Genomic DNA, 58,119 nt, shown 5'->3' on the forward strand with positions numbered 1-58,119 from the left:
ACTTAAAGTGCCTAGGGCAGCACGTAGGCAAAATACAGCCCTGATGGTAGCGATGGGTTCACACCGGTAACCCGCTCCCCGACTTGGTTATGGGCCGGAGGAGCCCTACTTTGCCCGCAGGCGCTGGCCCTGAGAAACTGGTGCCCTGGCGGTGGCGGTGTCTCTCTCTAACGGTTGGACTGTTGCCTTCAATCGGAACTTGGTTGTTGGGAGACCCAGAGGTCCCCTTCACTGACGGATTTGGCAAATTCACGGCGACTCCTAGCCTTGCCGGGATCCGAAAGGCCCCTGCCAATGGTGCTGACTGCTCTTCGTATACCGCTCCGGTACCGCCGGGCCACCACCCATCCACGGTCCTTCCGGCAACCTTCAAGCAGCCTCTCCTGCAGACAGTCTCCGCCGTCTGCTAACCTTGCTGTTCTCAGTCCGGGGCACACACCCGGACCAACTTCAGGCTTTCTCAACTGACACTTTCTCTTCCACCTTTACTCCTCTCTCTTGCTCCTTTACCACTTCGCTTCAACTCCACTCACTGTTCTCTCCTTTACTTCCCTAACTGTTCTGCCTGGTTTTCCCGCCTCCAGGGCTGTGAACTCCTCGGTGGGCGGAGCAAACCGCCTGGCCCACCCCCTGGTGTGGACATCAGCCCCTGGAGGAAGACAACAAGGATTTTTATGTAGCTTTGGTGTACCTATCTGGGGTGTAGGGTGTGGTGGTGTTATGACCTGTGACCCCTGGCTTGCCCAGGGCGTCACAACAATCACTGCGCCGCCCATAATCTCGCACCTGCGCAATCACCTCAAAAGCGTTCACACTTTGCACAGTGCTCAGTCCCGCGAGAGTGCCACTGGGCATGCACGAGACTTCGGCAGGACAGTTACATGAGGAGGGCGTCCTTGTGTATGTAAATGAGCAATGGGGGACGGCGTACAGTGGCAGGAGGGGGAATAACGGACGCCAGACAGCCCGCCCCCGTGACCATAAAAACACTTTTGCATACAAAAAGGTAAGACTTCATAAAGTATTTTTTTAAGTCTCACAGGGGGCACAATAACAACAGGAACCTTTCTAGAAGCAGCCCAGGAGCTGCAGAGGGGAATCTTTTAGTTTTATTGTGAAATTTCTGCTGACAGGTTCCCTTTAAAGTGATCCTGTCAGGTGCAATATGCACTCAGAGCCACGAGCAGTTCTGAGTGTATATTGCTAATCCCTGCCTAACAGTCCCTGTATACACTAGCATAGATAAAGGCATCTATAGAAAAAGTATTTTTAAAGATCTTATATCTTATGCTAATTAGCGCGGGGAAAAGTTCCAAGGGCGTTACTTCACTTGGCTAGTCGGCTCACATAGCGTGTTAGTACTCACACAGGGGCGTAATAACATGCTAACATGCTATGTGAGCCGACTAGCCAAGTGAAGTAACGCCCTTGGGACTAGTCCCCGCGCTCATTAGCATAAGATATAAGATCTTTAAAAATATTTTTTCTAAAGATCTCTTTATCTATGCTAGTGTATACAGGGACAGTTAGGCAGGGATTAGCAATATGTACCCAGAACTGCTCCTGGCTCTGAGTGGATATTGCACCTGACAGGTTCACTTTAAAAGGAACTTGTCACCAGATTTGGGGCCTATAAGCTGCGGCCACCACCAGTGGACTCTTATATACACATTCTAACATGCTGTATACATACCTCCCAACCGTCCCGGATACAGCGGGACTGTACCGGATTTCAGCGGGTGTCCCGGTGTCACGATCGTGAGGCTTTTGTCCCGTGGCTCCGCCCACCCGCTCTCTCCCCGTCTGTCCTAATCCACATGAGCAGAGCCGAGCGCTGCTTCACTGCTCTGGCTCTGTGCTGCCGCTGTTATTAGTGGGCGGCAGCAGCACTTTCCTGGCTGCCGGCGCTTTAAATCGGCACCTGCAGTTCAGCAAGCACTCACTGCTCTCAGCTGGGCTGCTTGTGTACTGAAGGAAGTGCATCTGTGGGCAGACCTACCGAGCAACATGCTGAGCTCTGTCCACAGATAAAGAGACTGCAGGAAGAGGAGCTGCAACACCAAGGAACGATGTATGTGACCCACCACCTACCCAGAGCTGTATGCCCCAGCCCCCCCTCATCACATCAGTATGGCCCCCTCACCAAATTTGTATGCCCCCCCCCACCAGATCTATATGCCCCCCAGCACCCCCCAGCTCTGTATGCCTCCAGCCCCCTCCCACCAGATAAGATATGTATCCCCCAGCCCCCCCTCACCAGATCTGTATGCCCCAGCAGCCCTCTCCTCACCAGAGCTATATGCCTCCAGCCACCCCCCCTCACTAGATCTGTATGCCCCCCCGGCCCCCACACCAGATTTGTATGCCCCCATCCCCGCCATCGGAGCTGTATGTGCCCCCAGAGCTGTATAAGCCCCAACACTAGAGCTATATGCCCCTTAGTAATATCTATGCTACCAGCAATTCGTATGCCCCACAGTAAAGTGTATTTCCTCCAGTAATGTGTATACCCCTTAGTAACGTGTATGCCCCTCAGTGAAACACTCAGACGCTCTTCACTGATATGTTAAACACGCATATGTTCCTTCATACTCCGTGATTCATGGCACACAGTGGTTGTCCATGTGCAATCCATGATACGTGACCCGTACTCCGTGATTGCACATGGACATATACTCACCTGCCTCCGCTCCTGCTCTCCGTGGTGCTGAAAAGCCCCGCGATTCAGCATCCAGCCACCGCTCTCTCACCTCTGCAGCTACTTCCGAGTTGGCTCTGGCTGCATAAATGAATATGCATGCCATAATGTGCCGGTCAGGAAGAAGCAGAGAGCAGCTGCTGAACTCAGCATCGCTGGAGAAGGTGAGTTGAAAAAGCTTTTTATTTTAAATGTCCGTGTTTTTCTGGTACGTGTTTCACGGATCACACCATAGTGTGGTCTGTGGGACATCAGTGATGCCAGAAAAAAACTGGACATGTTTCTGTGCGGCAATCACGGATATGCATGTACGCCGCATGGAGACCCGGCCAGTGAAAAATCACTGATGTGTGTGCAGACCCTTTGATTATAATGGATCTGCATAGGTCAGTGATTCTGGTACGTATAAAAACTAGCACATACATACCAGAATCACTGACATCTGAAACAGGCCTAATATGTATGCCCCTCAAGTACTGTCTATGCCCCAAGACCCTCCTGTGCTGTATATACTGTAGCCCCCAGCCCCTCCTGTGCTGTATATACTGTAGCCCCCAGCCCCTCCTTTGCTATATATACTGTAGCCATCAGCCCCTCCTGTGCTGTATATACTGTAGCCCCCAGCCCCTCCTGTGCTGTGTATACTGTAGCCCCCAGCCCCTCCTGTGCTGTATATACTGTAGCCCCCAGCCCCTTCTGTGATGTGTATATACTGTAGCCCCCAGCCCCTCCTGTGCTGTATATACTGTGTTTATATATATACATATATATATATACAGTTAGGTCCAGAAATATTTGGACAGTGACACAATTTTCGCGAGTTGGGCTCTGCATGCCACCACATTGGATTTGAAATGAAACCTCTACAACAGAATTCAAGTGCAGATTGTAACGTTTAATTTGAAGGTTTGAACAAAAATATCTGATAGAAATTGTAGGAATTGTACACATTTCTTTACAAACACTCCACATTTTAGGAGGTCAAAAGTAATTGGACAAATAAACCAAACCCAAACAAAATATTTTTATTTTCAATATTTTGTTGCGAATCCTTTGGAGACAATCACTGCCTTAAGTCTGGAACCCATGGACATCACCAAACGCTGTGTTTCCTCCTTCTTAATGCTTTGCCAGGCCTTTACAGCCGCAGCCTTCAGGTCTTGCTTGTTTGTGGGTCTTTCCGTCTTAAGTCTGGATTTGAGCAAGTGAAATGCATGCTCAATTGGGTTAAGATCTGGTGATTGACTTGGCCATTGCAGAATGTTCCACTTTTTTGCACTCATGAACTCCTGGGTAGCTTTGGCTGTATGCTTGGGGTCATTGTCCATCTGTACTATGAAGCGCCGTCCGATCAACTTTGCGGCATTTGGCTGAATCTGGGCTGAAAGTACATCCCGGTACACTTCAGAATTGATCCGGCTACTCTTGTCTGCTATTATGTCATCAATAAACACAAGTGACCCAGTGCCATTGAAAGCCATGCATGCCCATGCCATCACGTTGCCTCCACCATGTTTTACAGAGGATGTGGTGTGCCTTGGATCATGTGCCGTTCCCTTTCTTCTCCAAACTTTTTTCTTCCCATCATTCTGGTACAGGTTGATTTTGGTCTCATCTGTCCATAGAATACTTTTCCAGAACTGAGCTGGCTTCATGAGGTGTTTTTCAGCAAATTTAACTCTGGCCTGTCTATTTTTGGAGTTGATGAATGGTTTGCATCTAGATGTGAACCCTTTGTATTTACTTTCATGGAGTCTTCTCTTTACTGTTGACTTAGAGACAGATACACCTACTTCACTGAGAGTGTTCTGGACTTCAGTTAATGTTGTTAACGGGTTCTTCTTCACCAAAGAAAGTATGCGGCGATCATCCACCACTGTTGTCATCCGTGGACGCCCAGGCCTTTTTGAGTTCCCAAGCTCACCAGTCAATTCCTTTTTTCTCAGAATGTACACGACTGTTGATTTTGCTACTCCAAGCATGTCTGCTATCTCTCTGATGGATTTTTTCTTTTTTTTCAGCCTCAGGATGTTCTGCTTCACCTCAATTGAGAGTTCCTTAGACCGCATGTTGTCTGGTCACAGCAACAGCTTCCAAATGCAAAACCACACACCTGTAATCAACCCCAGACCTTTTAACTACTTCATTGATTACAGGTTAACGAGGGAGACGCCTTCAGAGTTAATTGCAGCCCTTAGAGTCCCTTGTCCAATTACTTTTGGTCCCTTTAAAAAGAGGAGGCTATGCATTACAGAGCTATGATTCCTAAACCCTTTCTCCGATTTGGATGTGAAAACTCTCATATTGCAGCTGGGAGTGTGCACTTTCAGCCCATATTATATATATAATTGTATTTCTGAACATGTTTTTGTAAACAGCTAAAATAACAAAACTTGTGTCACTGTCCAAATATTTCTGGACCTAACTGTATATATATATATATATATATATATATATATATATATACTGTGTATGTATCACAAGGGAGGATGGGGGTTTTATATATTAGTATATAAAATCCCCATCCTCCCTTGTGATACATACACAGCAGTGTCAGTGTGCACTGTGCGTGGCTAGGTCTGTTAAAGTGATGCCAAGTGATCACATGCCGAGGAGGAGCTGGATAGAGACAAGCGGGGTAGGTGAGTGCGGCGGCTGCTGCTGGCTTCCCCATATTATTACCTCCAATGTGTGTATATGTATGATGTATATATCTATGTATGTCAGTGTAGATAACTGTGTATAGATTTGTCTGTTTATATGTATTTTAGGGAATTTGTCTTCAAATATATACTGTATATGTACGTATGCCTGTGCCCACGATCAGGACTCACTGTGTCCTGGAGGCAGCGGGTCCTGACCTGCGGGGCTGCATGTCTCCTCCGCAGGAGAACGCAGGAGACCGCAGCTACCTGTGCCCATGATCAGGACTCGCTGTGTCCTGGAGGCAGCGGGTCCTGACCTGCGGGGCTGCACGTCTCACACCACACACCACACACGGCGACGACCCCCTCGTCCTCCGAGACAGGTTCGGTGTCAGGCCCGGAGTCGCTATCATCCGTGCCTGCGCCAGGCGGGTTGCCGCCAGCTGCCGCAGTCTCCGGGCTCACCGCTCCTTCTGCTGCCGTTACAAAGGGAAGGGCCGCAAGCGAGATGGACCAGCAGGGGCGGGGTGTGCAAGCAGGGAAGACGGAGGCAGTATGGGGGTCAGGGGCAAACCGGGCCCCCCAGCCGCAGTGGCCGGTCCCTCCGGGACGTAGGGGCGTGGGTTATTCACCCGCTCTTCCATCGCAGCCTCCATTCCGTACACCCGAGCGACCGCGGCGAGTTCCTCCACCTCCACGGTCCACCGCTCCATCAACCGACATATCTGGTCCTGGTAATGTCGGGAGACCCCAGCCACGCGGGCTCTGATCCATGCCGCTGTTCCGGGCACCAACTCCGGGGCCTCTGCGTGGCCAGGCGGGAAGGACATGCCGGCAGCGGTTTCTTCCAGGAGCCAGGGTCTACATGCAGCCAGACGCCATCTGTGCCCCCTTGGTGTCCCTCTGGCACCTCCTCTTCAGGGGCTGAGCTTCGGCTTTCGCGCCTCCACTGCTCGGGAAGACGCTCAAGCGGGGACCCTTCGCCCCCAATATGGCGGCTTCCGATAATTTTCGGCCGGACACCTCCGGCGGGACACAAGGCGCACTTCCACCAGGCGGTAGAACGATAGGATCCTGTTCGTGATGCCAAGTTGTCGCGGGCGGGGAGGGCGCTGCGCTCACCACGCTCGGGTCTGACGCTGCTGCTGCTGCTGCTCGGTGGCTCGAGCGTTGGGCTGGATCCGGGGACTCGAGCGGCACTCCTCCCCGTGAGTGAAAGGGGTGGTTTGTTGGTGTTTGGCATGTCGGTTTGTGGCGCCACCCATGGTGTGTGGTGAGGTTGGGGCACCACCTCTGCTCTGTACGGGGATCCCGGGAGTGGTGACAGGGAGCAGCTGGGATGTTTTCCTCCCCTCCGTGGGTAGGGGGATTTTAGTAGTCCCGGGGCCCGGAGTTGTTGGCTGAAGGTGGGTTGCGGGACTTGGCCAGGTGCAGGGTCGCGGGGCAGCGCAGTGCCCGACGGCACGGTGGTAACCAGTAACGCACACGGAGTCTCTGGTAAAACAAACGGCTGGATGGACGAGTCCCACAGACAGCTGCGACGGTCACTCCCGGTAGGTTGGCGGTAACTGTCTCTCCCTGCACCTTTGTTGTGTTTTCGGCCCCGATGGCTTCCCACCGGGAACCCGCTCCCCAGCGGTAGGTTGGCTAAGGGAGCCCCTGTTTGCCCGCAGGCTCTGGCCCTGGGAGCTCTAGTGCTGGCGGTAGCTTTCTCTCCCTCACGGTTTGGACGGTTGCCTTCAGTCGGGTCTTTACTGCTGGGAAACCCCGGAGGTTCCCGTCGCTGACGGATTTGACCGGTTTTACGGCGACTCCTAGCCTGGTCGGGATCCGTAGGCCCTGCCGGATGGTGCTGGCTTCTCTTCGCTCCCCGATCCGGTACCGGTGGGCCACCGCCCGTCCTCGGTCCTTACGGTTGCGCGTCAATCGGCCTCTCCTGCAGACGGTCACCACCGTCTGCCAACCTTGCTGTTTCTGTGCCCGGGCCACGTACCCGGACACGGCCAGTCAGTTTCTCTACTACACTTCCCTGACTCAACTCCAAACTCAACTGCTCTCCTTTTCTCGCCTCCAGGACTGTGAACTCCTCGGTGGGTGGAGCCAACCGCCTGGCTCCGCCCCACCTGGTGTGGACATCAGCCCCTGGGGGAAGGCAACAAGGGTTTGTGTCTGACCTTGATGTTCCTAGTCGGGGTGTAGGGTGTGTTGTTGCAGTACCTGTGACGTCCTGGCTTGTCCAGGGTGCCACATTTGTACTGTACAATGCAGCGTTTTAGACACGGCAAAAACACGCTACATCCAAAATGCTGCAAATACTGATCGTAGGCACGCAGCCTTAAACAATGTGATCATCAGTGCTGAAAAGGATTGGATGTGGGCGTGACAGATTGCAAAATGGGTGTGGTTAGGGGGCATGGCTTAAAATTGCCACGTACAATCGCCGCATACTTTGTCCCTCTTTCTCATCTTTAAGTGTTGGGAGGTATGGCTTGAGTGTGCAAAGGGCAGGAGGGTACAGTGGCAGGGTTGTGGGTCAGTGTAGAGGAAAGGAAGCTTCACTTTCTATCCCTCCTAATGGTGAAATGCAGCGAGGAACTCCCTGAGCTTAGCTACACAGACGCTGTTATCTGTAGCTGTTAAAATCTGTTTCCACGGACCTGACTGTCACCTATGGCTCTGAGCCTGCTGTAATTAGCCCTTACAAGGACTAATAGAAACTTCTATCCCTATTCTGTATAGCGCTGTGTATAGAGCGTACACAGCAGTATCGGAGACAGGAGCTACGCCAGCGGTGACTGACACCCAGACGCCGAAGAGATAATGGCGTCCGGCAGGGCAGATACCCGTTTTTATAATGCAGGGACATGTGACATGGACATCCTATCACACATGCCGTTGCTTCTCTGGCTAAAAGTCCACTTAGCTGTGTGTGTGTCTGGGATTGGCTGACATGCTAGCCCGCCCCACTACACACGCACGCTTAGGGAAGGAAGACAAGGAGAAAAAAAAAATGGTGATCGCCATTATCCCAGCAGCAGTGATCTGAATGCGCTGTTCCCGCACACTATACGCTGAAATTTCATAATAGTGCGAGTCACAGAGTGACTTACACTATTACAGCGGAAAGCCAGCTAGTAATTAGCTTGGCTTTTCGCTGATAGAACCGTTCTCGAACGTAACTAGAACTATCGAGCTTTAGCAAAAAGCTCGAGTTCTAGTTCGATCTAGAACAGCCCCCAAAATCACTCGAACCGCGAACTGGAGAACCACGAACCGCGCTCAACTCTAGTTATAAAATGGTGTTAGTAAGTGCTGAGAGCTGTAAATGTAAGCAAAATGGGAATTAAATAAAGCAGGGCAATGATACTTACCGGGTCTCTTGCATGCGCGGCTGTCACACTGCTTACCTATCTGCTCATTAGATCTCATGAATATTCACTGCTTCCCCCACCCGTCCTCTGGGACAGCATCTGTAATTGGTTACAGTCAGACTGCTGGAGTGTTGGCATCTGTGATTGGTTACCCTCACACTAGCTGTCTGGGTCCCAGAAGTGGAGTGTACAAATAAATAATTGGAAAAATGGCAGAGGGTCCCCCATATTTTGATACCCTGCACAGATAAAACAGACAACTGGAAGCTGCACCCTCAGGTGTGTGCATTGTCGTGGCTGTATATCAAAATATGAGGGACCCCATGTGGCTTTTTAAAAATTATTTAAATGATTTAAAACAACGGCATGTTGATACCCAGCCAAGATAAAGCAGACAACTGGGGGCTGGTATTCTCAGGCTGGGGAGGCCCTTTGCTATTGGGTCCTTCTGAGCCTAAAATAGCAACCCGCAGCTGCCTCAGAATTGGCGCATACATTAGATGCGCCAATCCTGGCACTTCACCGGCTCATCCCGATTGCTCTGGAATGGTGGCAATTGGGGTAATATAAGGGGTTAATGACAGCTGTGATTTGCCAAAAAATCACAGCTGCTATCAAGCAATAATGGGAACAGGTTTATGGGACTCCCCTGTTACTAATCTTGTAAGTAAAAAGTAATAAACACAAAACACAAGAGAAAAATCCTTTATTAAAAAAAAATCACCATCTTTCTTCAAGGGACACACAAACAGAGCTGCAGCTGTGAGAGCGGTGCCATCAGTGAATTGACCTGAGGTCACAGCTAGTGGTTCCCACAATACCCCAGCTGTGACCTCAGATGAACTGACCTCAGGTGAACTCATTGAACTCAATGGACTCACATCAGGTGCAGTCATTGAACTCAATACCGGATTCAGGGACTCATTGATGGAGCTGCAGCTGTGACAGCGGTGACGTCATTGAGTTCACCTGATGTCACGTTCCCATGGTACCCCAGCGTGACCTCAGGTGAACTGACCTTAGGTGAACTCATTGAACTCCGTGACCACACCGCAGGTAAAGTCATTGAATGCAGTGCGGGATTACCGGTTTAGGCGATGTGTGGACATTGAGTATTTGGTTCCAGTCACTTCTGCACCAAATCTGCATCTTCCAGCAAAAAAAAAAGACTAAACTCACATACGTGCTTGATGCGGTTTCTGTGAATTTTTTGTCAGGAGATACAGATTTGGTGCAGAAATGTCTGCAACCAAATATTCAACGTGTGTACATAGCCTAATCCGGTAATACAGCATTGAGTTCAGTGATTTCACCTGAGGTTCGGTCACTGAGTTCAATGAGTTCACCTCAGGTCAGTTCACCTGAGGTCACAGCTGGGGTACTGTGGGAACAACCAACTGTGAACTCTGGTGAACTCAGTGACATCACTGCTCATAGCTGCGGCTCCGTCAGTATGCCCCTGACGCCGCAGTGCTTGTTCACATTTTCTAATGTGACTGTGCACTGCGACATCAAATTAGCAGGGTGGGGATTGTCATGCAACGTCGTGTCTGTGAATTACGTCAGACCTGCAGAGGTGTTTTGGGGGTTTATAAATTGGAAAAAATGGGTGTTTTTTTTTTTTATAAATAAAGGATTTTTTCTTGTCTTTATTTCTTTTTACTTACGGGATTACTAATGGTGGGACTCATAGACCCTGCCCCATTACTAACCTTCGGTTTGATGACAGCTGTTATTTTTTCACAATTCATAGCTGTCATTGACCCCTTATATTAACTCAACTGCTACCGCACCAGGGCAAATCGGGATGAGTTGGGTAAGCGTCAGGATTGGTGCATCTAATGGATGCGCCAATTCTGGGGCAGCTGCAGGCTGCTATTGTTAGGCTTGGGAGGGCCCAATAACCATGGGCCTCCCCAGCCTGAGAATACCAGCCACCAGCTGTCTGCTTTATCTTGGCTGGGTATCAAATTTGGGTCGACCCCACGCCATTTTTTTAACATTATTTATTTAATCATTTCAAAAAAGCTGTGTGGGGTACATCGTATACACTGCCAAGATAACGTACACGGCTCATCACTGCATTCTAGTCCGCTCCGCACAATACAGGCTACATTACTGACTGTCACTGCAGAGGGCGGACTCCCTCTCATCACTGCATTCTGCTGTCAACCTTTCTCCTGCCACACGTGACCCATCCGCCAGTCACGTGGTCCAGCGGAGGGGCGTGGTGTCAGAGGACCCGTGCCGGGTGTTACAGTGGGGCTCAGGTGCCTCCCGGTCATGGTCACTGCCGTGTCCTGAGCTCCGCCTGCCGCTGGTGTTTGCGGTCGGAGTAGGATGGACGGGAATCCGGGCTCGGAGGATGTGCTGCCCGCGGGGACACAGCTGGGCTTCGCCGCTCTGCTGCTCCTGTTCGCGGCCTCTCTGCTGACAGTGTTGGCCTGGTTACTGCAGGTGACGCGCTGCTCCCGAGCTCAGCCCGGAGCCCGCGGCCTCCTCCAGGCGCTGTGCGGCTTCCCCTCCATACGGGACAGCTGGAGCAGAGCCTGGGCACAGGCGCTCAACCGGGAGGCGCTGAGGAGCCGGGTAAGTGGCGGCCAGAGCACAGTGACGGGGGAGGGGGACCCGGCACTGCTTGTACCGGGGGGAGGGGCAGGGCTGATTATTGTGCCCGGTCTATGGGGTCCTCGGGAATCTAATCTGTACTCGGGGTGAGGGTCTGTGGCCGGGCTGCCCCGTGTATGGATCTGATGATGGGGTCCTGCGCTCTGTACTCGGGGTGAGGGTCTCTGGCCGGGCTGCCCCGTGTATGGATCTGATGATGGTGTCCTGTGCTCTGTACTCGGGGTGAGGGTCTCTGGCCGGGCTGCCCCGTGTATGTATCTGATGATGGGGTCCTGCGCTCTGTACTCGGGGTGAGGGTCTCTGGCCGGGCTGCCCCGTGTATGTATCTGATGATGGGGTCCTGCGCTCTGTACTCGGGGTGAGGGTCTGTGGCCGGGCTGCCCCGTGTATGTATCTGATGATGGGTCCTGCGCTCTGTACTCGGGGTGAGGGTCTCTGGCCGGGCTGCCCCGTGTATGTATCTGATGATGGGGTCCTGCGCTCTGTACTCGGGGTGAGGGGGTCTCTGGCCGGGCTGCCCCGTGTATGGATCTGATGATGGGTCCTGCGCTCTGTACTCGGGGTGAGGGTCTCTGGCCGGGCTGCCCTGTGTATGTATCTGATGATGGGGTCCTGCGCTCTGTACTCGGGGTGAGGGTCTGTGGCCGGGCTGCCCCGTGTATGGATCTGATGATGGGTCCTGCGCTCTGTACTCGGGGTGAGGGTCTCTGGCCGGGCTGCCCGTGTATGTATCTGATGATGGGGTCCTGCGCTCTGTACTCGGGGTGAGGGTCTGTGGCCGGGCTGCCCCGTGTATGGATCTGATGATGGGGTCCTGCGCTCTGTACTCGGGGTGAGGGTCTCTGGCCGGGCTGCCCCGTGTATGGATCTGATGATGGGGTCCTGCGCTCTGTACTCGGGGTGAGGGTCTCTGGCCGGGCTGCCTCGTGTATGTATCTGATGATGGGGTCCTCGGAATCTAATCTGTACTCGGGGTGAGGGTCTCTGGCCGGGCTGCCCCGTGTATGTATCTGATGATGGGGTCCTGCGCTCTGTACTCGGGGTGAGGGTCTGTGGCCGGGCTGCCCCGTGTATGGATCTGATGATGGGGTCCTGCGCTCTGTACTCGGGGTGAGGGTCTCTGGCCGGGCTGCCCCGTGTATGTATCTGATGATGGGGACCTGCGCTCTGTACTCGGGGTGAGGGTCTGTGGCCGGGCTGCCCCGTGTATGTATCTGATGATGGGGACCTGCGCTCTGTACTCGGGGTGAGGGTCTGTGGCCGGGCTGCCCCGTGTATGTATCTGATGATGGGTCCTGTGCTCTGTACTGGGGGTGAGGGTCTGTGGCCGGGCTGCCCCGTGTATGTATCTGATGATGGGGTCCTGTGCTCTGTACTCGGGGTGAGGGTCTGTGGCCGGGCTGCCCCGTGTATGGATCTGATGATGGGGTCCTGCGCTCTGTACTCGGGGTGAGGGTCTCTGGCCGGGCTGCCCCGTGTATGTATCTGATGATGGGTCCTGCGCTCTGTACTCGGGGTGAGGGTCTGTGGCCGGGCTGCCCCGTGTATGTATCTGATGATGGGGTCCTGCGCTCTATACTCGGGGTGAGGGTCTGTGGCCGGGCTGCCCCGTGTATGGATCTGATGATGGGGTCCTGCGCTCTGTACTCGGGGTGAGGGTCTCTGGCCGGGCTGCCCCGTGTATGGATCTGATGATAGGGTCCTGCGCTCTGTACTCGGGGTGAGGGTCTCTGGCCGGGCTGCCCCGTGTATGGATCTGATGATGGGGTCCTGCGCTCTGTACTCGGGGTGAGGGTCTGTGGCCGGGCTGCCCCGTGTATGGATCTGATGATGGGTCCTGCGCTCTGTACTCGGGGTGAGGGTCTCTGGCCGGGCTGCCCCGTGTATGGATCTGATGATGGGTCCTGCGCTCTGTACTCGGGGTGAGGGTCTGTGGCCGGGCTGCCCCGTGTATGTATCTGATGATGGGGACCTGCGCTCTGTACTCGGGGTGAGGGTCTGTGGCCGGGCTGCCCCGTGTATGTATCTGATGATGGGGTCCTGCGCTCTGTACTCGGGGTGAGGGTCTGTGGCCAGGCTGCCCCGTGTATGGATCTGATGATGGGGTCCTGCGCTCTGTACTCGGGGTGAGGGTCTCTGGCCGGGCTGCCCCGTGTATGGATCTGATGATGGGGTCCTGCGCTCTGTACTGGGGGTGAGGGTCTCTGGCCGGGCTGCCCCGTGTATGTATCTGATGATGGGGTCCTGCGCTCTGTACTCGGGGTGAGGGTCTGTGGCCGGGCTGCCCCGTGTATGTATCTAATGATGGGTCCTGCGCTCTGTACTCGGGGTGAGGGTCTGTGGCCGGGCTGCCCCGTGTATGTATCTGATGATGGGTCCTGTGCTCTGTACTCGGGGTGAGGGTCTGTGGCCGGGCTGCCTCGTGTATGTATCTGATGATGGGGACCTGCGCTCTGTACTCGGGGTGAGGGTCTCTGGCCGGGCTGCCTCGTGTATGTATCTGATGATGGGGTCCTGCGCTCTGTACTCGGGGTGAGGGTCTCTGGCCGGGCTGCCCCGTGTATGGATCTGATGATGGGGACCTGCGCTCTGTACTCGGGGTGAGGGTCTCTGGCCGGGCTGCCCCGTGTATGTATCTGATGATGGGGACCTGCGCTCTGTACTCGGGGTGAGGGTCTCTGGCCGGGCTGCCCCGTGTATGGATCTGATGATGGGGTCCTGCGCTCTGTACTCGGGGTGAGGGTCTGTGGCCGGGCTGCCCCGTGTATGTATCTGATGATGGGGTCCTGCGCTCTGTACTCGGGGTGAGGGTCTCTGGCCGGGCTGCCCCGTGTATGTATCTGATGATGGGTCCTGTGCTCTGTACTCGGGGTGAGGGTCTGTGGCCGGGCTGCCCCGTGTATGTATCTGATGATGGGTCCTGCGCTCTGTACTCGGGGTGAGGGTCTGTGGCCGGGCTGCCCCGTGTATGTATCTGATGATGGGTCCTGTGCTCTGTACTCGGGGTGAGGGTCTGTGGCCGGGCTGCCTCGTGTATGTATCTGATGATGGGGACCTGCGCTCTGTACTCGGGGTGAGGGTCTCTGGCCGGGCTGCCCCGTGTATGGATCTGATGATGGGGTCCTGCGCTCTGTACTGGGGGTGAGGGGCTCTGGTCGCTGACGGTGAGATGCGGAGCGGTCATATCGGACATTCTGCAGGAAAGTTTGGGTTTTGTTTTCATTTCCTTCTCCTAAGCCCTCGGGGGTCTGTGATGGTCACTGAACCACTAATGTTACAAATCTTTCTCTGTGAGACGGAGCCGTCCCCAGAGCTGCCGCTTCTTGCCCTTGTGGCCGGTAATTCGGGGTCTTAATGCTTTGTGCGGTGGTGATTATCTCCGTACCAGACTCCGTCCTATAATCCCATTTATTTGGAATCTACAGAAGTCTTTCCCTGGTCGGCAAATTCCTGTTCACTGGCTTTTAGTAATTTTTTTTTTTTTTTACCAGCTTTGCACTTACCTTGGGCTGATCGCCGTCTGTGTTTGTCACCTAGGACAGTCTATGGTATAGTTCACATCACATATATCTTTATTGTTTCTCTCCCCTGTTATTTGCTCTGTCAGGTGCCGCCTCCAGTAACTGGACCATATACATCACCTGCCCCTCCCCCTCTTTCCTCTACTTGCAGAACTGTTTTGTTAAGCAAATAAAACGGCCAGGTTTTCCCAGTTTTGACTACGATTTCTTGGTGTTGGAAACTTTTCTAACACCCTGTTTGGACGCACAGAGCAATTACGAGTCTTTACCAGACACAATAATTATTCCAGTAGCAGCAGTGTCTTTGACAGTTGAGGTTAGGCTGCTTTCACACTACATTTTTTTTTAACATGCGTCATGAACGGTTTTTTAGCGCAAAAACGGATCCAGTGCAAATGCGTTTTCATTTCAATGCATTGCAATGGACTCGCGTCAACATGCGTTTCTGTGCGGTATACTGAGGATCCAGCGAGTTGCAGTTTTTTAACTTTTTTCAAAAACGCTACTTGTAATGTTTTTGAGCTGCGTCCAAATACTGCAAATTGCTGGATCCTGACTTTACTGCACGCAAACGCATGTGAACGCTGGCATGCTGATAGCCAGGATCCTGCTTGCTCTACTGAGCATGCTCAGAAACCAGCCTGGTGTGATCAGTCTCTGTCCCCCTCCCTCTGTCCCCCTCCCTCTGTCCCCCTCCCTCTGTCCCCCTCCCTCTGTCCCCCTCCCTCTGTCCCCCTCCCTCTGTCCCCCTCCCTCTGTCCCCCTCCCTCTGTCCCCCTCCCGCTGTCCCCCTCCCTCTGTCCCCCTCCCTCTGTCCCCCTCCCTCTGTCCCCCTCCCGCTGTCCCCCTCCCGCTGTCCCCCTCCCGCTGTCCCCCTCCCGCTGTCCCCCTCCCGCTGTCCCCCTCCCGCTGTCCCCCTCCCGCTGTCCCCCTCCCGCTGTCCCCCTCCCGCTGTCCCCCTCCCGCTGTCCCCCTCCCGCTGTCCCCCTCCCGCTGTCCCCCTCCCGCTGTCCCCCTCCCGCTGTCCCCCTCCCTCTGTCCCCCTCCCTCTGTCCCCCTCCCTCTGTCCCCCTCCCTCTGTCCCCCTCCCTCTGTCCCCCTCCCTCTGTCCCCCTCCCTCTGTCCCCCTCCCTCTGTCCCCCTCCCTCGAGCAACGGACGCTCATAACCAAGGTAAATATCGGGTAACCAAGCAAAGCGCTTCTTAGTTACCTGATGTTTACCTTGATTACGTGTGCAGGGAGCAGGCAGCCTGGCTCCTAGCAGCTGCGGACGCTCGTAACCAAGGTAAATATGGGGTATTCAAGCAAAGCACTTCACTTAGGCTGCTTTCACACCTCCGGTTTCTGCAATGCGGCACAATCCGGCACTTTGCAGGAAAATCGCAACCGTTTTTTTTTTGCTGCCGGTTGCGTTTTTTCTGCACAGACTTTAATTAGTGCCGCATTGTGCCGCAAGGCCTTGCGTTCCATCCGGTTTTTGCCGCATGCGGCAGATTTAGCCGATGCGGCGGCCGGATGGAACGTTGCCTGGCACGTTTTTTCGTGCGGCAAAAAAACCCGCATCGCGCCGCATTCGGCCGATGCGGCGCATTTTTCAATGCATGCCTATGGCGGCTGGATGCGGCGCGATGCGGCAATAACCGCATCCGGCCGCCGCATGCGTTTTTTGCTACTGCGCATGCTCAGTAGCGTGCCGCAAGCGGCAAAAACCGGACGGGCCGCATGGGAAAAACGTATGCAAAGGATGCGGTGTTTTCACCGCATCCGTTGCATAGCTTGCACAGCCGGATTGAGCCGCAGAGCTCAAGCCGGATGTGTGAAAGCAGCCTTAGTTACCCGATTTTTACCTTGGTTACGAGCCTCGGCAGCTGTCAGATGCCGTCTCCCAGTCTCACGTTCAGTTCCTCTCACTCCCGATCACATGACTCCAATGCCCGCCCATAAACTCCAAGTGACAGGATCCTGCAAAATAACACTTGCGTTTGCATGCGATTTTCTTTGCAAAAACAGGATCCGCTTTTGCAGCAAAAAAAAGTTCATGACGCATGCTAAAAAAATTAGTGTGAAAGCAGCCTTATCTGGTCTGAATCCACAGGTGTGTGCTCGCTGTGTGTCACACTGTGTCTGCAGTCTTGTGAGTCCTCTCATCACTCGCACTGTCCACTGTGAGGATCCTCTGGTGTCTCAGCCGGGAACAGCGGTCATGTGGCCACAAGTGTGAGAAATATGTCTCTATATCTCTGGACAGAACGGGCACTGCCTCGCTTAATGCCAGTGTGAGTGTTTCTGCCACCCTCAAGTGAGATTCTGTATATCACTCACTCGTGGCCATATAACCACGGATCCCGACAGCAGAGAATCCTCACTGTGCACGTGATGTGAGGAATCACAACAGTGCCGTCACATAGTGACAGTGACTGCAGACATTTGCATTTAGACCAGACAACGCCTTAAGGAAATCTCTTTCAGATACAGTGAAAACTGCCACATTAATTTATCAATTGTTCAGTATCGCGGCTTAAAGGGGCATTCCCAGAAACAACTTACATTATCCTGACCTCTGGGACCCCAGTAACGCCAAGATCTGTCCTGGAGAGAGGAGAACCTCCGCCCCATTCATTGTCTATGGGACTGCCAGGGAGAGCTGAGTGGTGCTCTGGCTTCTTCTGTCAGTGGGTGGAGCGGAGGCTGTGTATGAGCGCTTTTGCTCCATTCAGGAGTGGCCTGCAGAAACCCAATATCCCCCCCCCCCTCCCCTCCCAACTATGAACAAGCTACTTGGATAGGGGGACAAGTGGATTTTTTAGGGGGAATAACTCTTCAACTACAGCATTTTTGCTGTGAAATCTGCAGTCACAATATCTGATGTAGTTGTAAAGTCTTCCATTAGCCGTGAGTTTTCCTCTGCTGTTACTCCTCGTTTATTTACCAATCTGTTATTTTTCTTTCTTCCTCAGAGTTCTGTGCAGATGATGTTTGAGGAGAACATCACCCTCCAACCCCATGTGCACATCAGTCATGTGTCGTGTACGAGGCAATCTGACAGCACTATGGTAAGGACGCGCTCCGTGTAGGTGACATCAGCCGGATGTTGTGCGTATGATGCTGCGTTTCATTGTCTTGTCTGTGGCTGACCGTTCCTCCAGAAGTCCACGTAATGCCACGTACAGCAGAATGATGGAAGAAGCCCCCACCATCTGCTGAGGGTCCATGCTGTATCTCTGATATCTGGTGCTAGAAATCAGTGCATTACACTGCCACATTGTGCTGTGGTTACTGCTATAATAATGCCACCAGGTGTGTGCTGCCCAGTGGCAGGCCTGTGAGCTGTGTAGAAGGTGCACTTACCTGGAGAATCCACTAGTAAACGTATGTATCTGTTTAAAGGGACCCTGTTAGATTAGGCTATCCTTGATTTTAATTTGTTTCTGCTGAATCTGCTTGATTGACAGGTCTCTTCCTATGTGGGTTAAAAAAAATAAAATTAAAAAAAAAATATATATATATATATATATATATATATATATATATATATATATATATATATATATATATATATATATATATATATATATATATATACATATATATATATATATAATTGGTGACCGATCAATCTAGCAGGCAGGGGGAGCCATTAGGGTATATTGTCCCTCTGTGACTGGTCATTTTGGTCACTTTGTCCTTGGCCCCGTTTGAGTGTATTTTGTCTGAAACTCTGCGGCATTTCAGAATAAAACAGAGATTTGTGATAACTGAGCCCCTCTCTGTCATTCTTACTTTCCTCTTTCTTTGCGGTATCTGGAGATCAGTGCTGCAGGATAACCGGCTGATTCTGATGCCTACAACTACTTGCTTTATGTATGTGCATGATAATATATAAATTCAGTCCAGAAATATTTGTCAGTGACCGAATCTTCGTGATTTCAGCTCTGCAGGACATTATTTTCCAATTAAAATGAAACAACTGCGATGGAATGAAGTGGAGACTTTCAGGTTTAATTAAAGGGGTTGAACAAAATGATCCTGTGAAACGTTTAGGAATTACAATTATTTTTCTAAAAATCCTCCTCATGTCACGGGCTCAAAAGTAATTAGACAAATTTACTTGAATAATGAATAAAATGTTCATATCTAATACTTTGTAGAGAATCCTCTGCAGGCAATGGTGGCCTGCAGTCTGGAAGCCATGGGCGTCACCATCGCTGGGTTTCCTCCTTTGTGATGCTTTGTCACCTTCACTGCTGCTGACTTCAGTTGTTGCTTGTTTGTGGGTCTTACGTTTTGTCTATTTCATGTGAAATACAGCTCTGAAATATTTCTGCAGATAAATGTACCTATACAGTGGAACTTTGGTTTACGAGAACAGTCCGTTCTGGGAGTATGCTTGTAAACCAAGTTACTTGTCTAGCAAAGCAAAATTTCCCATAAGAAATAATAGAAGCTCAGACAATTCATTCCACAACTTGTGCAATGTCCCCTATTGTGCCATTCCACACACGCACACACACTACGCTCACCTTACCCTCCGTTCCCTCGCTGGCCTCCTGGTTCTTGTAGTCCGCAGGTATGTGTATCCGGTAACCATCGCGACGATGCAGGAGCTTCCGCTGTCAGCGTCAACATCATACGCAAGAGCCACTTGCCTCTGATTGGTCAGCGCACTGCCTTGAAAAGTGCTGACAGCAGAAGTTCCTCCATCGTTGAGATGGTTACCCGATACACATTCTGTACCTGCGGACTACAAGAACCAGGAGGCCGCCGAGGGAACGGAATGGAAGGTAAGGTGAGCATAATGTGTGTGTTTGTGTGGACTGCAAGAGCGGGTTACAACGCGGTGAAAGTACGGAATCGCAAGTGTGTTCGGTGAGTATTTCCTTGTACAGCAAAGATTGCTGGTAAACTGAGTTACAAATTTACAGCAAGCTTTGCTCGTATAGCGAAATACTCATACACAAAGTTACTCGTAAACTGAGGTTCCACTGTATATTTGTGTCATTAACAAATAGATTGAAAGTCAGGTGTAGAAAATCCCTTGACTTTGTCTATTATGCCCAACGTTCAGGCTCTGGTAATAACTATGATTTTCTCTGACGCCTCATTGGGGGACACAGGACCATGGGTGTTATGCTGCCTATCCATAGGAGGACACTAAGTAGATGCAAAAGCATAGCTCCTCCTCTGCAGTATACACCCCCTGGCCGGGCCAGGCAACCTCAGTTTTAGCTTAGTGTCTGTAGGAGGCACTTCCTTTCAAGGTTTGTTAATTTTTGAGGGCGACTGTTTCCTTTTGGGACCGATCACCCACTACCATCAACGGGCGGGAACGTGGAGTGTCGCCTCCACGTACCCCCTCCTGCAACGCTGGATCCTGGGCTGGACGACGGGTACCACAGACACCGATTTTCCAAAGCCCAGGGTAGAGGCCTGTGCCCCTATAGCCCAATTCCTCAGCCCCTCTTTGCAGGCTCTGAGTTGAATATGGCACCAATTCCTCAGCCCCTCTGCAGGCTCTGAGTTGAATATGGCACCGGTGTGACCGGACACAGCAAGCTGAGTCTGCTATTTTCACTGCCTGGACTGAAGCAGTGTTTTAAGGTGAGATACCCCCTGACTGGTTTCCCAGACAAAGGGAGAAAAGACGCTGCAGGGAAGGCTCCCAGGACATTTACAGTATTTATTATGAGAAAGTCCCTTGCTGAGTGCAAGGAGGAGAGCCCCAAGGATCCTGCACACAGTGTTAACTTTTCTCTAGCTTGCTGGCTGGAGGAAGGGGGAAGTCACTCCTGTTTGCATAAAGTCCTGCAGATAATTTCCTGGTGGCAGGGGGAGGGCCCAGGGCTCAGGGACTCACGCTGTTTATTTGCTCTAGCAGAAAAGCCGGCTGATAACCCCAGTGACAAGCTGTGTGCTGACTGGAGGGAGAGGGAGGAAAACTATCAGAAGCTCCCTTCCCACCGTTTTTTACTACCCACAGCAGGGGGGGGGCACAATGACTTAATCTTCGTGCTCTTTTAGCGCTAAGCCCCCCCCCCCACGGCCGCGATAAGCCCCTCCCCCCCGGAAAGCATGCGAAGATCTCCATAGAGCTTAATCCTTCCTGAGGACAGGGCCATCGGCTGATTCTGGTGAGGTGCTTGCTTCAATTGTAGCTCTGCTGAGCATTGCTCCCCCTCCTGGCATACTCCTATTAGGAACATCCAGAATTCTAAGGGCACTAAGAGTGCTAAGGCCCACATAGTCTATTATTCAGCCTGCACTGCCTGCCACGCTGAGCTGCCACGTAAACACACCTCTTCTCTCTGTGAGTCCTGTGCCCCTATAGCCCCCCAAGACCACCCTGCCACCACCGCTGCAACCGTCAGCCCAGAGCCTAGGGCTCCCGGCCCACCGGAATGGGCACAGTTTCTGTCCCAATCCATGGAAAAATTGTCACAGAACCTGGTGCTGGCTATGCAATGTCGTCCTCCACACCCTTCTGGGTCCCTGGACGGAACGCAGCCTGAGGATACCCCTATGGAGGATCCTTCTGAGGTAATCCGGGCACATGCTTCACCGGTTGCAAGGATCAGAAAAAGAGCACACGGCCGTGTGTCTCCAGCGGGCTCTCCCTCGGGAGCACACAGGGCAGGCTCTCCCACACGCTCCACGGCTTCTGAAGAGCTGGAGCTGGAGGAGGGAGAATGCTGTTTATACCAAGAGGAATCCTTGGTTTCAGCCTCCCCAGATGATCAAACTGCAATAGACTCCCTTATAGCAGCAATCAACCAAACTCTGCATGTGGAGGATCCCCCATCCACTACCACTGACCATGCAGTCTCCTTTTAAGAGGGCAAGGAAACCCCAATAGGTTTTCGCTGATCACCCAGAGTTTCAGGATATCCTCACAAAGCAAAGGGAGAAGCCTGACAGGCGCTTCGGTAACCGAAAACTCATGGAGTCCCGGTACCCTTTTGCCTCACCTGCCCCTAAGGGCTGGGCCGATCCGCCCTCGGTCGACCCCCCCCCGGTCTCCCGCCTTACCACAAAGACGCTCCTGTCTTAACCCGATGGTTCCTCCATCAAGGACCCGACAGACACAGGTGGAGCACCTCGCCCGCTCTGCTTTTGAGGCTGCGGGTTCCTCCCTCTCGCCCTCCTTTGCCGCTGTGTGGGTCGCAAAGGCGATCTCGGTCTGGGCAGAATCCCTTAACACTTCGCTTGAGGAATCCCAGTTCACTCATACCTTTACAGAGGTAACAGCTCAAATTGCCGCTGCGGCGGAGTACCTCATGCAGGCCTCCATGGACGCTGCTGCCTGCACAGCGTTTGCCACCTCAAATACCATAGCCATCCGTAGAGCTCTCTGGTTCCAACAATGGCGAGCGGACTCTGCCTCCAAGAAGTCTCTCACGGGCCTTCCCTTTTTTCCAGACCGATTGTTTGGCGAACGTCTGGACAAGCTCATTTCTGATGCCACGGGAGGAAAGGGTACCTCCCTCCCCCAGCTGAAGTCCAGGACGTCCTTCACCAAACGTCCACAGTCCTCGTTACGCTCCTTTCGGAACTCATTTGGTTGGTCGACATCCCGTGCTGTCCCCGCCACCAGCCGCGGACTACGCAGGGACCGACCTTCTCAGCTCTCCCCGAAACCCACTTCGTCATGGCAGCCTAGACCGAAACAGGACTAGGGAGACTCTGCCACGACGTTTTCCCCCCTCATGACTCCTTCGGCCCCCCCAAAGACTCGAAAACGACGAATCCACTCGCTCCAAACAGCAGGAGGGATAATACCTGTCCCAGATGACGAGAAATTCGGGTTTTTTTTTATTCCAACCTCTTTGTGGTCCCCAAAAAGGATGGGTCAGTTCGACCCATCCTGGACCTCAAACACCTAAACAAACATGAGCACGTACGGAGATTCAGAATGGAGTCCCTAAGGTCTATTATTGCATCCATGGTCGAAGGGGAATTTCTCGCCTCCATAGACATCAAGGACGCGTACCTACACATACCCATCGCCCCAGATCACCAAAAGTTCCTCCGCTTCGCAATTCAGGACTCCCACTTTCAATTCGTAGCTCTACCCTTCGGCCTTGCCACCGCACCAAGGGTCTTCACCAAAGTCATGGCGGTCGCCATGAGCGTCCTTCACGCCAGGGGAGTAGTCGTTCTCCGTTACTTGGCCGACCTCCTCATCAATGCCCCCTCCTTCTGCGACTGCTCAACCAGCGTACAGATCACTGTGGACACCCTATCCCGCTTAGGGTGGCTAGTGAATCTGGACAAATCATCCCCGATCCCATCACGATCCATCACCTTCCTGGGCATGTCCCTGGACACCCGTCGGGGCATGATCTATCTCCCCCTGGACAAGGCGATCGCTCTTCAACGAGCGGTACGCTGCCTTCTACGTCCTCCGTCTCGCTCCATTCGATTCAGCATGAAAGTGCTCGGCAGGATGGTGGCAGCTATGGAAGCAGTACCCTTTGCTCAACTGCACCTCTGCCCACTGCAGCTAGCCCTTCTAGCGGCCTGGGACAAGAGCCCCTTCTCCCTGGACAGACATCTTCACCTGACGCCTTCAGTCAGGTACGCACTCCGCTGGTGGTTTCGGTCCTCATCCCTATCGACTGGGAGATCTTTTCTCCCAGTGAACTGGCTGGTCGTGACTACGGACGCCAGCCTCCTAGGCTGGGGAGCAGTGTACCGGCACCACACTGCTCAAGGACGTTGGACGCCCCAGGAGTCTTTCCTACCCATAAACATCCTGGAACTTCGCGCGATCTTCCTCGCGCTCATTGCGTTCTGCCCTCTGCTAGCGGGTCGTCAGATTCGAGTCCAATCGGACAATGCGACAGCTGTAGCCTATATCAATCGGCAGGGGGGCACCCGCAGCAAAGTGGCTTATCTCGAGGCCCACAAGATCCTCAGCTGGGCCGAATCGTCGGGATCAGTGATATCAGCGGTATACATACCGGGGGTAGAGAACTGGGCAGCAGACTTTCTAAGTCGCCAAGGCCTGGCCGCCGGAGAATGGTCTCTCCACCCAGATGTGTTTCTACACATCTGCACTCGCTGGGGCACACCAGACGTGGACCTAATGGCCTCAAGATTGAATGCAAAGGTACCCGCGTTCATAGCCAGGTCACGCGGCCCGCAGTCAATCGGCGCGGATGCTCTAGTCTGCTCCTGGCACCACTTCCGCCTGCCTTGCATATTTCCACCTCTACCCCTGCTGCCGCAGGTAATCAGGAAGATCAAGGCAGAGGGAGTCCCGGTGATACTGATAGCACCGGACTGGCCCAGGCGCGCCTGGTATGCCAAATTTAGTACAAATGCTCACAGACGCACCGTGGCACCTTCCAGACATCCCAGACTTGCTGACCCAAGGGCCCATTTCCCATTAGAACTCCAGAGCCCTGAAGCTGACGGCATGGCCATTGAGACCTGGGTATTAACAAGAGCGGGATTCTCCCCCGCGGTTATTTCCACCATGATCAGCGCCCGAAAGCCTGCTTCATCCCGCATTTACCACTGTACGTGGAAAATCTTCCTTTCATGGTGCAGGGAAACTAACGTCCAGCCTATGCCTCTGGCCATCCCCAGAATTCTCGACTTTCTACAGTCTGGCTTGCAAGCAGGGTTGGCTCTCAGTTCCCTTTTAAAGGGCAGGTCTCGGCGCTCTCAATCTTTTACCAATGCCGCCTGGCTCAAAAAACGCAAGTCAAGACCTTCCTCCAGGGCGTTTCCCATCTAGTTCCCCCGTACAAACGGCCGCTGGAACCATGGGATCTCAACCTTGTTCTGGACGGTCTCCAGAGGTCTCCCTTTGAACCCCTCAAGGAATCCTCCCTTGCTCTTCTGTCCTGGAAGGTAACATTCCTGGTGGCAATTACGTCCATCAGACAGGTTTCGGAGCTAGCAGCACTCTCTTGCCGCAAGCCTTTTCTGATCTTTCACCAGGACAAGGTGGTTCTGCGCCCCCTTCCGGATTTCCTTCCAAAGGTTCTTACCCCGTTTCATTTGAACGAGGACATTGTTCTGCCTTCCTTTTGTCCACACCCGGTTCATAGGGTGGAAAGGTCTCTGCATTCGTTAGACCTAGTCAGAGCTCTCAGATATTACATATTCAGGACAGCCCCTTTAGGAAAACGGACTCTTTGTTCGTCATTCCTGAGGGGCCTAAGAAGGGACAGGCAGCTTCAAAGGCGACTCGGGCTCGCTGGATTCGCTCTGCGATCCAGGAAGTCTACCGCTTGCAACTCAAGCCCATTCCTAGTGGGCTGCGGGCTCATTCCACGTGAGCAGTTGGCGCTTCGTGGGCCATTCGGCATCAGGCTTCAGTGGAACAGGTGTGTAAGGCTGCGACCTGGTCTAGCCTACATACGTTTTCAAAGCATTACAGAGTCCATACCCAGGTTTCAACTGAGGCAAATCTGGGTAGGAAAATTCTGCAAACTGCAGTAGAGCACCTCTCTCAGTAGGCGCTCCAGGCTGTCTGGGACTGGTTCCTAGTCCTTGGGTTGTGTTGTCTTCTTTTATGTTTCCCACCCATGGACTGCTTTAGGACGTCCCATGGTCCTGTGTCCCCCTATGAGGCGTCAGAGAAAAACGGATTTTTGTGTACTCACCGTAAAATCGTTTTCTCTTAGCCATCATTGGGGGACACAGCACCCACCCTGTTGCCCTGTTGGGCCTTGGTTCTCTCAGTACCTTATTTGGTTATGACTCTCTTTCTCATGTTCTTCTGTTGAGAAGTTTTTACTGTTTTTTTTCTCCTACTGCTTGTGTACTAAAACTGAGCTTGCCTGGCCCGGCCAGGGGGTGTATACTGCAGAGGAGGAGCTATGCATTTGCATCTACTTAGTGTCCTCCTATGGATAGGCAGCATAACACCCATGGTCCTGTGTCCCGCAATGATGGCTAAGAGAACGATTTTACGGTGAGTACACAAAAATCCGTTTATTGCACATTCACAAATATTAAAATCTGCGTTATGTCTATTATAGCAGTAGATGTTTAATGTAAATGGTTGGGCTCTATTGTCCAGTTCACTGCAGAACGTATTTCAAGCCTCACGTGTCCATTGCAGAGTGTAGGCTGTGACCAGACTCAGGAGTTTGACCATGGTCTTTATCTACTACATAACTGACTACATTCAGCCATGGTAAAGATGACCTGTGAATGTATTAGGGCTCATGCGCATGTAACTGCTGAATATTCTGCAGCGATTTGACAGCACATGTGCGCTTCAAATTGCTGCAGAAAGACTGCGTAATGAATGCATTATTTTTGTTAAAAAAAAGCTGATTTCCTGCACTCTGGCTGCTGCCCCCACCATAGACAGAGCGGGAGCTGCATCCAGAACACACAAATAATTGACATGCTGCTTTTATGAACGCCCGGATTTGGGTCAAAATTTTAGCAACCAAATCGCTGCGTTCATAAAAGCATTGTGCGCACGTATCATGCACAATCTACATAGATTGTGCTGGGAACGCAGGACGCATGCATTTACACTGCAGTGCAATACACAGCGTAAATGCATGCAATTACGCAACGTGCGCATGAGCCCTTAAACTAGCCACATCATGGGACGACGGCTGCAGACCGGAGTACAATGTACTGTTTGCTATTGAGATAACAACTTGTACAATTTAGGTTATAATTTTGTGATGAGACTAAGGGGAGTTACCAGACTCTGCATGAGGTTGACCAATCATAAGCCAGCAGCAATGTACAGGGGAATAAATGAACATGTACCCACCGACTCTTAACGCAGGTTTGTCAGTGTGAGACGTATGACTGCGTGGGCTTACTTCAGAGCTGTGTGTGATTACAAAGTGCTGGGAGTAGAGCAGCGATTATGAACACCTTCAGCTTTCATCTCACAGCAGTCAGTGTGGGTGGAGGGGCGGAGCTGGCAGCACTGCTGTAATGATATCTCACTCATCTCTGCTCTATTCCTGGCACTTTGTAGCCACACACAGCTCTGCAGTAAGACCGGTGAGAGGAGCAGACTGTCCTTGCATGTCTTTCACAGGAGAGAACGTCTGCTCAAACATGGGAATGTGTTGTTTTTCTTTTTTTTTTTTTTTTTTTTTTTTTTCCCTCTGTGCGACACCTCATGCTTATGATTGGTCAATGTCACATACAGGGGAAGAAATACTCCCACCCCTCCACCACCCTGAGACAAATCTCTTAACACCTGCTTGGTCTGGTCTGGAAGACCCAAGTTGTCTTTAAGGATAGAAATTAATTGAGGACAATAGAGGCCACAAATAATCCATACTTGAAGAATGCTTTGCAAGCCACTGGCCACACAATTTCGGGAACCCAATTTAATATTGTAGTGTGCAGACATGGGGCATGACTAGTATGTGGCCCTCGAAGGGCAAAGGTTGCATTTAAAGACTTCTTGGATTCACCCACTACTAAAATAGTAAGTAGCCATATGGTGTGTTTGCTCAGTCTTTTCTTTCCTCTTGCAGGTGTTCCTCTGTCATCTCTCTGCGGACACTGTGCGGTTTCCCGTGTCTGTCACTCAGGAGTCCCCGGCCGCGGTGTCCTGTGATACTTACCAGGTCTCCGTCACCATACAGAGTGCACAGGTGATGGTGGTTATAGTATTGGTAAAGAGCTGGGAGAAATGGCTGCTTCAGTTTTTTGTTAATTTTATTTTTAATGGCCAATGTACGACTGTACAATCACAGTATCGGGGAGAATGAAGGACCAGGGACATGTATCGTGTCTGCTCGGACCGCACCATGCCGGCTTAGTAAAGTTCCTTGTTGCATATTCCTGGTGCTAGGAAAGCGGTGAGCCGGATTGTCTTCTAATGGCTCCGCTGCTGTTTATTTCAGAGGCCGGGTATCATTAGCCATAGGCACAAAAGGTAGCGAGGGATGTATAATGGGCACCAGCCGCACTATATATCATAAGTTACAAATACCACGTTTATTAGTTTTGAGGAGTATTTGTAGCCAATAAGAGTCGGTAATTTACAGTAATACAATCTTCTACTGACTTGGGATACCCAATCTAAGAATTTTAAAAATTGAACGTTCTTTACTACCCATATATTACTGACAGGTCCAGTGCTGGGGCCATTGTCAGTCCGGAGAACAGGACCCCAAAGAGAGCGGAGATGGTGTGACCCTCCACTGTATTATCTGCAGCAGTGACTGCCCAGACCCGCTTTACCTGAGCAATGGGGTCCGCGATTCTGATTATCCTGTACACTGTATCATATGTACTTTTAATGTGACTGGAATATGACAGTGTGCAGACATGAGAGGTCTATGTATGTATAACATGAGATTATACCAGCCGCATATTATCCGGTGTATATACCACCTGATGTCTTTGCACATAGATTATCACATCCAGTATATGACAGTGATATATGATATACTCACTTCGCATGTCATGTTCTATACATATTTGTAATATATTGCACTTTGTACACAACATCAGATATTGCACCAGCCGCGTATTATCCAGTATATAACCCAGGATGTCCGTTTACAAAGTATGGGACATCCAGTATACAGAGCCATATAAGATTATATATACTGTGACTATGCACCTGATGTGATGAGAGATTCTGCAGTCACATATTTACCATGCACATATTATTCTATAGAGTTTTATGTAATTAGTATTTGAGTCTTCCACTCAGCCCTGATGTTAGTCCTTGTTTGGGGGCCCGGTTAAAATCGAATTTGTGATTCTACCCAAAATCTTTGAAAAGGCATCTGGCTGCCCCCCTACTGTGCGCTATATATCTGTATGTGCAGCACACAGTGGAAGTGCAGCTAATAACAGTGCTGTCGCCAACCAGTGATGACACAACTAACAGCAGCACTAAAGCCAAATGGAGACCAGGGCGGGGACGCTTGACCCAGGGGGCATAGGTAACAGTTTGGTTTCTTAATGGCTACTGCTGCTAATGTCCTACCATTATATAATGGATATTATATCCTGTATAAATGCTATGTACTTCTCGGCCATTTCCAGATAGAAGTCCGGTTACAGGAGCTGCAGCAGGCTGGCCTCCTGGTGTCGTGGAGTTTTAAAGATCGCCCTGATATGTTACTCCATGTTGTACCCAAGCACTCGCATCAGGTAAGTGCTGGAGAGTCTTATTCTTTCTCTACTTTTAAGTCCGGATCTATTGTAGGTCCCAATAATTTTTGGAGACTTGTATCTGCAGAGCCGAGAAGGAGGTGCTGAACTGTGCACAGTACAAGATCTAGTACAAAGCACATTTCTCACAGCAGAGCCGGCCATGATGTTCAACCTGAAAGCTCATGATGGCAGCATGGTAAGTCACCTACTCCTCCTCTCTGGTGTAGTCTTTCAGCTCCTCACCTTACACACCTATCTGTGCCGTGTAGGGCATCTGTGACCGTCTCATGCAGGGATCCCCCACCAGAACGGACGGCTTGAAGATTCTTGTTCGACAGCTGCAACTTCGGGATGTGCTTCTGCCATATTCAGGTTGGTTACGTTTATTTTTTTGTGTGATTCATGGCTATTTTACCACTCCATTTTGATTGGCGCTTATCAGACTCTATAAAGCAAAGTGGGGTCCCTAGTGAACCCCATTACCTACAGGCATATGGAGGTTGTTCGCTCTAGGGGAGGATATCCCCATGTATACATACCCAACCCAGTAGCTCATGAAGGTTGTGCAGATTTCAGGGTGTTTTAGGCTGTGTTCACACAGGGCATTTTTTAGCTACGGATTTGCCTTGGTTTTATGCAAATCCATGGTAATAAAATGCTGCTTTTTACAGTTCCAGCAAAGTCTGAGATTTCTGAAACCTCATGCACACACAAGTCACCTCCAGGATTTTTCCCTGACGGTTTTGTGAACCACCTCAGGTTTTGCTGCGTCATGAAAAGAATGAACATGTCAATTCTTTTCAGCGCATTTGCCATGGTTTTTCACCCAAGTGACGGGTGGATTCACAGATACCCGGTTAGACCCGCTGATCCAGGGTTAATAAAAAAAACCCGGTTAGGCCCGGAATTGATCCAGAGTATCTGGCCAGCACTTAAAAATGGTGGTGGGGATAGGTGGATTGGAGCAGGCACGCTATATTTACCGAATCACCGGCGCGGCTGTACGCTCCCACGGCTCCTCCACTTCACCACTCATTACATATTCACTGCTTTCATCTGTGATTGGTTGCAGTCAGACGTGCCCTCAGCTTCTCACAGCAACCAATCACAGACCTGGTCTGCAGGTCTATACAGAGAATGAGTGAACCGCGCATTCAGCGTTGACCTCACTCAGGCTATTAACATACACAGGTATCGCCAGCTGTGACTGGGAATCACCTGAGTGAAGTGACCGCTGATAGTGCGGCTCATTCATTCTCTGGAGCTCACAGCGGGCAGTCTTTTTCTATGGCCGCTCACTGTGATCTTCACATGTAGCAAAGCTGAATCGTCGTGGGACATCGTGTAGATTACGTGAGACCTGCAGGGGTGTGATTATGGGGTTAAAGTGGTGAAAGGGGGCTTTTTGCATTTTATTTCAAATAAAGGATTTTTTCGGTGTTTGTTTTCCTTTTCACGTATTGCAGATTGGTGATGGGGATGTCTCATAGACTCCTACCAATGTAGGTCTTAGGGCAAGCACGCACTTTGCGTTCTCCTACTTGCAGTTCTAAACGCCCGTTTTGAGCTTAATTGATTTGACCGAAGTTGCCTTTTTCAGAACTTTAGCGCTGAAAACGCATGCGTATTTACCTCGTTTAAGATGTGTTTTCAGCGCTTTTTGCATGCTTTTTCATCTGCGTTTTGAACATCAATACACTGCTAAATAAAGTTTAAGCAGTCAAACAATGAAAAAAGAAAAAAAAAACGGGACAAATCTATATTAATGGAAAAAATAATGAAAATAGATATATTTCATAAAATTATAGTGGTAATATACATTTTATCACTAAAATATCAATAAATGGATATTTTTCTTAAATTAAATTGTCGGATTATGTGTGTGTGTAAAGGGACATATGAAATCATCATTTCTTTTTCGCTCCTAATTGGGAGACCCAGACAGTGGGTGTATAGCTACTGCCTCTGGAGGCCGCACAAAGAACTACACTTAAAAGTGTAAGGCCCCTCCCCTTCTGGCTATACACCCTCCCGTAGGAGTACGGATTCCTCAGTTTTAGCTTTGTGCGCAGGAGGTCAGACACGCACGCATAGCTCCATTGTTTTTAGTCAGCAGCAGCTGCTGACTATGTCGGATGGAAGAAAAGAGGGCCCATACAGGGCTCCCAGCATGCTCCCTTCTCACCCCACTGTATGTCGGAGGTGTTTGTAAGGTTGAGGTACCCATTGCGGGTACGGCGGCTGGAGCCCACATGCTGATTCCTTCCCCATCCCTTTTTACAGGGCTCTGGGTGAAGTGGGATTTACTGGTCTCCAGGCACTGAGACCGTGCTCCATCTACAGCCCCTGGAGAAGATGCTGGATGGAGCGGAGTACATCAGGGACATGGCCCTGCTTCCTCAAGGTACTCTGTGTCCCCGTGCATTTGGCGCTCACACCGCAGCATGCTGGGTGTTGTAGTGCGCCGGGGACATCAGCGCTGCGGCGCTTGTGCCATAGCCTCATTCAGCTTCGCTGAAGCAGGCACACTTTTGGGAAAAGGTCGCGCCGGCCGCTGGGACTGCGGCGCGGCTGGCACTTGTGGTGCGCCGGGGACTTCAGCGCGGGCCGCGCTTTTACGGCGGCCGCGCTGATAACTCGAGTCCCCGGCTTTTGCGGCCTATTTCCGTTCGTTCCCGCCCCCGGACCTGCCAGTCAGGAGAGGGGCGGGACGCTGGTCAGTGCATCAGCGCTGAGGGCTGGAGTCGTTTTTACATACTCCAGCCCTCACAATAGGCACAGAGGGGACACTGTTTCCCGCACTTTTGTTTGGGAACTCCCACGGACCGCCCCTCTCCACAGACGCCGGCAGCCATTCCTGCTGACACGCTGAGCTGCAGAGGGGAGCCGGGGAGACCCAGACAAGGAATTCTGCGCCTCTTACCCGCTATTCAGCGGGCGGTAAGCAGCCCTTTGGGCTCACCCCCTCTTGTGCCAGTAGTAATCTTAGTATTTTGTTCCTGCAAATACTTTGTACTGCATAGCGCTTGTCGCCCTTTGGCTATAGACTCTCTCACATTGCAGAGAGCCAACAGCATGTCGTCCGCAAAACGCAAGGGTGCCAAGGCACAGACATTATATGCTTCCTGTACCGCATGTGGGACTTTTCTACCGGCAGGCTCCACTGACCCCCATTGTGTGCAGTGCTCGGCCCCTGCGGCGCTTGCACAGTCGGGACCTCTGCTGGACGTGACCCAGGGTGTACCACCTGTGAATGCTGTCCAGGTGACAGGAACTGAGTTTACAGCTTTTGCTGACAGAATGTCTCTCACTATGTCACAAATTCTTGACGCATTGCGAGCTAGGCCTGTACTTCAGGCCACGGACACTGTGCAATCATTGCCCCCTGGTCCCCCTCAGCTGAATTACCTCCAAGCTCCGGGACGGGCACATACACCTCAGGGTGAAGACTCTGACTCGGACGATGGCCCCAGGCAACCTAAGCGGGCTCGCTATGAGGGGCCTTCACATTCATCTCAATGGTCAGGATCCCAGCGAGATGAATCTATGGGTGATGAAGCGGACGTCACTGATCAGGATTCTGATCCTGGGACCGCTCTCAATCTAGATACACCAGATGGTGACGCCATAGTTAATGATCTTATAGCGTCCATCAATAAGATGTTAAATATTTCCCCACCAGCTCCTCCTGTAGAGGAGTCAGCTTCGCAGCACGAGAAAATCCATTTCAGATATCCTAAGCGTACATTAAGCACTTTTCTGGACCACGCTGACTTTAGAGACGCAATCCAGAAACCCCACGCTTATCCGGAAAGGCGTTTTTCTAAACGGCTTAAAGATACACGCTATCCTTTTCCCCCTGAGGTGGTCAAGGGTTGGACCCAGTGTCCAAAAGTGGATCCTCCAATTTCCAGGCTTGCAGCTAGATCCTTGGTTGCAGTTGAAGATGGAGCGGCACTTAAAGATGCCACTGACAGGCAGATGGAGCTCTGGCTGAAATCCATCTATGAAGCGATTGGAGCGTCGTTAGCGCCATCTTTTGCTGCCGTATGGGCACTCCAAGCTATCTCAGCCGGGCTTGTGCAAGTCGACTCAGTCACACGTGCATTTGCCCCGCAGGTAGCACCATTGACCTCGCAAATGTCGGCATTCGCGTCGTACGCGATTAATGCTGTTCTTGACGCTACAAGCCGCACGGCAGTGGCGTCAGCCAACTCCGTTGTTTTGCGTAGGGCCCTGTGGTTGAGACATTGGAAAGCAGATTCTCATTCCAAGAAGTGCTTAACCAATTTGCCTTTTTCTCGTGACCGATTGTTTGGAGAGCGTTTGGATGAAATCATCAAACACTCCAAGGGTAAGGACTCATCCTTACCGCAACACAGACAAAACAAACCCCAACAGAGGAAGGGTCAGTCTGGTTATCGGTCCTTTCGAGGACCGGGCAGGTCCCAATTCGCCTCGTCAAAAAAGACTCAAAAAGACCAGAGACGCTCAGATTCTTGGAGGTCTCAGTCACGCCCAAAAAGGACAGCCGGAGGAACCGTTGCCAAGACGGCGTCCTCCTGACTTGCAGTCTCCGATTCCCACACCCTCGGTCGGTGGGAGGCTTTCCCACTTTGGCGACATTTGGCTGTCACGCGTCAAAGACCGTTGGGTGAGGGATATTCTGTCTCACGGGTACAGGATAGAGTTCAGTTCTCGTCCGCCAACTCGTTTCTTCACAACTTCTCCACCACCAGACCGAGCCGATGCTCTGTTGCAGGCGGTGGCCGCTCTAAAGGCGGAAGGAGTGGTGATCTCCGTCCCTCTTCAGGAACAAGGTCACGGTTTTTACTCCAATCTGTTTGTAGTCCCAAAAAAGGACGGATCGTATCGACCCGTCCTGGATCTAAAGTTGCTCAACAGACACGTAAAAGTCAGGAGGTTCCGGATGGAATCCCTACGCTCCGTCATAGCCTCAATGTCTCAAGGAGATTTTCTAGCATCAATAGATATCAAAGATGCGTATCTCCACGTGCCGATTTCGCCAGAGCATCAGCGTTTCCTACGCTTCGTCATACACGACGAACACCTGCAGTTCGTAGCGTTACCTTTCGGTCTGGCAACAGCCCCCCGGGTCTTCACCAAGGTCATGGCAGCAGTAGTAGCTGTTCTGCACTCGCAGGGCCACTCGGTCATCCCGTATCTAGACGACCTGCTTATAAAGGCACCCTCTCAAGAGGCATGCCAACACAGTCTGAAGGTGGCACTAGACACTCTCCAGAGTTTCGGGTGGATTATCAACTTTCCAAAGTCGCATCTCATCCCGACCCAATCTCTGACTTATCTTGGCATGGAGTTTCATACTCTCTCAGCGATAGTGAAGCTTCCACTGGACAAGCAGTGTTCGCTAAGGACAGGAGTGCAATCTCTCCTTCAGAGCCAGTCGCACTCACTGAGGCGCCTCATGCATTTCCTAGGAAAGATGGTAGCAGCAATGGAGGCGGTCCCGTTCGCGCAGTTTCATCTGCGCCCTCTACAATGGGACATTCTCCGCCAATGGGACGGGAAGTCGACGTCCCTCGACAGGACTGTCTCCCTCTCTCAGACTGCCAAGGACTCTCTGCGTTGGTGGCTTCTCCCCACCTCATTGTCACAGGGAAAGTCGTTCCTTCCTCCGTCCTGGGCAGTGGTCACGACGGATGCGAGCCTATCAGGGTGGGGAGCGGTGTTTCTCCACCACAGGGCTCAGGGGACGTGGACTCAGGAAGAGTCCACCCTGCAGATCAATGTTCTGGAAATCAGAGCAATCTACCTTGCTCTGCGAGCCTTCCAACAATGGCTGGAAGGCAAGCAGATTCGGATTCAGTCGGATAATTCCACGGCGGTGGCGTACATCAACCACCAAGGGGGAACACGCAGTCGCCAAGCCTTTCAGGAAGTCCGGCGGATTTTGACGTGGGTGGAAAGCAAAGCGTCCACCATATCCGCAGTTCACATCCCAGGCGTGGAAAACTGGGAAGCAGACTTTCTCAGTCGCCAGGGCATGGACGCAGGAGAATGGTCCCTTCACCCGGACGTGTTTCAGCAGATCTGTTGCCGCTGGGGGACGCCGGACGTCGATCTGATGGCGTCACGGCACAACAACAAGGTCCCAGTTTTCATGGCACGGTCTCACGATCACCGAGCGCTGGCGGCAGACGCCTTGGTTCAGGATTGGTCGCAATTCCGACTCCCCTATGTGTTCCCACCTCTAGCATTGTTACCCAGAGTTCTCCGGAAAATCAGGTCCGACTGCCATCGAGCCATTCTCGTCGCTCCAGACTGGCCAAGAAGGTCGTGGTACCCGGATCTGTGGCATCTCACGGTAGGCCAACCGTGGGCACTACCAGACCGTCCAGATTTGCTGTCTCAAGGGCCGTTTTTCCATCTGAATTCTGCGGCCCTGAACCTGACTGTGTGGCCATTGAGTCCTGGATCCTAGCGGCCTCCGGTTTATCTCATGAAGTTGTTGCCACAATGAGACAGGCTAGAAAACCATCCTCAGCTAAGATCTATCACAGGACGTGGAAGATATTCTTAGCTTGGTGCTTGGCTCAAGGGTTTTCTCCCTGGCCATTTGCATTGCCAATTTTTCTTTCCTTCCTGCAGTCTGGGTTGGAAAAAGGTTTGTCGCTTAGCTCTCTTAAGGGTCAAGTCTCCGCGCTATCCGTATTCTTTCAGAAGCGCTTGGCACGACTTTCTAAAGTACGCACGTTTCTCCAAGGAGTTTGTCATATCGTTCCTCCTTACAGACGGCCATTGGAACCCTGGGATCTGAACAAGGTTCTCATTGCTCTCCAGAAGCCGCCTTTCGAGCCTTTGAAAGAGGTTTCCCTTTCTCGGCTTTCACAAAAAGTAGTTTTTCTTGTGGCGGTCACGTCTCTTCGAAGAGTGTCCGAGCTAGCGGCGTTATCTTGCAAATCTCCCTTCCTGGTGTTTCACCAAGACAAGGTAGTACTGCGTCCAATTCCAGAGTTTTCTCCCAAGGTGGTTTCTTCCTTTCATCTCAATCAGGATATCACTTTGCCATCTTTGTGTCCGCATCCAGTTCACCAATTTGAAAAAGGTTTACATCTGTTGGACCTGGTGAGAGCACTCAGGATTTACATTTCTCGCACGGCGTCTCTACGCCGTTCTGATGCGCTCTTTGTCCTAGTCGCTGGTCAGCATAAGGGATCGCAAGCTTCCAAATCCACCCTGGCGCGGTGGATCAAGGAACCAATTCTTCACACATACCGTTCTGCTGGGCTTCCGATTCCATCTGGACTGAAGGCCCATTCTACCAGAGCCGTTGGTGCGTCCTGGGCATTGCGGCATCAGGCTACGGCTCAGCAGGTGTGCCAGGCGGCTACCTGGTCGAGTCTGCACACGTTTACCAAACACTATCAAGTGCATACCTACGCTTCGGCAGATGCCAGCCTAGGTAGACAGGTCCTTCAGGCGGCGGTGGCCCACCTGTAGGAAAGGGCTGTCTGACAGCCCGTTCATGTGGTATCTTTTTACCCACCCAGGGACTGCTTTTGGACGTCCCACTGTCTGGGTCTCCCAATTAGGAGCGAAAAAGAAGAAGGGAATTTTGTTTACTTACCGTAAATTCCTTTTCTTCTAGCTCCAATTGGGAGACCCAGCACCCGCCCTATTTGTTCTTAGGGTTTCGTTTTTCGGGTGCACTTGTTGTTCATGTTGTTTCTTAAGTTCTCCGATCTTGTTATCGGATTGAATTTGTTTTTGAAACTGTTATTGGCTTTCCTCCTCCTTGCTTTGGTACTAAAACTGAGGAATCCGTACTCCTACGGGAGGGTGTATAGCCAGAAGGGGAGGGGCCTTACACTTTTAAGTGTAGTTCTTTGTGCGGCCTCCAGAGGCAGTAGCTATACACCCACTGTCTGGGTCTCCCAATTGGAGCTAGAAGAAAAGGAATTTACGGTAAGTAAACAAAATTCCCTTCTTTGATGTCCAAAAAGCATGCGTTTTAGTAGTCCAAAACGCATGTTTTCTGCTCTGAAAAAGCAGCAGGTAAAACGCAGGAATTTGAAGAAATCTTGTTTTTTGCAATTTCCCATTGACTTCAATGTTAGCAAAACTGACCTAAAATGGCAAAAACAACTGACATGCTGCTTCTTTGAACGCATGGTTTTTGCCACAAAATATACAAATTAAACGCAGCGTTTTAAAACGCAAAGTGCGGTCTGAAAATCAAGTTTCCATTGACTTTGCTGGAAAATCAAAACTGATGCATTTAGGCAGAAAAAAGGTGCTTCTCAAAACGGACCAAAAAAGCAGTGGAAACGCAGGTGGAAACGCAAAGTGCGTGCTTGCCCTTAGTCATAGCTATGGCTGCGATTAGCGCCTTAATACTCTGATTGCCACCGCACCACGGCAATTCGGGAAGAGCCGGGTAAAGTCTTGGGATTGTCGCATCTAATGGATTCAACAAACCTGGGCGTTTGCAGGCTGATATTTTTAGGCTGGGTCTCTCCAGCCTAAGAATACCAGCCCCCAGCTGTAGGCTTTATCTTGGCTGGGTATCAATATTGGGAGGGACTGCGCGCTGTACTGTTTGTTTGTTTTTTTTGTTTTTTTTTTTTTTTTTAAAAAAATAAAAAATTGTGGGGTCTTTCTTATTTTGATACCCAGCCAAGATAAGCACACATCTGGGGGCTGCAACCTGTAGCTGTACGTTTTATCTGTGCTAGATATCATAATATGGGGGGGAACAGTCATTTTTTTTAATTTTATTTTTTTACTGTATCATAAACACACAATCTCCAGTGGGGGAGTGAATATGCATGAAGCTGAGTGGCTCTGGAAGAAGGAGGGGCCGCGCGAGCAGGTACGGATGATCCTAGAATGTATTGGCTCTTTCGAGGTTAGTGGGCGTGAACGGCTTGGTTAGTGAGGTTGGCCATGTTTTCTCCTTTCCACTACAATCATGCTTCGCCCCCTGCCCCCCTGTTTGTAAGGGACCTGTTGAATGATGTCATACCTGGAAGGAGCCCATACACTCTAGCATCTACTAGAGACTGGTTTAGCGTGCTTTGGGGTTTGTTTTTTTTTGTGTTTAACTACACAAGTGTCGGATCCAGATCAATACCGGCCTGGCCCAGCACTCGGGTACTTTTGTACACTTGCTGGTCTTGACGTCACAGAAAAAATGCTGTAAAAACTCCACAAAAATGCCACCAAAACCGCAGATGACTCCAAGGAGACATCAAGATCAGGTTTTAGTCAGGAAAAAAAAGCTGCAAAAAATGTCCTGTGTGAACATAGCCTTAGGGGTACTTCTCACTTAGCGAGATCGCTGCTGAGTCACAGGTCTTGTGACGTACCACTGACCTCATCCGCGATCTCGCTGTGTGTGACACTAAGCAGTGACCTGGCCCCTGCTGTGAAATCGCTGCTCGTTACACACTGTGCTGGTTTATTTTCTGCTCGTCGGGCTCCTGCAGGGCAGCACGCATCGCTGTGTTTGACACCTTACCCAACTACCTCGCTCACGACTCACGTAGGCGTGCATCTTCGTTGTATTCCGCGCCCTCTCTGTTACGATTGGTGGTCGCTACTGCGTTCGGATTGGCTGCTTCCATCCTCTGTTCTGGCTTGTAGATCGCAGTACATTTCAGAGGGCTGAATTCACTTGTCCCGGACCACGTGTAGCAGCAGATCGTAATACAGTCCATTCTGCATCGGGACTGTAGGATGGAAAAGGATGGAAGCGCTAATATGTTGCCTTCTCTAAAGGCAAGGTCGCCCAGTCACAACGCAGTTACGACCACCAATCAGAGCAGAGGGGGCGCGGAAAAGGCAATGTAGATGCACGCCTATGTTACTAATCAAGATTTGAATCGTGCTATGTGACGGGGTCCCAGCGACCGCCGTATCGTTGCTGCGTTGTTGGGAAGATCTGACTGTTTGACAGCTCACTAGCGACCCTGTAGCGACGTACCAGCGATCCTGACCAGGTCGTATCGTGGTCGGAATCGCTGGTACGTTGTTTGGTGTGACAGTACCCTTAAAGGTTTAGTTAATTGCAGTCAGCTATTTCTTTAGTATGTCTTCATTTTCTGTGGTTTCCTTCTCAGACGTTGAGCTGATATGTGAAGCTGAACTGGATTGCCCTAATCAGGTGAAAAAAACTCGTTGTGGCAGGATGCAAAAAAATGGAGAGACCTGGAAGGTCCAATGGAGTGAGGAGATGATATTGTGAGCAGGTGTTGGGGGTCACTGGGGGTAATGGGTATAAAGGGCTACGTATTATCTGCTGGGACAGTGTTTGCGGCGTTTTGGGTTCTGGCTGCTTGTGATTTGATGTTCTCCTCCTACAGCGAGCCTACGCATCAGAGCAAAGAACTGTCTTTCAATGTGTGGCAGATAGTAAGAAACGCTGACAGTAAGTGACTTTTGCAACCTGTCTCCATCTATATTGTAATATTGCTGATTCCTAAAAGTAGTGCTTCTTTAAATCTTGTAGATCTTCTCCTGGGTCACACCTCTGTGTCTCTAAGGTCACCAGAAAAAGATCTCTGTGGGAAGCGTCTGTACCCACTGACTTTATGCCCAACGTTCCCTACCATGACGGCCCCTTTCATATCCGTGGAGGTGGGTTATGATTAAAAATCACACAATATGTTGGTTGATATACTGGTAATAAAGGTGCGTGCAGATCTGACTGCTGGACTCCCTGCCCATAACAAACACGTCCCTGACATGTACCATGATGTTACACTGTAATAGGTGGAAAGATCCATCCATGTACAACATGCAATGCTGTGGGCACAGGAGGTGTGCTGTGCCATATTCTCTGGCTGCTGGGTATATTGCAGTTTACCTTCTGCTACAATGACCACAATTGGAGGGAATCTTGATACTTGCCCTTTTTCTTACCCCTTAGATTCTGTGGTCAGTAATGACTGCAGCATCTAACAGTTATATGGGCTGATTGCTGGGGTGGGAAGTGTCTCCAACTGCTTGGAATCCCAAGATATGGGGTCCTGCAACCCTTTATTACATGGATAGAGGGTATCTTGTGTTTTTAGGGATAAACCTTTAAGGGGCTATACAATTTATACCACACAGCAGATTCCATATAAATAGAGAATATTGCTGTTCTTTTTTCCATCTCTCTCCTAACTCCCAGATGAGTTTTCTTTATCGTTCCTTTGGGAGACCCAGACCATGGGTGTTTAGCTTCTGCCTCCGGAGGACACACAAAGTACTACACTTAAAAGTGTAGCTCCTCTTTCTGAGCTTATACACCCCCTGGTAGCCAGTCCTAGCCAGTTTATTGCTTTGTGTCAGGAGGCATACATCCACACATGCATTCTCATCTGATTTGTTTGACTTTTGGAAAGAGTTTGAAGAAAAGCGGGTCCATGTCTGGACTCCCGGCATGTCCCTTCTCACCCCACTGTGTCGGCGGTGTTGTTAAGGTTGATTTACAAGGCTGAAGCCTTACATGCCGCGCTCCTTCACCATCCCTTCTGGGCTCTGGCTTGAAGTGGGAGCCAGCACGGTCTCCATGCCTGGCAGGAGTCCGGTCTCCATCCACAGCCCCTTGAGGATTCTGTTGGACCGGAGCACTCATCCCCAGGGACATGGCCCTGCGTCTCAGCAGCTAAGTACCTGAGACGTTTATGTTGGGGGTCCCGGTTCTTTATTGTAAGGGGAGAGTATGCTGTATGGGATTGTTTTAACTTTTCCGGCAGATTCTCTAGCTTTTGCCTGAGAACCGCGCCGATGGTGCCTGCTTGTCGGCCTCGCCGCTTAAATTTAGGCCCCGGCTTCGCCGGAGGCCTAGTTTCATTTTCCTGCCCTCGCATGTCACTCATGCAGAGGGACAGGTTCGGCTCCTCCCGGCGGCCGTTCTACACAGGGGAGGGACACTCCCCACTGCTGGGGCGTCCCTCCTTCCCTGCAGGTCTCTATAGCCCTCCAGTTCCCACTCTTTTATAGGAACGCCCCCTAGTCATTTCTCAGGCAGAGCAGAGTTCACTCTGCTCTGGGACATCCTGCATTCTGCATCTCTGCTGAGGTGCTGCGACTGGGGGACCGGGCTTCGGGATCTGGAGGGCACACAACACCGCGCTCAGCGGTCTGGTAAGCCACAGCCGGTCTCCGGTTGTGGACCTCTGTATACCAGCAGCATGTCTCACACAAGGAGCAAGGCTCCAAAGCTTTATTCTGCATGCACTGCATGTAAGCTCCTGCTGCTTGAGCCGAGCATTTATCCACACTGTGATGGTTGCTCTAACTTGGCGGTGCCACAGCCTGGAGTCTCACCCCCAGTGGTCTCTCAGGCTGCTGCTGCACCTGTGATTGAACCCCCGGCCTGGGTAGAGTCCTTTTCTAGGTCCATATCCCAGTCATTTGCTGAGTCCATGGGGCTTTTGTCCAGGACTTTGATGAATATGCATCAGCCCCCCTCACAGGGTGCCTCTAATACTCTTGACAGAGGACTCCTATCCTCTGATCTCCGTCCATCAGAGCTCACGGAGGATTCATCATCTGATCCCAGACCCCGTCCTTCTAAGAGAAGGCGCAGGGTTTCCTTCCTCTCCCCATCCCACGGCTCTGTCTCAAGAGCTGACTCTCAAGATAAGGAGGTTGCCCTCACTGGGGGCTCGGAGGCTATGTATCCCATCGATTTCTCTGAGGGTGACTCAGATCTTAGTGATTTGATTGCTTCTATTAATTCTGTGCTGGATCTCAATCCGCCAGTGTCAGAGGAGCAACTCTTTGGCAGAAAAACATCAGTTTACCTCGCCTAAGAGAGTGAAGAGTGTGTTCTTTAACCACTCCAGTTTTCAGACCGCTGTGACCAAACCCAGGGCCTGCCCTGACAAACACTTTCCAAAGCGTGGTTCTGATGACCGGTTTCCATTTCCACCTGAGGTGGTCAAGGAGTGGTCTCACTCCCCAAAGGTAGACCCTCCGGTGTCTAGGCTATCAGCCCGGATCGTTGTGTCGGTGGCTGACTGCACCTCACTTAAGGATTCCACTGACCGTCAGATTGACCTTCTGGCCAAATCTGTGTATGAAGCTGCGGGGGCCGCGTTTTCCCCGTCTTTTGCAGCAGTGTGGACTCTCAAAGCCATCTCTGCTTCTCTAGAGGGGATGCATTCCCTCACCAAGGAATCTATGCCTGAGATGGTTACCTTAACTGCTCAGGCTTCAGCCTTTTCATCTTATGCCATGTCTGCCATGCTAGAGGCTGCTCACCGCACTGCGGTGGCTTCAGCTAATTCTCTTGTTATCCGCAGGATTTTGTGGCTTCGAGAGTGGAAGGCAGATGCTTCTTCCAAGAAGTTTCTTGCTGGGCTCCCTTTTGCTGGTTCACGGCTGTTTGGTGAACAGCTGGATGAAATCATTAAAGAAGCTACTGGCGGGAAGAGTACTTCCATGCCACAAACCAAGACCAGGAAACCCGCCCAGGGTAGGAATCAATCGAGGTTTCGTTCCTTTCGTTCCTCCAACTGGTCATCCTCTAAGCCTTCCGCTTCGTCCGCTAACTCAGCCAAGGATCAGAAATCCAACTGGCGCCCAAAAGCGCGTCCGCAGAAGACCGCAGGAGGTTCTGCCACTAAGGCAGCTTCCTCATGACTCTCGGCCCGCTCCAGCCACGTCCTTAGTCGGTGGCAGGCTCTCCCACTTTGGCGACGCTTGGTTAAAGCAAGTCTCCGATCAGTGGGTGAGAGACATATCTCACGGCTACAGGATAGAATTCTCTTCCAGCCCTCCAAACAGATTTTTTCTCTCAACTCCCCCCTGCTCCAAGGCCGCCGCCTTCTCGCAGGCCGTGGCGTCCTTGCAGGCAAACGGAGTGATTGTCCCAGTTCCCGCTCAGGAACGGTTCAGAGGTTTTTACTCAAATCTCTTCCTAGTTCCAAAAAAGGACTGTACCTTCCGGCCCATCCTGGATCTCAAGCTTCTCAACAAGCGTGTCCGGGTGCGGCATTTTCGCATGGAGTCTCTGCGATCAGTCATTGCCTCTATGACCCAAGGGGAGTTCCTGGCGTCCATCGACATCAGAGATGCCTATCTACATGTGCCAATCGCAGTGTCACATCAGCGTTGGTTATGTTTTGCGATAGGAGAGGATCATTTCCAATTCGTGGCTCTCCCCTTCGGGTTAGCCACGGCCCCTCGGGTATTCACCAAGGTCATGGGTCATGGCGGCAGTGATTGCGGTCCTGCACCTCCAGGGGTTAGCAGTGCTTCCTTATCTGGACGACCTTCTGGTCAAGGGTACATCCAGCGCAGACTGTCAGCGGAGTGTTTCGCTCACTCTCGCCACCCTAGCCCAATTCGGGTGGATTGTCAATCTTCCCAAATCCACTCTGACTCCGACCCAGAGTCTCACGTACCTAGGGATGCAGTTCGAGACTTTGCCGGCTCTTGTGAAGTTGCCCTTAATCAAACAGCAGTCTCTCCGGCTAGCGGTGCGCTCTCTACTGAGGCCCCGCCGTTATTCCCTCAGGCGCCTGATGCAGGTGCTGGGTCAAATGGTGGCCTCCATGGAGGCGGTTCCCTTTGCCCAGTTCCATCTGCGTCCTCTGCAGCTGGACATTCTCCGCTGTTGGGAGAAGCGGCCTTCCTCCTTACAGAGGTTAGTGGCTCTGTCGCCACGGACCAGGAGCTCTCTTCAGTGGTGGCTTCGACCCCTCTCCCTGTCCCAAGGGCGCTCCTTCCTGACTCCGTCCTGGGTGATTCTCACCACGGATGCCAGCCTATCCGGCTGGGGAGCGGTACATCTCCACCACAGAGCACAGGGCACTTGGACTCCGTCCGAGTCAGCCCTTTCAATCAATGTGCTGGAAACCAGAGCTGTGCTTCTAGCTCTCCTAGCCTTTCACCACCTGTTGGCGGGCAGGCACATTCGAGTCCAGTCAGACAACGCGACAGCGGTTGCCTACATCAATCACCAAGGCGGGACACGCAGCCGCCTGGCAATGTTGGAGGTCCAACGCATTCTTCAATGGGCGGAGGACTCCAAGTCCACCATATCCGCAGTCCACATCCCTGGCGTAGAAAACTGGGAGGCAGATTATCTCAGCCGTCAATCCGTGGACGGTGGCGAGTGGTCCCTGCACCCGGCAGTGTTTCAGTCAATCTGCCGCAAGTGGGGCACTCCGGACGTGGACCTAATGGCATCCCGTCACAACAACAAGGTTCCGGTTTACGTGGCTCGCTCCCATGATCCTCAGGCCTTCGCCGCGGACGCTCTGGTTTAAGACTGGTCCCAGTTTCGTCTGTCCTACGTGTTTCCCCCTCTAGCTCTCTTGCCCAGAGTCCTGCGCAAGATCAGAATGGCGGGCCGTCGAGTCATCCTCATTGCACCGGACTGGCCCAGGCGAGCTTGGTATCCAGACCTTCTCCAATTGTCCGTGGAGATGCCGTGGCATCTTCCGGACCGTCCAGACCTGCTCTCGCAAGGTCCGTTTTTCCGCCCGAATTCTGCGGCACTCAAATTGACGGCGTGGCTCTTGAGTCCTGGATTTTGACGGCTTTTGGTATTCCTCCTGAAGTCATCTCCACTATGACTCGGGCCCGTAAGTCTTCCTCCGTCAAGATCTATCACAGGACTTGGAAAATGTTCCTGTCCTGGTGTCGCTCTTCCGGCCATTCTCCTTGGCCATTCTCGTTGCCGACCCTTCTGTCTTTTTTACAGTCCGGTCTGCAGCTAGGACTGTCCCTCAACTCTCTCAAGGGACAAGTCTCAGCTCTATCAGTGCTGTTCCAGCGGCGTCTCGCCTGGCTGGCTCAAATCCGCACCTTCATGCAAGGTGCGTCTCACATCATTCCGCCTTATCGGCGGCCCTTGGATCCCTGGGACCTTAACTTGGTCCTCACGGTATTGCAGAATCCCCCTTTCGAGCCCCTTAGGGAGGTTTCTTTGTATCGTCTTTCTCAAAAGGTGGCCTTTCTAGTTGCCATAACTTCTCTCAGGAGAGTCTCTGATTTGGCTGCGCTCTCCTCGGAGTCACCTTTTTTGGTTTTTCACCAAGACAAGGTAGTTCTCCGTCCGACCCCGGACTTTCTTCCTAAGGTGGTCTCTCCCTTCCACCTTAACCAGGATATTTCCTTGCCTTCCTTCTGTCCGGCCCCTGTTCATCACTTTGAGAAAGCGCTGCATACTCTAGATCTGGTGCGTGCTCTCCGGATTTATGTGTCTCGCACCGCTGCGCTTAGGCGGTGCACCTCTCTTTTTGTGCTAACCACAGGGCGGTGCAAGGGTCTCTCTGCTTCTAAGTCGACCTTGGCCCGTTGGATTAGATCGACCATTTCGGACGCCTACCAGAGTACTCAGGTGCCTCCCCCACCGGGGATCAAAGCACACTCGACCAGAGCTGTCTGTGCCTCTTGGGCTTTTAGGCACCAGGCTACGGCTCAACAAGTCTGTCAGGCTGCCACTTGGACTAGCCTGCATACCTTTTCGAAGCACTGCCAAGTGCATGCTCATGCTTCGGCAGATGCGAGCTTGGGCAGACGCATCCTTCAGGCGGCTGTCGCCCACTTGTGAAGTTAGGCTCCGCCTACTTCTTAGTTTTTCTGTTTATTCCCACCCAGGGACAGCTTTGGAACGTCCCATGGTCTGGGTTTCCCAAAGGAACGATAAAGAAAAAGAGAATTTTGTTACCGGAAATTCTTTTTCTTATAGTTCCGTATTGGGAGACCCAGCTCCCTCCCTGTTGCCTGTTGGCAATTTTCTTGTTCCGTGTGTTATCACCGGCTGTTGTCGTGGACAGAGTCTCCGGTTGTTCCGGTTCTTACTCGGTTCTACTTGTGGGTGGCTATTCTCCTTCAGCTTTTGCACTACACTGGCTAGGACTGGCTACCAGGTGGTGTATAAGCTCAGAGGGAGGAGCTACACTTTTAAGTGTAGTACTTTGTGTGTCCTCCGGAGGCAGAAGCTAAACACCCATGGTCTGGGTCTCCCAATACGGAACTATAAGAAAAAGAATTTACGGTAAGTAACAAAATTCTCTTTTTTCCATCAGTCATGTGTACCCTACCATGATACCAGTAAAACTATCCACTGCAAAACACCGTAATGGGAACGGCAGAGTGTTCTTTTGGATGGAGAGAGATGGAAAGCGCTGTGTTGCATGTGCGTTAATTTGTCCTTGGTCTTGTAGTAATTTGTGGCTTGTGGTTTCCACCCCTCCATAGTTTCATATACCAGACGTGAATTTACCACGGGTAACTTTGACTCCAACTCCGAGAAATAACATAACTCCTACCAAGAAAGTAGAAATGGATCGGACGGTGATGCCAGATGGAACTATTGTAACTACTGTTACAACGATTCAGTCAAGGCCAAAACTTGACGGTAAAATAGGTAATTTTTACATTTTCAGATCCCCACTATTGCCCCAGTATATTGACAGGGGGAGAAATGGGTTGTGTTGGCTGCAGGGGCTGAGCCATCGCTGCAGTGTCTAAGCATGGCCAACCTGAGGAGACTTAAAAGAAATAAGCCGGTATTAATATTTTATAACAGCCTTGTATGGCCGGGGCGGACAACAAACAAAACCTTTGCTCCTGAGGAACCACTAGGGGTTTCAGGGTTAAGACCACGAGCACAGGCCACATACACAATATTTTACAGTGTTCATTGGGAGCTTCATATTTGTGACGCCAAAGGTTCATCTGCTTTTTATTTTCGCAGTAGAATATGCAGCTTTGCTACATTTTATGTAAAACTAGATTCCACTTACACTTTTATTTCACTTTTTAGCTTCCGAGTCTCCTGCGAGATCCCCATCTAAGGTAGAAGTGACGGAAAACAAACCCGTTTTATTCCCTCGCAGTTGCTCTCCCGGCTCTTCTCCCAGTGGCAGTGGTAAGATGCCTTCCATATCACGATTGTTTATTTGTTTTGTTTTGTTCATATCCCTTCTTTCCTATACATTTTAGTTTATTACCTAGACTTTTTCAAGAGTCTAAATATTCACACATCGCATCATTGATATTTTCACTTCAAGAAGGATAAGTTGCAAAATTATGGAAATCACATGATCAATTCAATATACCTGTTAATGATTGGTAAATTCTGAAGAAAAATAAATAAATTTAAACCGTATCTTCAATGTATAATTCCCCACACTTAAACTTGGCTGCTGTCTGTGATGTTACTTATGCTTGTCTAAAAGCCGCTTTACACGCTGCGATATCGGTACTGATATCGCTAGCGTGTGTTCCCGCCCCCATCTGTTGTGCGTCACGGGCAAATCGCTGCCCGTGTCGCACAACATTGCCCAGACCCGTCACACTACTTACCTGCCTAGCGACGTCGCTGTGACTGGCGAACCGCCTCCTGTCTAAGGGAACGGTTCGTTCAGCATCACAGCAGCGTCACTGAACCGCCGCCCAATAGAAGCGGAGGGGCGGAGATGAGCAGGACGTAACATCCCGCCCACCTCATTCCTTCCGCATTGTGGCCAAGAGGCAAGTAAGGAGAGCTTCTTCGTTCCTGCGGTGTCACACGGAGCGATGTGTGCTGCCGCAGGAACGAGGAACAACTTAGTTACTGCTGCAGTAATGATATTTGAGAATGGACCTCCATGTCACTGATGAGCGATTTTGCACGTTTTTGCGACGATGCAAAATCGCTCGTAGGTGTCACGCAACGGCATCGCTACAGCGGCCGGATGTGCGTCACAAAATCCGTGACCGCAACGACTTCGCATTAGCGATGTCTGAGCGTGTAAAGCCCGCTTAAGGCTATGTGCCTACGGGAGATCACACCTGCGGATGTATCCGCAGGTTTCCCGCAGATGCCCGTCGGCATACCGCAGCTATATCGCTGGAATCCCGCAGCTAAAAATAGCTGCGGTAAACCTGCGGACTTTCATGCAAATTACCTGCGGACGTCCCGGCCTCTATCTCCATAGTGGAGGGCCGGGATTTCCGCAGGTAATTCCGTAGGAATAATTGACATGCAGTTATGTTCGGTTGCGGGACATCCGCACCATGTTCCGCAGCCGCACATTCCGCAGCGTGGACACACACTCCCCATGTCCCATAGGATAACATGGGGAGTGTCTGTACATGCTAAAACCTACAGATTTATCTGGAAAATCCAGAAAAATCCGCAGGTTTTCTGCGGCAAAATCCACAGAAACAAGCTCCCATGGGCACATAGCGTTATAAGGAGGGCTCTGTCTTGATAAATGCGCTTGGGCAAATCATAAAGATCTGCTGCTGCCAACTCTTTGTAAATAATGACAATGAAGTACCATTGTGCTTGTTGGGGGACCCTGCAGGCCACGGTAGCATATTTAGGCCACTCAGTCTGCTTAGAGTAGCCCTAGCAAAATGTAGCTTGGTGTTGTCACGTTAATAAAACTGCTCCTGAGACTCTGGAGAAATGGCTGTCACTGGTTCCATCATCAAATCAATGTAACACTGAGCAGTTGGTGTACCTGGAATGTAGACTAGAGGGGTCTGGCTAACATACATTATCCCACTCCATAATTTTGGAAGTTTAAGATCCGTGTGAAGTTCCCTCATGAAGGTCTTTTCTTGGTATTCCCACATGGTCTCATGAAATTTGAAGAATGGTGCCTAGTGATCCCTTCTTTTCCACAAATTTTAAATTGGATATCACATGCCAAGTTTAAGACCTCAGAGGTTACACAAATCTTCAGAGCACGTTTGCATGACATTGGGCTACAAGCCAGACATCCAGCTCCATTGACCTCACTCCACCGCTCTGAAAGGCAATCATGTTGCAGAACAAGATTACAAGGGGGCTGGAAAGAGGACTATAATCAGCTTCAGCTATGGATCCTTTTTTTGTCTTTGATGCAGTGGTATCTTGAGAGGAGTCTGGAGTCCATGTGGGCAGCACCCTAGGCCTTCATGAAGGAACGTTAGTGTCCCATGAGCTGACTCAACATGATAATACAAGGCTGCAGACGGCATGGTCTAAACATACTACATTGGCTTCAGTGTCTTCTGACTTGTCTCCCATTACATCTGGGATAGCATTGGTCTAGAATTCCACAGGGAGCTGCCAGCAGTTGATCTTGATGATTTGCTGCCCAAGTGCATTCAATGTCGCAGAACATTCCTCAGACAACCGATAATCTCATTGATGGCAGCCATAGTGTGTAAGTGCAGCGAATTCTGTACTCCATACTGAATAAATTGAAATGTTTTGAAAATTTCCAATTTTTTCATCATCTGTGTCTCACTAACATGTCTGTCCATCCTGTGATTTCTATAATCCTGCGACTATCTCCTTGGTGTGACAGTTTGTATTTTATATGGGATGTAGAAGAGAAGGTTGTTGGCGCCCTTCATTTTTTTTTTTTTCAGATGTCAGCTAATGGTTTTATGTGAAGCCCAGATCAGTCGCTGCATCTTGCTGGACTTTGCTGATAAGTTTCAGTGCAAAATCTGCAGCATCTGAGCATATCGTAATGATTGCTTGTATTTCAGGGGTAGTAATAGTTCATCAAGGGGTTGTACCAAGGCAAATTTGTTTTCGGCGCCAGTCTTTCTGCCATTGACGCAAAAAATAAAATACATCATTACAATAGCTTATGAATATACACCCAACTTTCCTAATTATCATAACCGGCTCCTATATAACCTGTATTCACTGCTCCATATCAACGAGGCAACCACACACTAGGTGATCATTAATCAGGCAGTACAGGAAAGGAAACATTATTGACAACATAAGATGAAAATGTCCTTGTTCAGTGTAGAAAGATGGGCACTTTACCCTGGATGGCTGGGCTGCCCGCTCTGTGGGTGGCTGGGCTGCCCGCTCTGTAGGTGGCTGGTCTGCGCGCTCTGTAGGTGGCTGGTCTGCGCGCTCTGTAGGTGGCTGGTCTGCGCGCTCTGTAGGTGGCTGGTCTGCGCGCTCTGTAGGTGGCTGGTCTGCGCGCTCTGTAGGTGGCTGGTCTGCGCGCTCTGTAGGTGGCTGGTCTGCGCGCTCTGTAGGTGGCTGGTCTGCGCGCTCTGTAGGTGGCTGGTCTGCGCGCTCTGTAGGTGGCTGGTCTGCGCGCTCTGTAGGTGGCTGGGCTGCGCGCTCTGTAGGTGGCTGGGCTGCGCGCTCTGTAGGTGGCTGGGCTTGCGCGCTCTGTAGGTGGCTGGGCTGCGCGCTCTGTAGGTGGCTGGGCTGCGCGCTCTAGGTGGCTGGGCTGCGCGCTCTGTAGGTGGCTGGGCTGCGCGCTCTGTAGGTGGCTAGCTGCCATTGCTCCCATTTTCCTGCTTGTGTAGATGAGGCTTGGCTAAGTGTGTATCTGTCCTGTAAGGAGGGATAGTTAGGCCCTACCAGACGTATAAGATGGGCGTGATATTGTGGTGTGAGAGGTGATGATACTGACTTGTTCGTTCTCTTCTTTGAATATCACAGCATTTGCTTTTATGTAAAACATAATTTGATCCGTCCCATTATGGCTTATTGACTGCAAATCAGTAGATAAAAATGCAAATGATTGTCACATACAACCTGAATCTAACCCTGCTGATCTTACCCGGTCTTTCTGGCTGCAGACACTTAACCCTTTATGCAGCTACATGGCCGTAAAATTCTGCAGGAACAGTTTTCTGTGCAAAAGTTTTGACAGGTATTGAAAAATGCTGAAGAGTAATGATTATAACGTAGAATTGTTAAGTTTATGTAAATCTGAATATTGCAGACTTCTACGGTAAACGCACACTGACTAGATGTTAAGACTTGGCTTTTTTTGTCAGGTGGCTCTCCATCGTCCATCAAGCTAGATCCCGTGGCAGAGACTGCAATTAGGCAGCTAACAGAACCTAGCAACAAGTCATCCAAGAGGACCCCCACCAAACGTAGCACGCTGATCATATCAGGAGTGTCAAAGGTTAGCCACTGGACCCTGGAGGTAGCTTTTTTTTTTGGTCTCCATATTTATGGACTTAATGTTCTTAAATGACTTTATATCTTGCAGGTACCAATTGGTGATGAGGAGATGGCACTTTCTTTAGGATATGCAGCTTCCATGGATGCGTCGATGCATGGGACATCCACATGTTTTCAAGAGTCAGTAATGGAGGGCTCTGCTGAATTTCCTTCGGAGGTGGCAACTTCTCAAGGTCCGGACACTGATGACACCACAAGGTCAGACATTTCAGATCGACCATCCCTGGATGATGTGGAATCTGAAACTGGCTCTACTGGGGCCTTGGAAACACGCAGCCTTAAAGACCACAAAGGTAACTAGTCTAAAATCTTGCACATGGTATATAGCATGGCTGTATTTTGCACATGTTATATAGGCGTGGCTGTCAGTATTGCACATGTCGTGTACATAGGCGTGGCTGTAGTTCTTGTCCAAGACTCGTATAATGTCTAGTACAGATAAGGCTGGTTTCAGATGTCCATGTTTAATCAGGTACCAGTTACACGCATGGTTATGGTCATACGTGTGTCATATGTGTGTTACGCGTGTGACATCCGTGTTTGCATACGTGTGACATGTACCGGGTAAAACACGTGTCTCTGTAATGAAAAGATGTTCTATATTTACCTCTCCCCAGCGATGCTGTCTCCGGCTCTGCTGTGTCCCGCTCCTGATCCCCGCTCATTATTTTCATTGATTATTCACTGCCTGAGGATTTAGAAGCAGGAGCATCGCGGGGACAGGCTGGGTACAGCACAGCCGAGGACAGCATCGCTGGGGACATCACCGAGGACATCGCCGGTGACAGGTGAGTATACAGCAGTTTGTGCAGTGACATCCAGGGACTCATCAGGGTTCCCAATGAACTCTCATGAACCCCTGGAAGTCACCATCATGACACTCGCTGTAACGCAGTTGTCACAGGGGTGTCATCAGGAGGTCATCAGAGTTCATTGGGAAATCCGATGACCTCCTGGACGTCCCTGCACACACTGCTGGAAGGATACTCACCTGTCACTAGCAATGCGGTGCTGTCCTCGGTGGTGCTGTCCTCGGCGATGCTGTCTCTTTTGCTGTCACTGCGATGCCCCTGCTCTCAGCTGCTCAACGCGGTGAATAATCAATGAAAATAATGAGCGGGGGTCAGGAGCGGGAGGCAGCAGAGCCGGAGACAGCATCGCTGGAACAGGCAAATATAGAAAATCTTTTTATTTAAAAACCCGTGTTTTCTCCGGTACGTGTCACACTGATGTCACACGGATCACATCAGTGTGCGGTCCGTGTGACATCCGTGCTGCTGGAGAAAAAACGGACACAACTCCGTGTGAAATAACAGGGCCACACGGTCCGTGTGAGAGTGCACAATACAACGTACATGGGTACATGTGACATCCGTGTTAAAAACTGATGTCACACGTACCTAAAACACGGACGTCTGAAATCAGCCTAAGGAGTAGTATCAAGCAACCAGCAGGATCTAACAGATCTAACTGCTATATACTAGTTAGTAGTTTAATTTTTGGCTATGACTTAGGAGTACTTTGCACACTACGACATCGCACGTGCGATGTCAGTGGGGTCAAATTGAAAGTGACGCACATCTGGTGTCGCTGTCGACATCGCAGTGTGTAAATCGTTTTTGATACGATTAACGAGAGCAAAAGTGTCGTAATCGTATGATCGGTGTAGCGTCGGTCATTTCCATAATTTCGAAGGACCGATGTTACGATGTTGTTCCTCGTTCCTGCGGCAGCACACAACGTTGTGTGAGAAGCTGCAGGAGCGAGGAACATCTCCTACCTGCGTCCCGGCTGCAATGAGGAAGGAAGGGAGAAGGTGGGCGGGATGTTTACGTCCTGCTCATCTCTTCCCCTCCGCTTCTATTGGCTGCCTGCCGTGTGACGCCGCACGAACCGCCCCTTAGGAAGGAGGCGGGTCGCCGGCCAGAGCGACGTCGCAGGGCAGGTAAGTGCATGTGAAGCTGCCGTGGCGATAATGTTCGCTACGGCAGCTATCACAAGATAGCGCAGCTGCGACGGGGGCGGGGACTATCGCGCTCAGCATCGCAGCAATTGGCTAGCGATGTCGTAGTGTGCAAAGTGCCCCTAAGTCTTGGCGAATGACAATTGGATTCTAAAGTTTGCACAAAAGAAGCAGATATATATGCACATTGTCTGTGTTCTGTGAAAGCATTGTACAGTAGATATGACACGGTCTTGAGATTGTGCATAGTGGTCTTTTGTGGTGGTACCCACCTGTACGTCGGCACACCTCGACCCCAGCTCAGGCACATGGTAACTAGTTGGAAATGCAGTGGTTAATAAGGGAGTTTGTACATGACTTTTCTCCACTCAGACATTTTGTCTTATTGCAGTCGGATTCCTTCGGAGTGGCACGAAGCTTTTCTTCCGCCGACATCATCGAGATGCAGGTCTGAGCCAGTCTCATGATGACTTGACAAATTCTGCTACCTCTTCCCGTAAGAAAAGTGGCAGTTTTCCACGGCGCCTGTTAAAACGTTTTTCTCTGAAGACCAAATCAAAGCCCAGTGTTAATGGGAGCGCCCCGGCCGGAGAGAAGTGATGTATCAGGAGAGGCTGCTTTTCAGGAGACAATTTGTTTACCTCTGTCCTGTCACTGCATGACTGCAAAGCTGCATTATACAGATGCCAAGTGATGCAAGCATTGTATGAAAGGCACGAGCATCCTGCAGCATTTTCTTAGTGTGACTGCTGCAGTCGGCTACAGTGTGTTGGTGCAATAATTAAGAGTGCTGCTTCTTCTAAGAAACCCCAATGACTGATGAACTTCTATTGCAACATTCAATGCAGGTGCGGAGATTTGTTTTCTGTGATCTTACTACTGAATTGCAATGTTCTTTTACTCTACACTTGGGTGAATTTCTACCAGTTCCACTATTGATGATAATTTTTAATTCTACCTTTTTAGCTGTAGTTACTCAGCCTATTGTCAAGCAGACTTGTCAGCAGAATTGCAAGAAGGAATGAAAATCCAGCACTCGTGGAGATGGCACTCAGTGGCTAGTGAGCAGGCAAAGCTCCCAGCTACTCGTATTACATGTTTGTTGGCAGCATGCCATTGCTCACAGGTCTGCCTGGTGAGGAAGATCATTAATAGTAGATATACAAAATAACCCCTTTTCTTTAGGACCTGCCATTTTGTTTTTAATTTTGTATTCCACATGAGTTATCTGTACATATTAACAAATAATGCTAACACTTGACTTGCCTAGTCAATGGCACCTGTCCCTGCACACTCGCCCTGTCCAGTCAGGGCTGACCGTGCCGGACTAGAGCACATATCACCACGGGGAATGGTGTTGTCTATATAGGTCCAGAAGCAGCATGTGAGTAATGGCGAAACACTGGAAAATACTCTCTGGATTTGGTATTTGTTGGGGAATACGAGTCTTCACTAAACAAAAAAGTCAGGAGAGTGCACAGATCGTAAGTAAGTGATAAATCGCCCAGAATCAAAATAAGTATCGGTGAGGAACTATTGCATCAGAGGTAACCAGTCTGGAAATTCAGAATATTCTCCTCCTTTTGCTCTGCTGGTCGGGGCCTAATATTATAATGTGTATGACTTTTTTATTATGAAGTTTTCTTTGTAGTTTATTTAATGTGAAGGAAAAAAACCTATTTATTTGCTATATTTATTCTGGATCTGTTGGCTGGAGTGTAAAACAATCCTTATGGAAAAGGTGGTGAATAAATGTGGATGTCTGCGCTCACGTGACAGAAACCGCCATCTCCCATCCGTGTAAGACGCTGCCCAGTTTAGTCTTGTAGTGAGACTGAATTACTCTTATCTTCTGAATGTGATAGAGGAATTTAATAAATTATGGTTATCTGTGTACGAGGTCCCGTGTGACACGATTAATTTGTGATGACTGGTGACTAACACAGGCGCAGCTATTCCATAAGGCTGTATGTACTGGAGCCGTCACGTGGATCAGTGGGGAATCTGTATACAGACTGAATCTGTGAAGAACCTCACTGCCCGGTACTGATTTATTTATTATTGTGCCCACCCGGGATCATGAAGAACAAATGTTATGAATTGGTGAGAAATATGAAGGTTATTGTGTCAGGGTTATGAAATAAAGTGAAGGATCATTTCACTCTTGGCTGTTGTGTTTTTGTTTTGTTTTTTGTCTTGTTTGTTTTTTACACTTCACACATTTCTATTAAAATAATCATAGTCTTGAAGGTTTAATTTCACAACAAAATAGGCTTTATTTTAATTTAAATTAAAAAAAATGCAATATTTTGAGACACACACTGCAATAATAGGCACAAAGCGCAAGTCAAATATACTAAACAAAATTTTGCAAACTTGGTAAAAATAAAAAGTTAGACTGGGAATCAGAAAAAAATAAAATCTTTCTCTAATGGCTTAATTGGTGGACACAGGAGACCACGAGTGTATGCTGCTGACGCTGTGCAAAAAAATGATCTCCTCCCAAGTAGTATACACCCACCAACTGGCACAGATACAATCTGTTTTCACATAGTCAGTAGGAGGCAGACAAGAGGTTTCTTCCTTAAATGTGTTAATAATTTCCGTTTTTCTTTTAGATTCGGCTTGTGATTGGGCAACAGGGTGGAGTTGTCACTGACATCCCCACTAGAGACAGAGCACAGTGTGGAGTTACATCACTACTCATGTCTCTGACTTGTCCGGTAGAACCCTAACACATTGAGTGTTTGGGGCTGCCAAGTGGTCAGTCCTTGACTCCATACCCTTTCCTGCTCATCCCCACGCCCCCATGGGTGAAGGAAGGGAAGATGAATTGGGTACCTTCCAGCCGCCTGATGCAGTGTCTGGAATGCCTGATTACCATCTTCCCCAGTATAACATGAAGATGGATCCCAGGGCCTAAAGGACATGTACTTCCTTTCCTAGATTCTGGGATATGGTGGCTCCATATAAAAAAATCATTATCACATTAATAATCCTGAAACTAGTCCTTTTTGTTTATTTTGAAGATGGGATTGAGGTTTGCTCCCCCCACCTCCCTACAACTCTCCTTTCTGTTTTTAGCTGCATTCTCATTGTTGCCCTAACTACCAAACTTAGTCCCCTGTATCATCGTGGCCTACACCTGCGATCGGAAAAATCCTCCTGTCAATCCTCCATGCTGCACTCAGCCCATCAGTATCTCTCTTGGCGCGCAAGATCCCTGCGAGCCCTTCACTGACACTACTTCCCTTTTTCGGCGCCAAGCCAACGTCTGTTCCTGCTTGGCGCCATCCTCCTTTCCACGCCGACTGCTCTGCAGCCTCCGTTCCACTCCTGCACGCTGGACTCCTAGCACCTGCGGTCATCTCCTACCCCAAAGTCAATCTACACAGCTCTACAGGTAACCAGTCTGCTGAACCAGCGTAAGCTCTGCAAGGGGCAGTTTGTCTCCCTGTGTCTCTCCCTCTGACACTTCCCTCCTTTCTATGCCTAACCTCAGGGAACTGCGATGCCACTCTATGGCTTTTGTGGTTCACTTTGCCTGCACCTCTTTCCACTAGAAGTTTCCCTCTGGCCAGACCTCTGCCCAAACTGTTATTCTCCCACCGTACCACCCATGGCAGGTGGCGGATCCTGTGGGGTTGGCATGGTGAGAAAACACACACATAATCTATCTAATCAAGCCACTGCCATGGGAGTCCTGCTCACATCATAGCGTGTCAGACTCAGTTTCCTCAACTCTGACTTGGCATACCACGTAAGAGATCCATAAAGCAAGCTCACACTAGTTCTTCCAGGTATCCCACTCCTTCAGCTTCCTCCAGAAGGTCATCCTTTTTTCTAGTTCTTCCCCTTTCACTCCAGCAGCTCAGGCATCGGACTCCCCAATCCAAATCTGATTCTGATTATGGCTCCTATCATATTTCTAAGCTTCAAAATATGGTGCACAGTTTCTCACTGCTGGGCCTGCAGTGTAACTGGGTTTCTTTATTCACAGCGGTTTGATGGCTCATACCCAGAGGAAGGCTGGTCCTCACCGCTGGTCCCCTTAGTCTCAGTGCCGTTTTGGTGACCTGGTGGCTTCTTTCCCCTGCACCTTTCTCTAGTTGGTGGGTCCCCTCCTGGTAGTCTCTCAGTCTTTAGTCCGTACGATGGCAGTTTGAACCCTGTAGGGTCGGTGTTCGGTTCCGTTCCCTGGTTCTCTCCTCACTGCTGGTGCCCCCGGACTTTACAGTCAATAAGGTCCTGCATGGTCCCCTCACTGTGCAGATTTTATCAGGTTTGCCTGATCTAGGGCTCTGTACCCCGTTGGTGCTATGGTTCTGAGAGTACTCCACGTAGGTACGGTTACGTCAGTCTCCTCTCACTGACTGTCTGAACCCTCCTCCCTGGTTGTCGTCTAGTGGACTGGATCGGCTCCACCCCTAGGTGGCCATCCATTGGGTCCAACTCTAGTCTGTCACCAATCATTGGGGAAGGGAATAACAGGGATTATATATGTATTTTGGTGTTACTGGCACTGGTCTTCCGGGCCCCTGGGGGTAGGCCCTGCATCTTTTACAGGATGCAGTACTTTGTAGCTCCTGATGGCTTCAGGGGCGCTACATTTATATGATATATATATATATGATTGGCGCCCAGCAATAATAATTTCGGGTGCTGAGACCATTGAACAAAGTGAAAAATGTTCATGCCCCACAGTGGGAGTAAGTGAAAGAAGGGAATTTTGTTTACTTACCGTAAATTCCTTTTCTTCTAGCTCCTATTGGGAGACCCAGACAATTGGGTGTATAGCTTCTGCCTCCGGAGGCCACACAAAGTATTACACTTTAAAAAGTGTAACCGCTCCCCTCTGCCTATACACCCTCCCGTGCCTCACGGGCTCCTCAGTTTTGGTGCAAAAGCAGGAAGGAGGAAACTTATAAATTGGTCTAAGGTAAATTCAATCCGAAGGATGTTCGGAGAACTGAACCATGAACCAAAAGAACAATTCAACATGAACAACATGTGTACACAAAAGAACAACAGCCCGAAGGGAACAGGGGCGGGTGCTGGGTCTCCCAATAGGAGCTAGAAGAAAAGGAATTTACGGTAAGTAAACAAAATTCCCTTCTTCTTTGTCGCTCCATTGGGAGACCCAGACAATTGGGACGTCCAAAAGCAGTCCCTGGGTGGGTAAAAGAATACCTCGATAAAAAGAGCCGAAAACGGCCCTTCTTACAGGTGGGCAACCGCCGCCTGAAGGACTTGCC

General features: G+C 50.5%; 1 protein-coding gene across 2 annotated transcripts; it reads left to right on the forward strand.

Moving 5' to 3' along the window:
• The first annotated feature begins 10,925 nt into the window (after positions 1-10,925).
• Positions 10,926-55,025, forward strand: C2CD2L (C2CD2 like). Of its 2 annotated transcripts, none has more exons than XM_075328664.1 (14): positions 10,926-11,303; positions 17,822-17,917; positions 27,338-27,457; positions 28,866-28,973; positions 29,062-29,172; positions 29,246-29,348; positions 39,080-39,200; positions 39,323-39,387; positions 39,469-39,596; positions 46,167-46,335; positions 46,735-46,839; positions 50,709-50,842; positions 50,930-51,194; positions 53,256-55,025. In XM_075328664.1, exons 1-14 carry the CDS (start codon positions 11,055-11,057, stop codon positions 53,462-53,464), a joined length of 1,983 nt encoding a protein of 660 aa, XP_075184779.1. In that variant the 5' UTR covers positions 10,926-11,054; the 3' UTR covers positions 53,465-55,025. The 2 variants fall into 2 exon arrangements, with proteins under 2 accessions (XP_075184779.1, XP_075184780.1); XM_075328665.1 differs by having other exon boundaries at positions 46,167-46,326.
• Positions 55,026-58,119: the final 3,094 nt, after the last annotated feature.

The sequence above is a fragment of the Anomaloglossus baeobatrachus genome, chromosome 11, assembly GCF_048569485.1.
Source record: "Anomaloglossus baeobatrachus isolate aAnoBae1 chromosome 11, aAnoBae1.hap1, whole genome shotgun sequence".
Lineage (NCBI taxonomy): Eukaryota > Metazoa > Chordata > Amphibia > Anura > Aromobatidae > Anomaloglossus > Anomaloglossus baeobatrachus.

Coding starts and splice junctions, on each gene's coding strand:
- C2CD2L (XM_075328664.1), top strand. CDS start 11,055: ATGGACGGGAATCCGGGCTCGGAGGATGTGCTGCCCGCGGGGACACAG. Junction 28,974..29,061: donor TACCCAAGCACTCGCATCAG/GTAAGTGCTGGA, acceptor TTGTATCTGCAG/AGCCGAGAAGGAGGTGCTGA. Junction 29,173..29,245: donor AAGCTCATGATGGCAGCATG/GTAAGTCACCTA, acceptor TGTGCCGTGTAG/GGCATCTGTGACCGTCTCAT.